The 72,089-nt window shown below is 38.0% G+C and overlaps 3 protein-coding genes across 3 annotated transcripts; all 3 read left to right on the forward strand.

Annotated features, from left to right (window-relative positions):
• The first annotated feature begins 18,999 nt into the window (after positions 1-18,999).
• LOC145041610 (putative carboxylesterase 17) lies at positions 19,000-20,101 on the forward strand. The gene has a single exon (XM_078989745.1). It carries the CDS (start codon positions 19,052-19,054, stop codon positions 20,042-20,044), a length of 993 nt encoding a protein of 330 aa, XP_078845871.1. The 5' UTR covers positions 19,000-19,051; the 3' UTR covers positions 20,045-20,101.
• A 29,580-nt stretch (positions 20,102-49,681) lies between these two features.
• On the forward strand, positions 49,682-52,732 carry LOC145039491 (bifunctional cytosolic FAD synthase/FAD diphosphatase-like). The gene is made up of 6 exons (XM_078987543.1): positions 49,682-49,764; positions 49,843-49,902; positions 50,006-50,236; positions 50,320-50,416; positions 50,507-50,557; positions 52,724-52,732. The coding sequence occupies exons 1-6, from the start codon at positions 49,730-49,732 to the stop codon at positions 52,730-52,732; spliced, it is 483 nt and encodes a 160-aa protein (XP_078843669.1). The 5' UTR covers positions 49,682-49,729.
• A 3,537-nt stretch (positions 52,733-56,269) lies between these two features.
• On the forward strand, positions 56,270-57,476 carry LOC145041611 (putative carboxylesterase 17). The gene has a single exon (XM_078989746.1). The coding sequence runs from the start codon at positions 56,329-56,331 to the stop codon at positions 57,319-57,321; it is 993 nt and encodes a 330-aa protein (XP_078845872.1). The 5' UTR covers positions 56,270-56,328; the 3' UTR covers positions 57,322-57,476.
• The last annotated feature ends 14,613 nt before the right edge of the window (positions 57,477-72,089 follow it).

Raw genomic sequence — 72,089 nt, forward strand, 5'->3', positions numbered from 1 at the left:
ATCACGCCATTAAATATGGTTTGCATTTGTGTGATCTTTTCTTTCTCCCTTATCGCAAAGGACACATACCCTCAATTAAAGTTCTGAATGTCCTGCAGTTGAGAGATGTCTCATGTCATGTGCTAGGAACAAGCACTATCAACATACCGAAGTCCGATGATATTCCTCCATAGTTGTTCCTGTACAAATTGCAGGATTAATTGGTTTTTAGAACCTAGTCCATCTTGAACTGGATTGACCATTACCATCAACTTTGGATACTCTTTCCCATACCATATCTTGTTTATCAAATAATGAATTCAAAGAATCTGAAGACCTTTTTGGAACAATCGATGATTTGGAAGAAATGACTTTGGGTACCCTTTGGTAATTTGGTTTGGGCACTTTCTTGTTGGACCGAATGGGACTCTTTTCACTTACCTTTGGAACATGACTACCTTTTGATTTAGGATTGTATTGTGTGTGTGAGCTAGAGGGAGAACCTTGAGATGAATTTGACCTCACCTGATTTGGTTTTGTTGAGCCATCTCTAGAGTCAGTTTTCGTTTTGTTCTTAAAGGCCCGATTCTTGGCCTTGTCATCATTCCAATTGTTATTACGGGGACATGACCCCGAAGGATTTCTTTTGGATGATCTCCCCTAGGCATGTTCTACCAACCTTTTTTATAATAGGGAGCATATAAACGATGTGGGAAATTTCTAGAAATGTGACCATGAGTCCCACAGTTAAAACAGGTTTCTCATTTAAGAGGAATACGTTTAGAACTTAGTCCCTATCCAATTGAATTTCCACAAGTACAAGCACATTTTTTCACAACCTTATGTGACAACCCAAGTTGCCCCGTTACATTTCTCCGTTACCGTTAACGGAATATTCCACTGTTCAAAAGTTCCGTTAACGAGAAGTCGTCAAGTTCAATAAACATTTCAATTGTGTATGTTTATATGCCGAAAAGTCATGATAGAAGGAAATAAAATACATAACACATATTTCCATTTACTTGGAAAAATATTAGTTTATTATCACGACCACTAAATCGGGTGCGACCAAAAGCCCCGTTTAACGGCAGTATCGGGTAGAATTCCACTGTGTCCCAACTCAAAACCCTATATAAAGGTGAGTGGAGTCTATTGGAGACTTTTTACACTCTCTCTCTATACTCTCTCTCTAGACCCGTTTTCGCCCCGAAACCACAACCAAACGCTTCCAAATTGTAAGTCCGCTTACCCTAGCTTATTCTAAACATATTGAATCATGTTTATAGCCTAAAAATCGTACTTAGAAGCTATGAAAAAGGAGTTTACGGCCTAAGAACCTCCTTAGGCCGTAAACACCCAAAATGAGGCCAAAATGACCCAAACTTGTCCCTATAGGCTTGGAAATAAATTAAGGGGATTGCCTAGGAGTGTTTAAACATCAAAACACAATGATTTGGGGGACAAAAGAGAGTTTACGGCCCAAGCACAAGCTTAGGCCGTAAACACCTCAAAATCATGTTAAAATGCCCCCAAAACACTCCCAAACCACCCTTAGGCTTCATACATAATTTAGGGACTTAGTATTTGGGGTTTGGATCAATTAAACACATCAAAATGAAGGGAAAAAATGAGTTTATGGCCCAAGCACATGCTTAGGCCGTAAACTCCCCAAACATGCCCAAAATGTTGGTTTTTATCCCCCAAATGGCCTTAGACTATTTCTATAAAATGCTAGGAAGGATTTAAGGACTTAAACTCAATGAAATGAGGCTTGACTTGGAATTTACGGCCCAAGCATATATCTAGGCCGTAAACTCCCCAAAACCCACTCAAATGATGGTTTTAATCCTCCAAAATAGCATCATACTTCATTAGAAATCACTAGAAAGGCATTAGGGGCTTTAATCTTCCCAAAACTCTAAGGATTAGAGTTTATGACCGTAAACTCCTTTAGGAGAGGTTCCTTGGCTGTAAACACATAGATCATGCCCTTAGAGGCCTCAAACCCACTCATGCCTTTTGGGAAAAGTGCTTAGAATAAATCAATGAGCAAACTAGAAGCATTAAACACCCAAGAATATGACCTTGGGAGTTTACGGCCGTAAACTCCCTTGGGTTAGGCTGTAAACTCTAAAATGGTCCATATTAATGCTTTAAACCCATTCACACACTTGATATATGAGTTTAGCAAAGTTCCACAACTGATAGGAGACCCGTAGCACCCTTAAACACTACCCGGGACCCCAAACACTTAACCAAAAGTGTTTTCCGCTCCTTTGAGCACGTATATTGGTGTAATTAGCATTAAATATACTAATTGTATGTGAACATATGTTATCATATGTTAAATAGGTCATTGAGTGTGTTCGAGTCCTTACGTGGCACCGAACGCCCAAACAGCACTCTCGTCGGACCTACTTACACCAGGTGAGTTCATACCCCTAAATGAACCTTTTAAATGCTTTTAAATGTTTTATAGGGGGGGAATACAAGTTAAACATGTCAGTTATCATGTCAATCGCATATGATTGATAACCAGCATGCACAAGATTTTACCACTTTACACTGTTTTACCGAGTGGGACACTAAAATGACTTTTACCTGTTTCATAACTTTTACTTATACTGATTTATTCAAATTCATTCTAAACTGGTTTATGAAAGATCCTCTAAAGTTTTAAACGTATTTTACAAAGGAATACAATTTGTGATTTTCTCTGTACATAAAGATTTTTCATTAAAGATTTCCCTTTTCGACGTATACTTTCACTTATAAAATACTGCTGCTTCACTTATACTTATTTTATACTCTGACTCGGTAACATTTTCACTTATACCTATAGTCGCTTATACTTGATGACGCTTATACTTATTCACGCTCTTACTTAGTGATACGATTTCTCCTTCACTTATACTGCATAACGACTTTACTCCACTTATACTTGATAGACGTTCTTACATCACTTATTGTCGTCTCTGCTTCGTGATACACTTATACTTGGTACGCTTATACTTCATGGTTCGATTATCCCACACTGTACACGTATACTTCACGACTCGGATGTTCCACTGTACACTTATACTTCACGACTCAGATGTTCCACTGTACACTTATACTTCACCGTATGATACACACTCAAGCGTAGTTAGATGTATGTTTATGCTTGTATAGATGCATATAAATAATGATTGAAGGACTTAGGAAGGCTTGTCCTCCCTATTTCCTTTTCTTCGTTGAGATGTGGTCTGGTGGGATCGGATGTCCATCTGAAGGTCGTTCGATTCATTAGTTATATATTACGTATACGAGCATAGACATACGAGTTTTCTTTAGTCAATTCAGTTAAGAGTCTATACCTCTAGTCTACACTTACATAAGAAACCCACTCCCTCCTAGTAACACACTATCCTCTATTTGGGATGCATCTTTGGGACGCGGCCTTCTCCGTCGTCTAGTTGGTAACCAGAGTCTCCTGTAGGGAGAGCGGACATTGTGTGTATAGGCCTATACGGGATTGACAACCCCGCACCCTGACTGCTAGCTACAGTCCACGGCCTACCAAGCCAAGGGGTGACAAATGTCACATTATATAGATGCTTGTAGGGCGTCTAGTACTCTAGTCAGTATGGTTACGAGTATCTTGGGTTGCCTTACAATTCATGGCTTTAAGGTAATAGTATTTCGTCAGCGATTTACACAGTATGCTGATGTCACCTTTTTCAGAGCACACTGTTTTGACCTTGCTAGATGTATCTTTCATTTGATACCGTCTGGGGTCTGTTATCTCTGTTTGACCTTGCTAGATGTATCTTTCATTTGATACCATCTGGGGTCTATTATCTCTGTTTGACCTTACAAGATGTATCTTTCGTTTGATACCGTCTGGGGTCTGTTATCTCTGTTTTACCTTTCAAGATGTACCTTTCATTTGGTATCGTCTGTGGTTTGTCTTCATTGTTTTGACCTTACAAGATGTATCTTTCGTTTGATACCATCTGGGGTCTGTTATCTATGTTTGACCTTTCAAGATGTACCTTTCATTTGGTAACGTCTGCGGTCTGTCTTCATTGTTATGACCTTGCAAGATGTACCTTCCATTTGGTATCGTCTTCGGTCTGCGTTCACTGTTTTAGACCTTATCAGTTGTACCTTTCATTTGGTACCTTCGGGGGTCTGTTTCTCCATTTGTTAGACGGAACCAGGCGTGTCGTTAGTTCGATACTTTCCTGAAGTCTATGACTCTTTTGCCTTAGTCAGCAGTCCTCACTGCTGAGGCATATGTTATTCCCTGATGCCTCTGCTTTCTTTAATAATCAAATTCAGTATTTTGATATTATTAGCAATTAAGGGAAACTTCTTCTTACCACATTACACTGACCAGTCTTGGTAGAAGGCTGCTTTTATTAAAGAAAATATAGGATTTTCTAGAAAGAACACTAATACACTGAAATCACTTAAACTACTGCTTTATAAAGTTATTTGACTAAATGACACTAAATACTTATGAACTCACCAGCATTGTAAAAATGTTGATACTCATTTTTCAAATAACTTGTATTCTCAGGTTAGCATTAGACAGGTACATCCCCGGAGCTGTTGATGAAGATAGCTTAGTACCACGCTGTATTTATTCTATTACTTGTATTACTTTAAATTGTTGTAATGTAACCTTGTAAAACTATTACTATTAATGCAATGTTTTGTTGTACTTTGATTACTATAATGCATGTGTTGTGATACTTGACATGACGTCATCCACCCCAGAACGTTTCCGCCGTTCCGGTTTTGGGGTGTGACAGATTGGTATCAGAGCATTGTTTATAGTGAGCTAAGTATATCAAATCATAAAAGATATACAGCCTATAAATGCAAAGGGATGAAACACTCTGACCAGTAAATTATAATTTAAAATATAACCATATTTTACCAAAGTATAATAACATCCAGAATCTAAACACTCAAACAAAAGTATCACAAGAAGAACAAGAATAAAAGTCTTCGGATGTTGAGCACTATAGACAAATCTGGGCAGTTATGGAATAGTACGCTGGAATAAATGTAACTTGATCAACTACCTTTATTCGAGATGCGATGAACGTGTGCTCGAGAGTGATTGTGGTGTGCAACAGGTCTGAAACTTACCAACTAGGATTTGCTAGAGCCAAACATAAAGTTAAAATACTATAGGGGTATTTTGGAACACTAAAAGATCCACACTAATCCCAGAACTCATATTCAAAGATAAGAACCAAACAAGAATTAAAATACCATAGGGGTATTTAGGATACATAGATAACCTAGTGTGAGAACTAAAAGATCCTTATTGATATACCTACAACTACAGAGGGTATACTTCCACGGTTATATATAATAAGGATCCCATAGGCTAAGAATGTGTGGTTTCGCTCTACTTCCTTTTCCTCGTTGGGATGTGGTCCTAGAGTAGTATCACGTATTCGAAGGCCTATCGGATCTAAACTATATCTGATTTGTATACCCTGTGTAATCGTAGCAGGACTCGATGTGGATCATCCAGCAAAATATTAATAATCTGTTAGGATTCTTTAGACATTTCCATTCTCGCATGAACCCTGTAGAAAACCCTACCCACTTCAGTGCATAACAGAAGAGTTGATCCCGACCCCGAAGAGGTTCATTTAGAAGACTTCCTGTTCGGAAATAAATGAACTGGGTCGAGACTATTGAATGCACCAAGTGCCCATATTCTTTTAGGGACATCGGTGGGGAATTCGCCTAAACTTCTGAGATTCCCAGTCATCCATCATGAATTGATGACACCCATAGTTGGAATTAGAAGAAAGGCGGAGTAGAAATTTAATATGTCCATACGAGAAGAGAACCCTAGGAAACTACCCGAAGGAAACCAACGCCAATTCCAGTCAAAGATACGAGGCAGACCGAGGGAGCCAGTACGTGGAACCTGAAAAGTGTCTTTTCCTCGTGTTCGTCACGCTAATACACCCATAAAATAATACAATTTAGTGAGTTAGTGATTACACTGCTCACGCTATGTGTTAGGTAAATCGCCTTGTTCCCATTGCCAGTAATACGCTTAGAGCAGATCCCCACACCTCTGTGAAGTGGTTTAGCCATAAGCCCTCATGAGCCTCTCTTTTCGCAGCTTCGTTCCGAACTGTTCTCAAATCTCTCCAGGCTGGAGAGTGAAACCTTTCTCAGTATAAAGGTAACTTAGTAGGAACGACTCGCATCTTATGGCCTTTTTCTGATACTCATACATTCACTTCGATTACCAGGACTACATCATAGGGATGTAGGTTGATACTCAGACAACCAATACCCGAGGCACGGGAAAAATATTATGCCTAATACGTTCAGGACAGAAACGTCCAGGGTTAACCATCGTCTCTCATTACCTTGTATTCCTTTCCGTGTAGGAAAAACCATGCCACCGAAGAAGCGTAACCAATCCACAAGCAAGAAACCTACTCTCCTATTTGATGAAGCTACGTTCCAAGCTGCAGTTTCAGCAGCCGTAGCAGCTGTCATGGCTCACCTGAATGCTAACAACGCCAATGTTAGCAAGGTGCTCGTTGGAAATTCCAATCCTAACAATGGACAGCATCAACCCACACTTCCATACTCAGCCACCCAAGAACCTCAACTGAACCCACTAAAGAGAAAACTTAAGATAAAGGAGGGAAGTACCTCGGCTCAAGGACCTTCCAAAGGGCAACGAGCTGAGGCAGTCTGTACCCCTGCCAACCCTTCCCTCCCGACTCCAAGAAGACCGTATCTAGGAGACCTTCCCCACTGCAGCAGGTGCAGCTACCATCATCATGGTGCCTGCCGAGAACTCTATTGTGCTAGGTGCCACATGAAGGGGCATACTGCTCGTGTATGCAGAACTCCGGTGGAATGTATTGCATCAATCGCCAATGCGGCGGCCACACAGGTTTGCCGCCTATGTGGCGAGTTTGGACACTTCAAGAAGGATTGCCCAACCGAATGGAAAAACAAAGACACAGAAGGAGCCTGACACTACTGCTTAGGGAGAAACATCAAGGAACTCGGTAGATTTTGGTACGATTCTCGATCTCAGATAACTAAGCTAAGAACAATAAAAGACTAATTCAAATGCAAATTCTTTCTAGTAAGGCGAAAGTCGCAGCACTGTTATAAAATTTAAAATTCATTAGGTAAAACTATAGTGGCTAAACATATACGTTACGGCCATGTATATTTAAGATGGACAGACCTAGAGTGAGCGAATGCCGTCTCATCTCCTGTTCCTCGTTTGGTTGTGGATTTAGGGCGGGGTCGCTCAGTCAACATTCATTCCCACCTTAAATATACATGACTAGTATATGTGAGGCGATTATAAAAATGCCTCGTGAGAATCCGTTCATGAAAAGATACTCTATTCGGAAACACTTAGAACTCTCTATAGTTCCGCGTCGACTCTATCGGTCCAAGTATCCGTGGTAGTGATACGTAGGACGAAACCCGAGACGCCTCGAACTTGTGTGCCTGTTCGGCACATGACTCTATCGATCTTCACTTTATATCATGTCGGAGTGTGCCAACTTCGACGACTCTATTGATCATGGTCTGATTTCGTGCAACCGTGTGTAAATCCTTAAGTGCTGTGTAAAAAGAACTTTCTCCATAGCCATATCGGCAAATAAAGGTTCTTCCGAACCTGAACCTAACACAAATAAACCAACCTAATACGACCCGTAAAATCATCCCTCTTATCTCAAACCTTTTGAAGTAACCACAGGAGGATACCATACACTGTTTACCGACCCCTCGTAAGCAGATGAACGCCGAAGTGACACACTACAAGATACTCTAGATGACGACAACCGACCGAAGCAGACTCCATATATTTCCCCCGAGAGACCCTTCGCACCTCGCACATTAGATTCGTGAACCTAGAGAACAGAACTCATGAGACTGATCATTATAAATAGGTATATGCATAAAGGTGGTATATAATCGAGATCAAAAGGAGTTAAGGTGTGTGTTTCCTCCCTATTCCCTGTTCCTCGTTGGGTTGTGAGTTTGGGGTGGAGTCGCACAGCTGAATGTCCTGCTGACCTCAATCGTATACTGCTCGCATACACCCGATATTTGTGGTTAGACTAAGCATGAGCTCTACCACAGACCTCTTCGCAAAACACTTTCACCCCATTCCATAAAATAGGAACCCGAGTCAAGAAAATCACTACGGGTTGAACTCTTAAGAGTTCCGAGTGAGAAGATTCTATACTCACTAGATTCGACCTAGACCAAGAAAACCTAGAACCTTCGGATGAGTAGTTGCAGTATATGCCCGCACTACTCAGGCACTTCGTCCACCTCGTTATAGACAAGTAGTGCCTATCATCCTCCACCCTATTGCATGGAGGAAATTGTCGTCGCCCTGTAAACGATGAAATACATTCTCCGAAGAGGACACTAGAATGCCGAGAACCACAGGATAACCTTCGCAGCCAAGAATACTTGGTAAAGTGCGAACGTAGTTGCGTTAAGCCTCATGACCCTGATCCCGAAGAGATTATAGACTTGACACCAGCCCTGGTGATAATCGAAGGGTTATGCAGGAACATACACTTTCCACACTAGAATAAACCACAGTCTTAGAGATTCATTGGACTGTTAGGTGTTCCACGAATACGATCTCACACAGAGATAATAGAACTACCTCCCGAGATAGTCCAACACTCGTTAGGTGAAACCCTATCTCCTCGACCCTCAAGGTTTCCGTATCTCAAGCTTCGTTAGTGCAGGTTCATTTTGCACAAGCGCGAGATAGACACTCTATAGCAAACCGATAACCATAGTCACGCAACCCACTCGACGATCTAGAAAGTCTCTATCAGCCAGTTGAAAGAAAACACGAAACCGAAGACCACCTGAGCTTCCTAAGGACTAACATGAAGGACTACACATCCAGTACAAGTGAGAACGTTAGGAACTTCGTAATGGCGATCACACCAGTGTTGATCTTGCCATAGAAGTACACTATGTTCTTAGTACTGAAAAGCTCTACTCCTTTCCGAGAGCTTAGGACCATCCGAGAATCCTCATGGAAATATGGTCCAACCCCTTTCCAGGCCGCTACTACCTTCGGATATACCACAAGATTCACACCGGTCTATCCACTCTTAGACTTGATACGTGAATTCCCGACAACACTCTTCGTACCTCACTCATCTTGATAGAATCCATCGAGAACCCTAACCTTGTAGATACACCAGTTGGAACCCACTAGCTACACGAGACGGAATCCGCATCCCGTACGCGAGGGTCTGTTGAAATGACAAACACAGACCATAGATCACTTGGGAACGCAAGGACAACCACATAGGAAGTACTCTCTTACCTCTACTTGGCCATTCATACCTACTTCCTTGCCTAGATCTGAATTTCGGGATGAAATTCCCTCTAACGGGGGGATGATGTGACAACCCAAGTTGCCCCGTTACATTTCTCCGTTACCGTTAACGGAATATTCCACTGTTCAAAAGTTCTGTTAACGAGAAGTCGTCAAGTTCAATAAACATTTCAATTGTGTATGTTTATATGCCGTTAAGTCGTGATAGAAGGAAATAAAATACATAACACATATTTCCATTTACTTGGAAAAATATTAGTTTATTATCACGACCACTAAATCGGGTGCGACCAAAAGCCCCGTTTAACGGCAGTATCGGGTAGCATTCCACGGTGTTCCGACTCAAAACCCTATATAAGGGTGAATGGAGTCTATTGGAGACTTTTTACACTCTCTCTCTATACTCTCTCTCTAGACCCGTTTTCGTCCCGAAACCGCAACCAAACGCTTCCAAATTGTAAGTCCGCTTACCCTAGCTTATTCTAAACATATTGAATCATGTTTATAGCCCAAAAATCGTACTTAGAAGCTATGAAAAAGGAGTTTACGGCCTAAGAACCTCCTTAGGCCGTAAACACCCAAAATGAGGCCAAAATGACCCAAACTTGTCCCTATAGGCTTGGAAATAAAGTAAGGGGATTGCCTAGGAGTGTTTAAACATCAAAACACAATGATTTGGGGGACAAAAGAGAGTTTACGGCCCAAGCACAAGCTTAGGCCGTAAACACCTCAAAATCATGTTCAAATGCCCCAAAAACACTCCCAAACCACCCTTAGGCTTCATACATAATTTGGGGACTTAGTATTTGGGGTTTGGATCAATTAAACACATCAAAATGAAGGGAAAAAATGAGTTTATGGCCCAAGCACATGCTTAGGCCGTAAACTCCCCAAACATGCCCAAAATGTTGGTTTTTATCCCCCAAATGGCCTTAGACTATTTCTATAAAATGCTAGGAAGGATTTAAGGACTTAAACTCAATGAAATGAGGCTTGACTTGGAGTTTACGGCCCAAGCATATATCTAGGCCGTAAACTCCCCAAAACCCACTCAAATGATGGTTTTAATCCTCCAAAATAGCATCATACTTCATTAGAAATCACTAGAAAGGCATTAGGGGCTTTAATCTTCCCAAAACTCTAAGGCTTAGAGTTTACGGCCGTAAACTCCTTTAGGAGAGGTTCCTTGGCCGTAAACTCATAGATCATGCCCTTAGAGGCCTCAAACCCACTCATGCCTTTTGGGAAAAGTGCTTAGAATAAATCAATGAGCAAACTAGAAGCATTAAACACCCAAGAATATGACCTTGGGAGTTTACGGCCGTAAACTCCCTTGGGTTAGGCCGTAAACTCCAAAATGGTCCATATTAATGCTTTAAACCCATTCACACACTTGATATATGAGTTTAGCAAAGTTCCACAACTGATAGGAGACCCGTAGCACCCTTAAACACTACTCGGGACCCCAAACACTTAACCAAAAGTGTTTTCCGCTCCTTTGAGCGCGTATATTGGTGTAATTAGCATTAAATATACTAATTGTATGTGAACATATGTTATCATATGTTAAATAGGTCATTGAGTGTGTTCGAGTCCTTACGTGGCACCGAACGCCCAAACAGCACTCTCGTCGGACCTACTTACACCAGGTGAGTTCATACCCCTAAATGAACCTTTTAAATGCTTTTAAATGTTTTATAGGGGGGGGGAAATACAAGTTAAACATGCCAGTTATCATGTCAATCGCATATGATTGATAACCAGCATGCACAAGATTTTACCACTTTACACTGTTTTACCGAGTGGGACACTAAAATGACTTTTACCTGTTTCATAACTTTTACTTATACTGATTTATTCAAATTCATTCTAAACTAGTTTATGAAAGATCCTCTAAGGTTTCAAATGTATTTTACGAAGGAATACAATTTGTGATTTTCTCTGTACATAAAGATTTTTCATTAAAGATTTCCCTTTTCGACGTATACTTTTACTTATAAAATATTGCTGCTTCACTTATACTTATTTTATACTCTGACTCGGTAACATTTTCACTTATACCTATAGTCGCTTATACTTGATGACGCTTATACTTATTCACGCTCTTACTTAGTGATACGATTTCTCCTTCACTTATACTGGATAACGACTTTACTCCACTTATACTTGATAGACGTTCTTACATCACTTATTGTCGTCTCTGCTTCGTGATACACTTATACTTGGTACGCATATACTTCATGGTTCGATTATCCCACACTGTACACGTATACTTCACGACTCGGATGTTCCACTGTACACTTATACTTCACGACTCAGATGTTCCACTGTACACTTATACTTCACCCTATGATACACACTCAAGCGTAGTTAGATGTATGTTTATGCTTGTATAGATGCATATAAATAATGATTGAAGGACTTAGGAAGGCTTGTCCGCCCTATTTCCTTTTCTTCATTGAGATGTGGTCTGGTGGGATCGGATGTCCATCTGAAGGTCGTTCGATTCATTAGTTATATATTACGTATACGAGCATAGACATACGAGTTTTCTTCATTCAATTCAGTTAAGAGTCTATACCTCTAGTCTAGACTTACATAAGAAACCCACTCCCTCCTAGTAACACACTATCCTCTATTTGGGATGCATCTTCGGGACGCGGCCTTCTCCGTCGTCTAGTTGGTAACCAGAGTCTCCTGTAGGGAGAGCGGACATTGTGTGTATAGGCCTATACGGGATTGACAACCCCGCACCCTGACTGCTAGCTACAGTCCACGGCCTACCAAGCCAAGGGGTGACAAATGTCACATTATATAGATGCTTGTAGGGCGTCTAGTACTCTAGTCAGTATGGTTACGAGTATCTTGGGTTTCCTTATAATTCATGGCTTTAAGGTAACAGTATTTCGTCAGCGATTTACACTGTATGTTGATGTCACCTTTTTCAGAGTCACACTGTTTTGACCTTGCTAGATGTATCTTTCATTTGATACCATCTGGGGTCTGTTATCTCTGTTTGACCTTGCTAGATGTATCTTTCATTTGATACCGTCTAGGGTCTGTTATCTCTGTTTGACCTTACAAGATGTATCTTTCGTTTGATACCGTCTGGGGTCTGTTATCTCTGTTTGACCTTTCAAGATGTACCTTTCATTTGGTATCGTCTGTGGTCTGTCTTCATTGTTTTGACCTTACAAGATGTATCTTTCGTTTGATACCGTCTAGGGTCTGTTATCTCTGTTTGACCTTTCAAGATGTACCTTTCATTTGGTATCGTCTGCGGTCTGTCTTCATTGTTATGACCTTGCAAGATGTACCTTCCATTTGGTATCGTCTTCGGTCTGCGTTCACTGTTTTAGACCTTACCAGTTGTACCTTTCATTTGGTACCTTCGGGGGTCTGTTTCTCCATTTGTTAGACTGAACCAGGCGTGTCATTAGTTCGATACTTTCCTAAAGTCTATGACTCTTTTGCCTTAGTCAGCAGTCCTCACTGCTGAGGCATATGTTATTCCCTGATGCCTCTGCTTTCTTTAATAATCAAATTCAGTATTTTGATATTATTAGCAATTAAGGGAAACTTCTTCTTACCACATTACACTGACCAGTCTTGGTAGAAGGCTGCTTTTATTAAAGAAAATATAGGATTTTCTGGAAAGAACATTAATACACTGAAATCACTTAAACTACTGTTTTATAAAGTTATTTGACTAAATGACACTAAATACTTATGAACTCACCAGCATTGTAAAAATGTTGATACTCGCTTTTCAAATAACTTGTATTCTCAGGTTAGCATTAGACAGGTACATCCCCGGAGCTGTTGATGAAGATAGCTTAGTACCACGCTGTATTTATTCTATTACTTGTATTACTTTAAATTGTTGTAATGTGACCTTGTAAAACTATTACTATTAATGCAATGTTTTGTTGTACTTTGATTACTATAATGCATGTGTTGTGATACTTGACATGACGTCATCCACCCCAAAACGTTTTCGCCGTTCCGGTTTTGGGGTGTGACACCTTATGTGGCCTAAGATTGTAACATCCCAAAAATACAAGCCAAAAATTTCATTTTTAACTACGTTAAGATCTCATGTGTGGAAAACCATAGTGTGATGTGTTGCGATCAAGATGACTCCTTTCCTTTGAAAACGAAGTACCTAAAACCAAAACTGAAAACTGTAAGCACGAAGCTTAGTGAGTTCCCCCCATCATACCACATACCATATTAGTACATAATGTGAAGCATATCTGGGTGTTGGCCTCCCCTTCGGTATCATTCAACCGGTAACTGCCTAGCATATCTAGGTGCTGGCCTCCCCTTCTGTATCTTTCAACTGGTAATTGCCAATCGTATTTGGGTGTTGCCCACCCATTTGGTATCTTTCAACCGGTAACTAGGGACAATTTCACCCCTACCACTACCACATAATAACATAACACATATATGGTAAACCTTCAAACATAACTGGGTACTAACTATCCCTTCGGCCCTTTCGACCGGTACTAGGGTCTAACCGACCCCCTCCTATCACATAACACATCACATCATAGCATACTAGCACATAATCATAACAGATAAAAACATACCAGATAATTATCACAAACACAGTTAACTCTACTATAACTCTTACTAGTGGGCCGACATTGTGGCCTTAGACCCACTTCTACTAGAAAGTAACTCACCTCACACTGTTGAAGTCGCGAAGACACAACCGCAACTGATGGATGACCGAATCCCGATTTGTCAATATCAAAACATCACCCAATTAATAATTGGTTCCCAACACATAACCATAAATACATACTTGGGTAGTTACTACATTACCCCAGGGTTGGCTTATTCAAGCCCAAGGCCCAATCCATAGGCCCAAAGTTAACTAGGGATCAAAGCCCAACATATGGGCTAATTTTCCAAATTGGGCCGAAGCCTTTTCATGGTCATATTCTAAGGCCTAACATTATATAGTCATTAAGGCCCAAACTATGGCCCATCCATGGCCCAATTTTCCAAATTAGGCACAAACCCTCATACGGGCCTTACCTTAAAGCCCATTAATTATTCTAGTCTATTTGCTTGATCTTGGATGACCCGTTAATACTCAATCATCAAGGCCTAGAAGAAACGCCCAATAATAAACCGACATGTAATTAGGGTTTCACATATAATGATGATTAGGGTTAAGTGTCCCTACTTAACCCATTAAGGACTTAATCCATTAAGTCCCACATGTCCTTAGGTTAATTTGCAATGATTATTCAATAATATTTTAACTTCAATAAACAATATTGTTGCGGCTCCAATAATCCCAAATTAGGGTTTTATGGCTTTAGGGTTTTCCAAACCCTTATTAGGGTTTCCAACCCATATTAGCCCAATAGGACCAATAGTTAGGTCCTTAAGCCCATTAGTTTTTTCACAAAGTCCATTAGGCTTCATTGGGCCCATTAGGGTTTCATGCACCCCAAACGAATCAAACTCAACGAGGTAAGCACACCGCTACCCGACACGACAGCCAGTGGTGGCAGGAGGCGGCAACCACCACCCTAAGGTGGTGGTTTTCAATTTCTTTTCATTATTCCATCTTTTGTTACAAATTACAATGAATATCCCAAAAGTAACTACACACACACACACATATTAGAATGCACCCACCCATGGTGGCAGCCACCACCTCATGGTGGTGGTGGTTCTTCCGTGAACTCCGACAAAACACACAAACATGCACACATACTAAAAAAAAGAGGTTGGTCCCTAAGAAAATACCCACCCACACGACCACTAAGTGGCGGCAGATGGTGGCTTCGTCTTCTCAGTGGTCATCGGCTTCAACAACAGTGACACAAGGCAGTAGCAGTCAAACCCATAATGGAAGCAACGAACGGCAAGAAGAAATATGCCATAGTCAAATATTATGTAATAGGTTCTAGAAAAACAATTATGTAACTTTCAATTATCAATAAAGGTATGTATTTTCTTTAATATTGTTCAATGTATGTTATATAACTATACGAAGAATGACGTTACATCACCCGGTGTTTCCGCCAACGGTCGGGGTGTGACATGTTGTATGCAGTCTAACATTTTTATGTGCGTGTTTGTCAAGCCGGAAAGCCAAGAACCGCCACTGCCACCACCATGAGGTGGTGGCTGCCACCAAGCACCACTGCTGGCCACCACGGTGTGGTTGTGTGTGTGTTAGTTAGTGTGTGCTTATTTTGTTTAGTATGTGTGTTCATCTTGAGATTTAGCCTTGTGAAATGTAGTTGGAAATGGAATAATGAGACAGAAACCCTAACCACCACCGTAGGGTGGTGGCTGCCGCCACCGACCACCGTGTCGGGTGGCGGTGTGCCTTGCCTCATTGTGTTGACTCGTTTGGGGTGCTTAAAACCCTAATGGGCCTAATGAAGCTTAATGGGCTTAGTTGAAACCCTTATGGGGTTAATGATATTCTAGTGGGCCTAATAGGCCCAATAAAGCCCAAATTGACCTAACAACCCAACAAATTGATAAATGGGATCGTATTTGGATTGGAAAACCCTAATTTGGGAATTAATCGGGTCACACGGAAATTATTTAATAACTTGTAATATTAAATAATAATCATTGGCAGAAAAAAATTAATCTAAGTAATATTGGACTTAATGGATTAAGTCCTTAGAGGATTAAGGTCTTAATAAGTTAAGTAGGAAACTTAACCCTAATTGTCATTTTATGTGAAACCCTAATTTCACTTGGGCCTTAAGTTGGGCCTTTCTGTTGGGCCTAGATGATTAGGATAATAATGAGCCATCCAAGAGCAAGCAATTAAACTAGAATAAATTAATGGGCCTAGGGTAAGGCCTATGTAAGGGGTTTTGGCCCAATTTGGAAAATTGAGCCATAAATGGGCCATAGGTTGGGCCTTAATGATTACATGATGTTGGGCCCTAGAATAAGACCATGTACAAGCTTGGGCCCAATTTGGAAAATTGGGCAATGTGTTGGGCTTTGATTCCTAATTGACTTTAGGCCTATTGATTGGGCCTTGGGCTCTAATCAGCCAAGCTTAGGGTAATGTAGTAGTTATCCAAAGAATGTACTATTGGTTATGAGTTGGAACCCAATTATTAACTGGGTGTTATTTTGATATTGACAGGGCGGGAGTCTGTCATCCAACAACTATGGTTTTGTCAGCAGGACTTCAGCAGTGTGAGGTGAGTTTCCTTCCAGTAGGAACGATTCAATGTCCACAATATCGACCTGTTTAGATAGTAGTAGCTCCGGACTGCGGTCTGATGCCGGGGTGGTCCCGAGACGTAGTTCAGTATGCTTGATGTCTTTATGATTCTAGCATATTTATGTGTTATGTGTTATGTGTTCCGGACTGCGGTCCAATGTAGTATGCAGTATATGTGTTATTGTTATATGTTATGATTATGTTATGCTATGTTTAGTCAGTTCTGGACTTCGATCCGATGCAGTGGGCGAGGCCCAAGTTAGTTCCAGACTTTGGTCCGATGTAGTGGGCGAAGCCCAAGTTAATTCCGGACTTCTGTCAGATATAGTGGGCGAGGCCCAAGTTAGTTCCGGACTTCGGTCCGATGCAGTGGGTGAGGCTCAAGTTAGTTCCGGACTTCGGTCCAATGCAGTGGGCGAGGCCCAAGTTAGTTCCGGATTTCGGTCCGATGTAGTAGGCGAGGCCCAAGTTATTCCGAACTTCGGTCCGATGCAGTAGGCAAGGCCCAGTATTTGGTTTATGTGTTATTGTATGGTATGTGGTAGTTTGGGGGAGCTCACTAAGCTTCGTACTTACAATTTTATTTTTGGTTTCAGGTACTCAGTTTTCAAAAGATGAGCTCAGGAAGATTACAGTGCACACACCATCTGTTCAGCCTGGGATGTTTATACTCTGATATTTTGACAATTGTTATGATATCTTGAGATACACTGATTGTGATTTTTATATGATGTTCAATGACTATGGTTTTATTATTAAATTAAAATGAAAATTTTAAACTGTATTTTTGGGATGTTACAAATCAATTTCATTGTCAGCTAGATCATATATCACCGTCGAAAAGTTGTACCAAACTCCAGGGAAAGATTTTTAAACCATGGAATTCATATATTGTCTACCAAGTTTGTGAATCCCACTGATGATACATCTTCGAAAAGACAAAGGATATGTCTTGAAGTGCTAAATCCATTTGGTGAGGAAGGCCCAATTCAATGACTGTAAAGATCCAAGTCGAATCCCTCCTTTTTCTTTAGCACCAAAAATTACATTCCAAGCGACCTAATTTAATTTATTTTTGTCTTCATTTCCGCCCCATAAGAATCGCCTCCGTAACTTCACTAAAATATCAATAATTGACTTTGGAACTTTAAGCATGGAAAACAAGTACAAGGGAAGGCTGCAAAGAACCGACGTCACAAGCGTTAAAACTCCGACCAAAAGATAACGTTTTGGCCTTCCAGGACGAGAATCAATTATGAACTCTATCAACACATGGTAATCAATTTCTCTTAAGAGTCATATTGGCTATGACCAGCACTCCCAAGTACTTGAAAGGAAAAGAACCCTCGTCCCAACAAAGAATACTAGCACAACTCGATACTTCGTTCACTAAAATGTTAATGCCATAAACATTAGACTTATGAAAGTTGACTTTTAGACCTGAAGTTGCATGAAAGCATCTTAAAAATACGAGCTAAGTTGGCAAAATTAGAACGTGTCCACTCACCAACAAAAAGGGCATCATCAGCATAAAAAAGATGAGATATCAATGGACCGCCATTAGGAGTTTGAATACCATGAAATAAAGATTTTTGATAGGTCGATCTCAAAGCAACATTTAAACCCTCAATAGCAATAATGAACAAGAATGGAGAAAGATGGTCACCTTGGCGAACACCCCTCCAAATCGGAAATTCATTTGTAGTCGACCCATTTAAAAGAACCAAAGCACGTAAAGATGAGAGGCGCTCCTTAATCCAAAACTGTGTGATTTCCACTTTATAGTTCCTTATGTTAGTTGTAGCTAAATTGTGTGATCCGTACACATATATTTTTTGAGCCTTCAAAAATGAATATATCTATAGTTGGTTATGTTAGTCTTTTATGTCTGATTCAAAATGAATACATGTATGAATCCGACAGTCAAGCTACAAATAACATAACAAATTATACAGTGAAAATTACAATAATGACCTTGAGGCTAAACAATCTTTTAACGAACTCAATCATCTAACGTCTTATGCAAAATATTTTAATTGGTTTGTTTGATATAATTTTTATCATTTATTTATTATTATTACACATTTTTGAAAACCTTTTAAAGCTATAGTAAGCCATTTATTGGTAAAATAACTTTTATAATTTTATTGCTATTAAAAAACTTTAAAAAATAATACATAACTGGATAAAAAATTTTAAATAGTAGAAATGTTTGAGCTTTGTGGTGTAAATCTTGGTCAATAACAAGACAAAAACTATTTGGGACATTAGTATGAACTTTCAAACGGCAGCCGTTGACTCAATAACTTTAAGTCTTTTAACTGTTTTCTTCAAACAATTTCCACTGCTTTGCCTTTAACCACCATGATACCATCTGTTCATCTCCACTTCTATATAAGACCCGACATAGATATCATCTATCCACCATTCCACTTTCACTTCTACTTTAGAAACAAGTAAAAATGGTGTTTCAAAGATCAATCGTCGACCAAGTGTCCGGTTGGCTCACTATCTACAACGACGGTTTTGTTGATCGGACATGGACAGGACCACCGCAATTCAAGTTCATGTCTGATCCCGTCCCACCACACCACAATTTCATTAATGGCGTTGCAACCCATGATCTCTTCACCCATCCAGATTCGGATCTTCGCGTCAGGGTTTATCTCCCGGAGATACCCGATTCCGGAAAGCTTCCCATAATCCTACACTTTCATGGCGGAGGATTTTGCATCAGCCAGGCGGATTGGTTCATGTACTATAATACCTACACTCGTCTTGCACGTGAAGCTGGAGCTATCGTTGTCAGCACCTACCTCCGTCTTGCACCGGAGCACCGCCTCCCTGCCGCCATAGATGATGCCTACTCCACCCTTCTCTGGCTCCAAGATTTGGCCAACGGAAAAGTGCACCAACCATGGTTGTCTTCTAAGGGAGACTTTAACCGTGTTTTCCTCATTGGAGACAGCTCCGGCGGGAACATAGTCCATCAGGTGGCCAAAAAGGCAGCCGGAGAAAACCTACATCCACTTAGACTCGCGGGAGCCATCCCCATCCACCCGGGGTTTCTCCGGTCAGAGAAAAGCAAGTCGGAGTTGGAAAAACCCGAGTCTCCGTTTTTGACTCTGGACATGTTGTATAAGTTTCTGAAGCTGGGGTTGCCGGTGGGCAGCACCAGAGACCACCCGATAACATGTCCGATGGGAGAGGTGCTGCAGGGGGTGGATTTGCCGCCGTATATGCTGTGTGTGGCGGAGGAGGACTTGGTGATAGATACGGTGATGGAGTTTTACGAAGAGATGAAGAAAGCTGGGAAGAAGGTTGAGTTGTTTGTGAGTAATGGAGTTGGACACAGCTTTTATCTGAATAAGGTCGCCATTGATGTGGATCCAAAAACCTCCGAGGAGACTCGTAAATTGATCCACGGGATCTCCCACTTCATTGGAAATCACTAATTAAATTGTTATACAGTATGGGTGCATATATATTATAAAATTCGGTTTTAATGATTACCAGGCATATAACGCTGTGTAGGATAAAATTATAGGGCTAAAAGAATTTCTTTTTTGTCACCAATGTTTTTTTTTATGTATCTTTAACAATATTTTCATATGTATAATGATCATTTTTTTTCTTACCTAAAAACTTCTATATATAAATATATGTAAAAATATTTTGGATAGATATATGAAAATTGACCACCATCTTGCAAAATTTGTTATTATAGTTTAGCTACACTTGATAAACAAAGAGATATATTAGTTTATAGAAAACATACAAAAGAAGTTTTTTTAATATATTTTGATGGATTTTATAGTCACATACATATGACACTTGATTAGCTTCATTGTAACTTTAGTATATATGAGATGGCTTTGATGTCATTTTGTTAATATTAAAGTACATTATTTCATATAAATATTTAAAATGGATATCTATACGTAAATTCCTAACTGCACATTTAATTTCATCGTAAGAGAACTGAACTTCTAAGCTATCAACTTTTATAGAAGACAACCGATTAAGTAAGATGAAACCACAGCAAACCCGAGGACCATCCATAGAAGAAAATCGATGTCGAAAATGATTAAAAATTTCAAATTTATCAAGTTTAGGTCTTCCATCAAATTCTCATCTTTCATAACAACCTTAATCGCTACCTGCCTTCATTTTTTCTTTAGAATACCATGAAAAAACTTGGTGTTTTCATCCTCTTCAACAACCCATTTAGCATTGGCTTTTTGAGCTACATCTTTAGCTTCATGGTTGAGTAAGTTAGCTAATTTTTTTTACCGACTCTTATCTATTCAACATATCCTATTTTAGTAGCAACACCTTGATCAACTAACAAATCCAGAGAAGCAATAATATTTATGAACTTTTCTTTTCCACCTTGTGCAAAGTATTGAAAATGGTGTCCACAATCATTAATTATTGATAATATTTTTAATTATAGCAGTGTCCTCTTGGGTTGCCCCCAGGACTCAAATTAAGTAGAATCAATAAAGAAGGAATTTGTTTATTAATTATTATGGTTTAAAAATTAATCGGACTTCGAAATCCTTTCCAAACACAAGTTGTATTGGAGTTCATTTTCTGAACTCTGGTCCTCCTAACAGTTGTGCCATTGATGAAATCAATCCTGAGACAAACAGGCATGACCCGGACAAATCTAATTCGTTTTGGGCGTCTCTTGATACGGATGTAGAATTTAAGAGTAATGATGACATCTCGTCTGATTCATGTGTCTACAATTCTAAGGTAGTCTCAAAATCGACTCTAGTGCCAATTAAGCCTTGTTTCAACAATCCACCAATTGGACAAACTTCCAAGTCATCATCTGACTCTCGGAAGAAACTCTGGCTGAACAAGAAAGACATTGTTCACCTAAACACCGAAGCTAGGAAATCTCTTGCAAAAGAAACTGGCTCTAGGCAATATTCTATGTTTCTTGAGAAATCCGAGAAGAAAGTGTTTCAAACAGTTGGTCCAACTACTAGGAATCACAATACCTTCATGTCTGTTAAGATCCTTAAGAGGCCATCTAATCATGTTAGTTCGGATTTTCGTAACACATCTATTAGTAGTTATGTAAAGAATGTTGTTGTTAAGACCTCATCTAAGAAAACCAACTCTCCTCGGATAGTTTCTTCTTCTGTGTTTATTGCTACCTCGGATGGCATGATTTTTTTAACCTAAACATCTTCCAAAACCTAAAGTGCCTTTGAACAAACAAACAAAGGAAAAGATGCTCAGAACACTGTTGTTCAGAAACTTACTAATGGTTTGAAACAAAAGTATGAATGGAAAGTGAAATTTTTTGAAAACATAACTGAAACACTTTTGAACACAGTTCTTCCAACAACATCCCGAAAACTATCCCTCCAAGGAAAGAAGTGTCCAAACAACCAATTGTTGAGTATGATTTCTGGATAGATGAAAAGACCTTGACTTTCTAACTCTTCCCAAAAGATTCTCGAAAAAAGCCTTCCGAAATACCAGCTGCTCAGAAATCACAAACCAAGTGCAAAGCCTATGCTAAAGTCCCTAGATCTAATTCGGAGCCTAAAAACTCCAAAACTCCCTGATTTGTAGGCTTTTGTGCTTCAGAACAAGATACAATATAGTATATTGATAGTTCTTGTTCCATGCACATGATTGGGCAGAAAGATTTTCTACGTGATCTGAATCTTGCTCCAAATGCTAGTTATGTTACTTATGGCAAAAATTCAAATTCCCAAATTCGAGGTTATGGTGTCTTGACCAATGTAAATTTCTATTTCTAAAATGTGATATATGTAGCCGATCTCATGTATAATCTGATCATTGTGGCTTAACTCACTGAAGCAAATCGAAGAGTTGCATTCTACAAGAAGCAAAGCTACGTTATGATAGAAGACCGAAAAAATGTCTTATCAAATCATATCGTATCGAGAATATGTATCCTTTAGACATCAACACAATCATTAGTAAGCCTCACCTTTGTCTTCTTTCAAAGTCCAATCCTAACGTAAGTTGGTTATGGTATTGGAGGCTCGCTCATCTCAACTCCAATACATGAATGATATGGTGAAATGGTTCAAGGTCTACTACTCCTCAAATTTGAAAGCAATAATCTTTGCGTTGCGTATGAATGTGGGAAGCAATTGAAGAAAGGTCATCATGTAATTATTGAAAAGTCCATTTCAGAAACACTGGAACTCCTTCACATTGATCTCTATGGACCATCTGCTGTAGAAAGTTTATATCACAAAAAGTATAATCCTGTGATTTTTTATGACTACATAAGGTTCACTTGGGTGTTTTTCCTAAGGCTAAAGTCCAAAATAGCCTCTAAACTCATAAAATCATCAAAGGAATTGAATTTCTTGTAAAACTTCATGTTCGAAGAATCCGAAGTGACAGTTGATCTGACTTCCCAAATGCCTCCATTGAGAAGCTTCTTACCGATAAAGGCATCGATCACAATTTCTCTACTAGCTACACTCCTCAGAAAAATGGTGTAGTTGAAAGAATAAATCGAACTTTTGTTGAAGCCGCTCAATCGATGTTGAACTTAGCAAACCATACTTTCTATCTTTGGTCCGAAGTCGTCTCCACTGCATGCTTCACTCAAAATCGAAACATCATCATGAATGGTTTTAGTATACTACAGCATCCTCTGGTGCACATACAACCCTAAATATCTTGGATCTATGTTTTCACTAATTATACATGCAAATGTTTCCAAGGCATTAAACCTATAACAAGCATGCATTTTCATATACCAAATAAGACACTAGTTAGAGTAACATACCTTTTTGTGTTGTAGCTTGACTCCATGGAGCGTAAGAGACTAGTGCCCTAAGTGTGACATCTCAAATGGTTCACACAATACCGACAACAAATTTGAATAACTTGAGAGAAAAGTCCTTTTGTCAAAATCGGCTAGCCCTCTCATATGAAACATTAGGGCCGATTTCTTGAGCTATGGGGTCTTTATATATTGTGGCTATTAAGGTTACACCATGTAAGTCATGTATTTCCATATTCTTCATGCTCCATGGGTTAAAACCTCCATGGAGTATCCATGGGTTACTCCATCGGTTTAGTGCAACATGAAGAACTATGGATCATAAGCCTACATATATATGAAGGAATGATTTACACAATCAATCTCCATATATTTAATTAGTGTCTTTTGATCATAAAATTAATTCCAAATTGATTCTTAATCAATACTAATTAAATAATAAGATTTCATAATAATATATAAGAACTTATAATATATTAATAAATCATAAATATCATTTTCTCACAAAATTCTATCCAAATTGTTCCAATGCCATGCAACCCAAATGGACCACGCCAAATCGGGTCAAGTACATACCAATTATAGTTATGGACTTAGACACTAATCCAACAATCTCCCACTTGGATAAGTCTAAAACTATTATTGCAAGTATGTCTCCAAAACCCGACTAGCATCGTAGCTCTTAAAAGTCGTTGTCGTACTCTGAACAAATCAATGACGTGTCCATTAGATAAGGGATCATATATTCCTCCATTCTAGATATCATATGGACTGAGACATGGATTATAATCATTCTCTATGTCCATCTGTTGTTTACCAATTTCCAATTTATGATGACTGATTAATTGAACAAATCAAATTAGTCTAGGCCTGGCCGAGCACTTATGTTTGTCATCCCCAAATCATTGAGGGGCCCATAGATATTGCTTTTATCCCTCCAAGGGTAAAAGGAATGGATAAACTCTGACTCTATGCTTGTTCTACTACTTGTTGAATCATACACAAAGGCACGTTTTATAACATCAAGTTAACAATGTGTTTTCGTACAATCAATGTATAACCAACTCATAGTCAACAACTCATACCTCTGGTTTTAAGAGTATAAGATATTATTGTCTCATGATCACTCGTGATAAAATCCATGAAGTGAGTCAAATGAGAGTGGGTTTAATCTAATACTTGAATCTTATTCCAAGAGCACTCATGAATCTTGCAACAACTTTTGCTATGTCTAAACACTTTAGACATCTACAAAGCCAATTCATGACAGTCTTGCCTTAATACCTACTTCCAACGTATTATCGACTGTGGATGGTTTGAATAACTTAGTCATTCGGGAAGAATGACCTAGTTATTTTGAAAGTCAAAACATGCAAAGTGAAACACAAGAATAATCGAGTCCAATATGGTCTCAGAACTTATGAATATAAATAAAACACCTTTTATTTATCACCATATTGATTACACATTATTCATTGTATAATGTTTCGATTTATCAACGTAATACTTGAATTAAAACAATCGGCAGGCCATGCTTCAAGCTTGCACACTATGTTTGTGCAAACAATAGTCATGCTATACTCCAAGTATGCACACTATGTTTGTCTATGATCCTCACTTTCTGGAATAGATCAATTGAACATAGTTCCAATGATTCTCATTACACAATCCAAATCCTTATCGTAAATTAAGAATTCCAAATTCCTTCCATTTACCGAAATCTGTTTGATTCTAAACTTATATGCATTGACCTCTCGTAATGACTATGCACAAAGTCACAAAGACTTGTCAACAGACATTACAGAGTATTCCAATGGAGATCAATTCCATGGAAACAAAGTCTTACATTCAAAGTACGTTCCTTTGAACATCCTTCTTGGATTAAGTTTTCTAATCTTACACATATTTGAAAAACAACTTCCACTTATGGAAATATTTCCACATTCCCATTTTGACTATCACTTCTGAATAAGAGTTTCCCCTTTTCAGAATATGTCAATATGGTTCTTTCAAAATTAACACTATACTTGCAGTTGTCTATGAGCAACCAATCTTTGGTAAACCTTAGATTGTCCTCGACAATTTCTTAATCATTTTAGTTATACCTAGTTCTAGTCCTCGTTCCCTCTTAATGCCCTAGGAATTTGGAAAATTTAGAACGGATGAATATTATAGCACATGCAATCGATCCTATACCCGAAGCATACAAGACACAATTCATGAAGTCTCACATAAAGACATGATCCTAGACCAGCCTTTTGCTACAATATTTTTTTATTTGCCATGTTTTCATAATTCGACTATGAAGAGGGATGTCGTAATCATAATCGAATTTTGAGAACACAATATATATAGAATTTCCTTATGTTGAACCATTCCAACATAAAATTCATATATATATATATATATCCTTGACTAAAGATGATTAAAATCTTAATCTAAGGTTTTAGAATTGAAATGAAGTATAATTTCTTCTCTCATAATTATAGCAAAACAACTTTTTCAACCCCTGCAACTACACGAATTAAAACTTTTGTTTTCTATAATTATCATTGCTAACTTGCAATACTAAACATAATAATCATGCTCCCACCAACATGATAATTATTAGCATAACACTTATGCTCCTACTAGCTTTGACATATACCTAGAAATCAGCTGGACTTCTAGAAATCAATATTTTATTGACTTTCTTTCCAAAGTTCATATTTCTGATACGAGATACTTTGATAAAACTTTATCAAAATCTTACACTTTTCCTTAGATAGCTCACATGTGTGTCTAAACAATTGTAGAACTATGAAAAGGGATGTCGTAATCATAGTATCAATTGTTTAGACCTTTGTGATTTCTCACAAGTCAATGTTAGTGTGCCATTTAACCACACACACTCCATTAACAACTTTGAGTATGCAAACATCATAATTACTATCTACTTAAAATCTACTAGTGAATGCATTTCCTCACCATCATTTTCATGAATCGGAGAGAAACCTTATGACACTTAGATTTTATGGTGTATGTGTTCCTATCCATGTGAATTTGTCATAACCATAATCACAAGACAAGGTTAGTGACAAATCCAAACTCATATGGATTGAACTTGTGCAATATTAACTTCTTGCCACTTGGCAACACAAAGGCATACCATTGCTTCCAAGTAGTTATGCAAACAACTGAGAACTCATAGAACTCACATGCATAGTCAAATTTAACCGGAATGGACACAGAAACAAGAATATGTCAACATGTTAGTGCAGATTCTTATCAAGACAAACACTTCACATAATTAGTCTTAGTTGGTCTTTATTTTATCCAAAACATCACAACTTACCAATTTCAAATGTACAAGAGTAAGGAAACATTTTACTCTACATTTGACAAGTGTTAAAACTTCTTAATATTATTTCACTCAAGTTACAATCTTGGTGTATTACTCTAAGACTCAATTTTGGAATGAAGTATGATTCATCTTTTGATTTAACCACTTCAACAATTCACGATTCATCTTCTTAGCCATACAAATGCACTAAGATATCCTTAGAGGATCAATTGTGATATGGTTTCATAATCACTAAGATAATCATAAAATATGATACTAAAGTACTCTCCCATCTTTTCAGATTTGAGAAACTTTTATCTTTCTGCCTAATTTGATTTCTCGTTCTTTTGCCATACATTGAAACTTTTCCAATGTTTCAGAATTATACTTAAAATTGTAAGCACAACCATATTTACTAAACTTTATTAAATCATGATGAATAGCCTTCTCGTTCTTTGTGGTGGGCCTGATCAACACACAACCAATTATACTCGATCTCCTAGTCTTTCACTTGACTCACATATACATGTGAACAAGGAATTAGTCTTAATTTCCCAAAGATGAAAATTCTCATTCATCATCATACAATACAAGTTGCATGATTCCAAGTTTCTATCCAACTGAAACTTGGGTAATGAGAATCTTTCCTTATTTGGTAAATTATGACACTACCACAACCAAAAGAATCAAATCCATTCTCCAATATTGCTATCAATGGAATCATATAAACAACAATTTTCACAAATGCCATTGTAAGGAGATTTAAAATAAATAAAATCAAAACTTTTCTTTTATTTAAAACTTGTGGAAAAAATTATCCTTACAATGCAAATCCATATGAAAAACTTGTTATCAATTCCTAAGCAAAATATCATAACTCTTAAGTAGCAACTCAAAATTCTGATCTTCGAACCATGCGATTGAAATCCATCTCTTCACGATCAGAATTAGCTTACACTTCCTTTAAGCTTCCTTTCTTCAATTCTACCAAACATCAAAATGTGACCTAGTCACTTCATGTATTAAGAATCTCCAAATAGGAACTTAATAGAGTCAGATAATGGATTTTAGCTTAAGCATAGTCAAACATTGACTTTTACCATCCTTATGGACTTTCAGGTAAATTGGGCAGCTTCACAACCAATGCCCCTTCTTTTGGCAAAAGAAATATATGGGCCTTTTGGGAATGGTACACGAGACTATCCCAGACTTAGCGATTCTCTTTACCATGTGGTCAACTGGGTTGACTATGGCCGATCCCTTTCCATTGGGAAAAAAAAAGCTTTTCTGGAATGTCACCATTTTCAATTTCCATGTAAGTTTGGGAAGTTGATCTTCCAATCAAATTTGCTTTACCAGTGCCCTAAATCATTGCTGATTTAGCAACAACAAGAAAATAGGTAAGATCATTAAGGGTCATATCCTAGTATGTTACACAGTAATCCTTGAAGAACTCACTATGTGAATTAGGAAGTGACTGAAGAACCCAGTCAACATCCAACATCCTTAAGACTTTGACACCCAACTCTCCCAGCTTGTCAATATGTGACATCATCTCCAAGATGTGATCACACGTAGACTTTGCTTGCCAATAGGGCTTGAGTGACCTTGAACTATTCAAGAACTTGTGGGTAAGGGAGAATAATTGGAGGAATTGAAGTATGATTTCTATGATCCAACCACGGGACATCATCTTCATTAGGAAAGTTTGTTCCAAGAGATTTGGGAAGATCATAGTTGTCTGAACCAGACATCTACATTGGGAGATATTCAAGTTAGTTGATCCAAGTCCTTAATATAACACCCAATATGAAATATTATGTAACAGCCCGGAATTTCAAGTATTTCTCTAAATTATTTTTGGGGCACATTTAGGAGGGGACTCGGCGAGTTGGTGCATGACTCGCCGAGTAGGGCCATGGTCTTGGTCGCAGTCGCAGATACGCGACTGGACTCGACGAGTCCAAATAGGGACTCGGCGAGTAGACGCTGATTCAGCTGAACCCTAGCCGTTTCAATTCTGAATCGTATATAATGATCTTATGGCCGTCATGTCGCGTCTTTTGGCCGTTTGAAGATACCTTGGGAGTTTGTGGGCATCTGGAGCAATAGTGAGGGCTAGAGGAAGCTTGAAGAGATTGTTAGACAAGGAGGGGCAAGGTGGTGATCAAAGGAATCGAGTACTGGAGGTTTGGGGACACAGGGAACACGTTTCCAGGTAATCTTCGGATCAAAATCTGTAGCTTTTACGTTGTATGCGAATTTAGGGTTTAGGAAACCCATTTAAGGGATTGTTAGATTGTAGTGTTGTTATAAGTGTTTGAAAACCCCTGTATTAGTATATGTGAAAGTCCAGGAAGCCCCATATCTATATATTTCGAAATCATGCGAAATACAGGAGGCAGCGGATTGACTGCATGGCGAGGACTCGCCGAGTCCAATGATCAGACTCGGCGAGTAGCTTGAAGATTCACCAGGACTCGCCGAGTTGTTCTTCAGACTCGGCGAGTAGCTTAAAGATTTACTAGAACTCGCCGAGTTGTTCTTCAGACTCAGCGAGTAGCTTGAAGATCTACTAGGACTCGCCGAGTCGTTCTTCAGACTCGGCGAGTGGAGTCAGGGTGTCTATACTCGCCGAGTTGCCCTTTGCACTCGACGAGTCCGGTCAAGATTGACCGTTGACCTGTATGTAACCTAGTAGGGTCAGTTGTCTTGTTTGATAAGATCATTAATAAAGGTATGTGGTATTATAGGGAACCTGCGGATTAGCGGATCGAGTGCGAGTAGCTCGAAGGGTTTATAGCTTGCATACTACGAGGTGAGTCTTCTCACTATACTTCACCCGGAAGGGTTTGACTGTGAGACCGGAAGGTCGTATGTGTTATATTTATGCTATGTCTAGAGAGGTAGATGCTTTATGTGTGATGTATGCTTATATGTGATGTATGCTTATACGGGCCGGAAGGCGAGACCTTATGTGACAGAAAGAACGGTATGATGTATGACTTATGTGTTATGTGCGTTATGTTACATGTGTTATGTTTTATACTATTATGGGCCGGAAGGCAAAATACTATGGGCCGGAAGGCAATCTAATACGGGCCGGAAGGCGATATGTTATGGGCCGGAAGGCGATTATATTACGGGCCGGAAGGCAATGTTATGTGGACCGAAAGGTCCGGGCCGGAAGGCGTATGTGGGTAAGTCGTATACTGGGGAACTCACTAAGCATTTATGCTTACTAGTTGTGTTTATGTTTTTCAGGTACTAGTGATGACCGTGGGAAGGCGCCGGCGTGACACGTACACACTGCCACTGTTGAAGATCCTGGAGATTTATTATTTATACTTTTGAAATAAACTTGGAATAAACCCTTTTGTCGAATAATGATGCTTTGTTTTAAATGAAAAATTTATTTGAAAAATTGAGCTGTTACAATTGGTATCAGAGCCAGGTTTGAGGGATTCAGGTGTACTTTTGGGTGCAACTGAACTCAGACCGGGGATTTGAGGAAAAACCTTTTTAAATAATAAGGACACAACATTTTATAAATGGTAAAGCGGTAAAACAAGGATGGAACAGTGTGTACGTGCAGCCAGCGTCCGAACGGTAAAGATCCCCAGAATACCTTACAATGTTATGTTATGCACTGAATTATGAATTGTTATGCATGCTAGAAGACTAGGTATACATGATAGGACTAGAATTGCCTGTTTTGTGATGCCTTAGTCTAGGGAGATTGCTTATATGAGATAATTGGTAGCGTGCAAGTAGATAGTGCATACTAGAGGTAGAGTACTCATTATTCGGGATTTGGGGAGGAAGATTTGGGACGAATACTGATACGGTGTGGTCGGTAGTATTGGGCCTGTACTACCGAAGGCACCGTACCAGTGGAAGACTCAAGTAAGAATCCCTGGAGATCGGAGACTGGGTAGGGCGCGTATCGAGTACAATTGTACTTGGTGGAGTCTCTGATGATTTTATGTTGTATTTCAGAGACATCATGGTTATCACACGCAATGGGGCGAGTTCGAGCGGTGCGAGTGACGAGGAGATTCGTCAGATTATTCAGGAAGAGGTAGCTGCGGCGGTCCGGGCTGAGATCCCGGAGATGTTTGGGTCTATTAAGACCACGCTGATGGAGGAGTTTGAGGAGCGGTACGCCGCACTTACTGAAGCCGCAGTTGCTGCCGCTACCGCAGCTGTGGCTGCTGCCAGGCCGCAAAGGAGTGATTCATTACTATTCAGGGAATTCAGCAACACGAAACCCCCTGAATTTGATGGGACGCAGGATCCGATTGCAGCTATGAGGTGGATCGCCGACATCGAGGGGTGCTTCTATACTTGCTCATGCCCGGAGCACTTGAGAGTACGGTTCGCCTTGAACCAGCTCCGTCTGGGAGCGAAGGATTGGTGGAAGTTCGTGACGGCGAACTTCACTCAGGCAGAGATTACGGCGGTGACATGGGAGAGGTTTACGGAGATGTTCAGGGATGAGTACGTTCCCCCGGTAGAGAGGGAGCGATTGATTCAGGAGTTCTTGACCCTTAAGCAGGGTACTGATTCCGTGGCAGTGATCACACGGACGTTTCATGAGAGGGCAATGTTCTGCCCCGAGCTGGTATCTACGGAGCAGTCGCGGATGAGCCGCTATTTGGGTGTTTTGAAGAGGGAGATCAGGGAGTTTGTGTCGAACTCCACCTATCGTACTTTCACTGAGCTTCAGGCGAACGCCAGGAAGCGCGAGATCGAGTTGGAGACTCAAGCGAGGGAGGAGGCTGAGTCTCGGCAGATGGATCGACGACCGGCCCAGTCTCAGCCGGCAGCCAAGCGGACTAAGTTCGCTGATTCGAGGATGGGAGGTTCGAAGGGTCGCACTTGCGTGAAGTGCGGCAAGAGTCACGAGGGGGCGTGTCGAGCTGGTGGTTGCTACAAGTGTGGCAAAGAGGGACATATTGCCAGGGATTGCCCTAAGGGGTTTATGGTTTGCTTTCACTGCAACCAGACAGGCCATCGGAAGGCCGAGTGTCCGCAACTTCGTCAGGGAGCTACACCTACTACCCGGACTACTGAGACCCGACCGGCGAAGGTCGAGGCCCCGAGGGCTCGCGGAAGAGCCTTTCAGCTGACTGCGGAGGAGGTCCGCGCTGCGCCCAATGTTGTGGCAGGTATGTTATCATTCACGTATTTAATTAAAGATCGAAATGTTATGCTTATGTTAATGAATGTGTAGGTACTTTCCTTGTGAACTCTATGCCTGCTCTAGTATTATTTGATTCGGGTGCGAGTAGATCGTTTGTATCGTTAGCTTTTAGTCAGCACATCGGCATTAGTCGTGAGCCGTTAAGTCGGCCTTTGAGCGTTTCCATTGCGGCTGAGAGGGTGATTTGTGCTACGGAGGTTCTTCGGGGATGTGTGCTAGAGATCTTCGGGGTCGCGTTTCCGATTGACCTAATTCCTATTGCGATGGGTGATGTCTGTGTCATCGTAGGCATGGATTGGTTGAGCCGATTCAGCGCTGTCATCGACTGCGAGCATCAACTGGTGACTATACGAGACCCTAGTGGGGGAGTTCTTACGGTATACGGCGAGGGTACCCGTTCGGGATCAGCTTTTTGTTCGGCCGCTAGGGCGAGGCAATGCCTACAGCGGGGATGTAACGGTTTTGTGGCGTATGTGATGGATACGCGGGTGAGTTCCGAGAGACCGAAGACATTGAAGGAGGTTCCAGTGGTGCGCGAGTTTCCAGATGTTTTTCCCGAGGATTTGCCAGGAATACCTCCTGCGAGACAAGTGGAGTTTGGTATCGATCTAGTTCCAGGGGCTGCGCCTATTGCGAAGGTGCCTTATCGTCTTGCACCTCCAGAGATGCAAGAATTGTCCTCGCAACTTCAAGAGTTGTTGGGGAAGGGGTTTATTCGGCCGAGTAGCTCGCCGTGGGGAGCACCAATTCTGTTCGTCAAGAAGAAGGATGGTTCACACCGGATGTGTATCGATTACCGGGAGCTGAACAAGGTGACAGTCAAGAACCGCTATCCGTTACCGAGGATCGATGATCTATTCGATCAGTTGCAAGGGGCATCTTGGTTTTCCAAGATTGATTTGAGATCAGGGTACCATCAGGTGAGAGTGTGGGATGAGGACGTCCAGAAGACAGCCTTTAGGACGCGGTATGGGCATTACGAGTTCGTGGTGATGCCTTTTGGGCTCACCAATGCCCCAGCAGTGTTCATGGATCTCATGAACAGGGTATGCAGGCCGATGCTGGATCGGTCTGTGATTGTGTTCATCGACGACATTCTGGTGTATTCGCGGTCTAGGGAGCAGCATGAGGGACATTTGAGGGAGGTCCTTGAGGTATTGAGGTCGGAGAAGCTATATTCAAAATTCTCCAAATGTGACTTCTGGTTACGGGAAGTTCAATTTCTGGGGCACGTTGTAAATCAGGCAGGGATATTGGTCGATCCGGCCAAGGTGGAAGCGGTGATGAGTTGGGAGGCACCGAAGTCACCTTCGGAGATCAGGAGTTTCCTCGGGTTGGCGGGGTACTATCGAAGGTTTATTAGGGACTTCTCCACGATCGCGGTGCCGCTTACCAAATTGACCCGAAAGGGTGTTACATTTTCATGGGGACCCGATCAGCAGACTTCCTTCGAGACACTTCGTCAGAGACTGTGCGAAGCACCAGTATTAGCTCTTCCGGAAGGGATGGAGGACTTTGTCGTATATTGCGACGCATCGATTTCAGGACTGGGTGCAGTGTTGATGCAGAGGGGCCATGTGATAGCCTATGCATCGAGGCAGCTGAAGCCTCACGAAGCGAGATATCCCACGCATGACTTAGAGTTGGGGGCAGTAGTGTTCGCCCTCAAAATTTGGCGTCACTACCTGTACGGGGTTCGTTGTACCATATACACGGACCATAAGAGTTTGAAGTATTTGATGGATCAACCCAACCTAAACATGCGTCAGAGGAGATGGTTAGACGTGGTTAAGGATTATGACTGTGAGATCCTATACCACCCAGGCAAGGCTAATATGGTAGCTGATGCATTGAGTCGTAGGGCGGAGAGTACTCCATTGCGGGACGTATGTTTGAGATTGACGGTGATGACTCCGGTATTAGATGCTATTTGTGGGGCACAGGCCGAGGTTGTGAAGTCTGGGATGCAGAAACAGGAGCGGGTCGTCGGGTTGATTTCAGAGTTCGTTACGGATGGGCGGGGACTTCTGACATTTCAGGGTTGGATCTGGGTGCCATTCGTGGGCGGTACGCGTGTTACTTTGATGGAGGAGGCACACAGATCGAAATTCTCGATCCATCCCGGTGCTACGAAAATGTATCTGGATTTGAAAAAGGAGTACTGGTGGCCTTGCATGAAGAGAGACGTTGCCTGGTTCGTTGAGAGGTGTTTGACCTGCCGTAAGGTTAAGGCCGAGCACCAGAGACCGCACGGTAAGTTGCAACCCTTGGAGATTCCTGAGTGGAAGTGGGATCAGATCACGATGGATTTCATCACCAAATTGCCGAAAACTGCCAGGGGAGTCGATGCGATTTGGGTGATTGTGGATAGACTAACAAAGAGTGCACACTTCCTTGCCATTAGCGAAAGTTCATCAGCAGAGAAGTTGGCAGAGTTATACGTGAGAGAGGTAGTATCTCGGCATGGAGTGCCGACCTCGATTGTTTCGGACCGCGATGTACGTTTCACTTCCAGGTTCTGGAAGAAATTCCATGAGGAGTTGGGTACTAAGCTGCATTTTAGTACCGCATACCATCCCCAGACCGACGGTCAGAGCGAGCGGACGATTCAGACATTGGAAGACATGCTTAGAGCGTGTGTGTTAGACTTCGGGGGTAGCTGGGATGCGCATCTGCCGTTGGCTGAGTTTTCCTACAACAACAGCCATCATTCGAGCATTGGTATGCCACCTTTTGAGTTGTTGTATGGTAGGAGGTGTCGGACTCCCATTTGCTGGGGAGAAGTGGGACAGAGAGTGATGGGCAGTACAGAGATTGTATTTCAGACGACCGAACAGATTCAGCGAGTGAGGCAGAGGTTATTGACCGCCCAGAGCCGACAGAAGAGTTATGCGGACAGACGCCGGTCCGAGCTCGAATTCCAGGTCGACGACTTCGTTCTCCTAAAGGTTTCTCCTTGGAAAGGGGTGATCCGGTTCAGGAAGAGGGGTAAATTGGGGCCCCGGTTCATAGGCCCATTCCGGGTAATTGCAAGGGTAGGTCGGGTAGCTTATCGGTTGGAGTTGCCAGCGGAGCTGAGTCAGATTCACAATACCTTCCACGTATCACAGTTGAGGAAGTGTATAGCCGATGAGGCAGCAGTGGTTCCGTTAGAAGATATTCAGGTGGATGCGAGCCTGAATTACGCCGAAAGACCAGTAGCTATCAGGGATCGGAAGATCAAGGTTCTACGGAATAAGGAGATACCTCTGGTGTTGGTTCAGTGGCAACATCGGAAGGGATCAGAGATGACTTGGGAGCCGGAAAGAGAAATGCGGGAGCAACATCCGGAATTATTCGCAGAATGAGACTTCGAGGGCGAAGTCTAGTTCTAGTGGGGGAGAGTTGTAACAGCCCGGAATTTCAGGTATTTCTCTAAATTATTTTTGGGGCACATTTAGGAGGGGACTCGGCGAGTTGGTGCATGACTCGCCGAGTAGGGCCATGGTCTTGGTCGCAGTCGCAGATACGCGACTGGACTCGACGAGTCCAAATAGGGACTCGGCGAGTAGACGCTGATTCAGCTAAACCCTAGCCGTTTCAATTCTGAATCGTATATAATGATCTTATGGCCGTCATGTCGCGTCTTTTGGCCGTTTGAAGATACCTTGGGAGTTTGTGGGCATCTGGAGCAATAGTGAGGGCTAGAGGAAGCTTGAAGAGATTGTTAGACAAGGAGGGGCAAGGTGGTGATCAAAGGAATCGAGTACTGGAGGTTTGGGGACACAGGGAACACGTTTCCAGGTAATCTTCGGATCAAAATCTGTAGCTTTTACGTTGTATGCGAATTTAGGGTTTAGGAAACCCATTTAAGGGATTGTTAGATTGTAGTGTTGTTATAAGTGTTTGAAAACCCCTGTATTAGTATATGTGAAAGTCCAGGAAGCCCCATATCTATATATTTCGAAATCATGCGAAATACAGGAGGCAGCGGATTGACTGCATGGCGAGGACTCGCCGAGTCCAATGATCAGACTCGTCGAGTAGCTTGAAGATTCACCAGGACTCGCCGAGTTGTTCTTCAGACTCGGCGAGTAGCTTAAAGATTTACTAGAACTCGCCGAGTTGTTCTTCAGACTCGGCGAGTAGCTTGAAGATCTACTAGGACTCGCCGAGTCGTTCTTCAGACTCGGCGAGTGGAGTCAGGGTGTCTATACTCGCCGAGTTGCCCTTTGCACTCGACGAGTCCGGTCAAGATTGACCGTTGACCTGTATGTAACCTAGTAGGGTCAGTTGTCTTGTTTGATAAGATCATTAATAAAGGTATGTGGTATTATAGGGAACCTACGGATTAGCGGATCGAGTGCGAGTAGCTCGAAGGGTTTATAGCTTGCATACTACGAGGTGAGTCTTCTCACTATACTTCACCCGGAAGGGTTTGACTGTGAGACCGGAAGGTCGTATGTGTTATATTTATGCTATGTCTAGAGAGGTAGATGCTTTATGTGTGATGTATGCTTATATGTGATGTATGCTTATACGGGCCGGAAGGCGAGACCTTATGTGACAGAAAGAACGGTATGATGTATGACTTATGTGTTATGTGCGTTATGTTACATGTGTTATGTTTTATACTATTATGGGCCGGAAGGCAAAATACTATGGGCCGGAAGGCAATCTAATACGGGCCGGAAGGCGATATGTTATGGGCCGGAAGGCGATTATATTACGGGCCGGAAGGCAATGTTATGTGGACCGAAAGGTCCGGGCCGGAAGGCGTATGTGGGTAAGTCGTATACTGGGGAACTCACTAAGCATTTATGCTTACTAGCTGTGTTTATGTTTTTCAGGTACTAGTGATGACCGTGGGAAGGCGCCGGCGTGACACGTACACACTGCCACTGTTGAAGATCCTGGAGATTTATTATTTATACTTTTGAAATAAACTTGGAATAAACCCTTTTGTCGAATAATGATGCTTTGTTTTAAATGAAAATTTTATTTGAAAAATTGAGCTGTTACATATTATGGTTAGGACCCAACACAATATTTTATAACTTAGAATAGGGATGTCGTAAACCAAGTTATAAAATATTTGAAGGTAGGAGAATGATGATTCACCAATTTCTACCATGAAAAACGAAATAAATTATTCGGTTTTAATTGGATTTGAAACTCCTAGATCTTTTGAGATTCATTGAACTTTTCAATGGCATGTTTCAATCTCGATTATGCCCTTCAAGTTTTGTGATTGGGATGCCGAGGATCACAAAACAAGTGCGAATAACCATGCAAATATACTTGGTACTCTTAATTTTTATCACATAATCGATGTGTCAGTTAACAATATGCGCTCCACCGATCTATGATAAGCCTTAATCCACCCTTTGTCAACCTTGTTAAATCCAAGTTAGTGTGTCGGTTAACCACACGCGCTCCACTAACGACTTAAGCAAGGTGTAAAGTGTAATTTCATGGGTTAGCACCAAAATTCACATTTTCCTAAGTAACTAAGATTGATAATTTACAAGTATTTACTTACTTAGTATTTATCATTATACTTTTAATGAAGAGAGACTTAATCTCCTGTCAAAACCGTTCGGCTAATGACCCTCCACCAATCAAGGAAGCGGTGGGTGATATTGGAAACCCATTAAACTGTCATTTTATAGGCAGTAACCTTATACCCCCCTTATAGACCAGTTTCGTGAATGAGGTCTACTAACGATAAGACTAACTTTGTTCTTATGCATATATATATATATATATATATATATATATATATATATATATATATATATATATATAATATTATAATAGTATATGGGTTAAAGTTTAACTTTTAAAATTCTAAGGGTTCAACTTGGAATTAAAGTATTCTTAGGGGGAAAGCTTACAAATTCCAAAACTTGAGGACAAGTTTTGAACAATTCAAAAAACTTTTCAATTCCATAACTTATGAGTTTAAAGTAGTCTTAATGAAAAAACTCTTTAAGTTCCATAAGTTGAGGACAAGTTATGGAAGACTTTAAAGCATTTAAAAATGAAACTCTTCATTTTCATAACTTATGGAAATCTTATAAGTTTTTAAAAATCATAAATGTGACTTTTCATATAACTTGAGGACAAGTTAAAAAACACATATTATGAACAACTTTTAGATCAATTTGGATTGAAAACACATTATCACATAATTTTTCTATTAATCCTCACTAACTCATAAGAACAAGATAATTCAAATGATCAATCTTCAAGAAATTAGCATGAACATACAAACTAATACAAATCTTGAAATTATGACAATTATCTTTGAAATTGGATTAGAATGAACATTACCACATCAAAAACAGGTTTATAAGTTCAAAAATAGCTTAGGGTAATGTTCCTAGTCCAATTCCAGCTAAAAAACTCGAAAATATGTTGTCAGAGGGTCCAACTCGCCTAGTACAGGAACAAACTAGACGAGTTGGATGAGTTTGTACATGGACTTATCGAGTCACTTAATGGAATCGTTGATTACCCTATCCAGACAGCACAAAAACTTCGTTTTTCAGCCTTTTGCATCAAGTATAATTGAAAACAAGCCTTGGCTATGATACCACTAAAGGGTTTTAGTATACTACAACATCATATGGTGCACATACAACCCTAGTACCTTGGATCCATGTTTTCACTAATTATACATGCAAATGGTTTCCAAGGAATTAAACCTATAACTAGCACGCATTTTCATATACCAAATAAGACACTAGTTAGAGTAACATGCCTTTTTGTATTGTAGCTTGATTCAAAGGAGCTTAAGAGCCTAGTGCCCCAATTGTGACACCTCAAATGGTTCACAGAACACCAACAACAACTTAGAATAACTTGAGAGAAAATTCCTTATGCTCAAAATCGGCTAGCCCTCTCATATGAATCCTTAGGGTCGATTTCTTGAGCTATGGGGTCTTTATATATTGTGGCTATTAGGGTTACACCTTGTAACTCATGTCTTTCCATATTCTTCATGCTCCATGGGTTAAAACCTCCATGGAGTATCAATGGGTTACTCCATGGGTTTAGCCCAACATGAAGAATTATGGATCATAAGCCCACATATATATGTGAATGAATGATTTACACAATCAATCCCCATATATTTAAGTAGTGTCTTTTGATCACAAAATTAATTCCAAATTAATTCTTGATCAATACTAATTAAATAATAAGATTTCCTATTAATATATTAGAACTTATAATATATTAATAAATCATAAATATCCTTTTCTCACAAAATTCTATCCAAATTGTTCCGATGCCATGCAATCCAAATAAACCATCCCACTGATGGCTTTTATGCATAAGAAACAATCATATGTGCTCATACAAACCCTAATGCTTGGATCTAGGTTTCTCTATTATACATTCTTTGAATCCAAGACTTACAAACCTAGATCTATCATATATAATTCGAAATTATCATAAAGAAAACAGATCTAAGTGTATTACCTCTTTCAAGTAGCTTGAAATCCTTGTAGTCTTCTTGATCTTGAGCTTCGAGTCACAATTGTAACTCCTCTAATGGTTTACAAACCCCACAAGCAAGAAGGCGATATGAGGAAAGATGAAAGGTGTTGAAATTGGCCCTAGGGTTCTCTTAGAAGCATGTGTAGCTGATTTCCATAGCCTGGGGGTCTTATTTATACTTGCAGGCTGCTAGGGTTTCAGTCTAAACCCTAATGGACAGCTTAACCACCAAGCAGCCCAAGGAACCTTCTAGAATAAGGCCTTGGACGAAAATATGATGGATCTCCATCATAATTAATTTTGTTCCCCCTTAAGTTCATAAAGTTTCCTTAGCCCAAAACTTAACTATCATACATTTGACAGTTTATACCCCTTTATTTAATTAATCTCTTTTAGTCACCAAATCAATTCCTAAAACACAATATTCTCTCTTTCTCCTTAAATTACCTTGTCAAGTTGCTTTGGTGAAGACAACCCAAAAGGACCAAGGACAATCGGGTCAATTACATACCAAATATAGTTACTAGCTTAGACACTATTCCAACAGTCTCACACTTGGATAAGTCTAGTAATTATATCTCACATATGACTTCAGAATCCGATTAGCAATCGTAGCTCTTATTCTTCGTTGTCAACTCTGATCATCTTGTCCTTCAGATAAGGGATCGTATAATCCTCTGTTCTAGATATATCATGCTAGCAATACTTATTGTCCAGCACTTGTTTCTCGATTTCCGATTTGTTTGTATTATATTTTAATTGAACACATCAACCTTATTCTGACCGGTCCAGGCATATAAGTCAAACCAAATCATCAAGTGGCCAAGATATCACTTTTATTCTCATAGAATAAAAGGAACAGATCAACTTCGACTCATATGCATCTATTATTTACTAATTGAATCATGCACAACAATGTGTTTTATAACATCAAGTTATTGATGCGTTTACACATCATCAATGCATAACCAACCAGCAAACAACAACCATATCTCTAAGTTTTAAGACTATATGATATTATCTTTTTTGCGATCACGAAGTGATACCAGCAAACGCAGGTTTATTCCAATGCTCAAATCAAATTCATAAGCACTCATGAACTTTGCAGCAACCCTTGCTATGCCCAAAACCTTTTAGACACTCTACAAACAATTCATGACCGTCTTCATTCACATCTACTTCCAAAACATGAACGAATGTGGACCGTTTGAATAATCTTATTATTCAGGAAGTTAAAACATGCAAAATAGAAACAATACATATATAACCAACACAAGACAGTAACTTTACTTATAAATGACACCACTTTATTTATTCATCAAATGTCAACTACAAACTATCTATTACACGTTTCTTATCTAATCCAAACTTATATCATACTTCAGCCCAATGCTCCTAGCGTGTTGCAAGTGTTTGACCCTACTCAGTCCCTTCGTAAGGGGATTTGCTGGAATTTCCTCTGATGATACCCTCTTCACAACGAGGTGTTCCTCTTCTACCCGATGTCTGATAAAATGGTATTTTCTATCGATATGTCAAGATCTACCATGATCTCTTGGTTCCTTTGTTAAGGCAGCCGCTCCTTCATTATGACAAAAAATTTCCATCGGCTCCTTTATGGAAGGCATAACTCCAAGGTCTCCAATGAAGTTCATCAACCATATAGCCTCCGTTGATGCTTCGCTTGCCACAATGTATTCTGATTCGCACGTTGAATCAGCCACGATCTCCTGCTTGGAACTTTTCCAAGTCACTGCTCCTCCATTCAGGGTAAAGACCCAGCCCGACTGCGATCAGTAAATATCCCGATCCGTCTGAAAACTAGCGTCACTATACCCTCGTACTATTAAGTCATCACTCCCACCGAGGACTAGGAACCATTCCTTGGTCCTTCGTAGGTACTTAATAATATTCTTAACTGAAATCCAATGAGCTCTACCAGGATTCCCCTGATATCTGCTGACCATGCTCAAAGCCAAGGCCACATCAGGGCGAGTACAAGTCATAGCGTACATGATAGAGCCTACTGCGGAAGCGTAAGGTACTCGACTCATATCAACTATCTCAGCCTCTGTACTTAGGCTTTGAGTCTTACTCAACTTGGTATTGCTTTGGATTGGCAACTCCCATTTCTTGGAATTTTCCATACTAGAACGCCTTAGTACCTTATCCAAGTATGTATCCTGACTAAGTGTTATTAGTCTCTTTTCCCTGTTTCTTACTATCCTTATTCCTAGAATATAAGCAGCCTCTCCAAGTTCCTTCATAGCAAAGCATTTCCCAAGCCAGGACTTGACCTCCTGCAAGGTTGGGACATCGTTTCCTATGAGTAGTATGTCATCAACATACAATACGAGGAAGCTCACTATGCTCCCATTGGCTTTGAAATATACACAAGATTCATCTTCACTTCACAGAAAGCCAAACTCTTTAACTTTCTCATCAAAACAAAGATTCCATCTGCGAGACGCTTGTTTCAATCTATAAATGGATTTCTCAAGCTTACACACTCTATTTGGATGCTTCGCATTGACAAAACCTTTTGGATGATTCATATTCACATCCTCAGCCAACTTCCCATTAAGGAAAGCAGTTTTCACGTCCATCTGCCAAATTTCATAATCATGAAACGCAACTATTCCAAGCATTACCCTAATAGACTTTATCTTCAAAACTGGTGAAAAGGTCTCATCATAGTCAACTCTGGGAGTTTGAGTGAAGCCCTTCGCAACCAATCGCGCTTTATATGTGTGCACATTCCCATCCATGTTCGTCTTCTTCTTGAATATCTATTTGCACCCGACTGTCTTACGACCCGGTACATTATCAAGCAAATTCCAAACTTGGTTGTTGTACATGGACTGAATCTCGCTGTCCGTCACCTCTTTCCATTTAGCAGACTCCGGGCCTGCCATGGCTTCTTTGTAGCTGCTAGGTTCGTCCAAATTCATTAGTGTTTCATCAATAGTAAACGTATCCCCTTCAGTAGTAATACGAAAATCATAAAACTGGGGTTGAACACTAACCCTATTAGAACATCTAAGAGGTAAGGACTAGTAAACGGGTTCAACATGAGTTTCCTCCTCGGGTTGAGCGCCAGTTTTAGAGGTTCCTTCGTCGCCTTGTTCTTGAATATCTTCAAGATCAATTTGCCTCCCACTGTCTTCTTGGCTTATCAATTCCCTTTCTCGGAAAACTCCTCTTCTAGCAACGAAGACAACGTTTCCATTTGGTCTATATAAAAGATAGCCAAAAGACTGTTGTAGATAGCCGATGAAGTAACACTTCTCACTATGAGGTTCAAGCTTTTCGTGAGTCTCTCGTCTTACGAAAGCCTCGCAACCCCAAACCTTAATATGTGCTACCGAGGGAGCTTTTCGTGTCCACATCTCATGAGGAGTCTTGGTAACCTTCTTGGTGGGAACTAAGTTAAAGATGTGGGCGGCAGTCTCTAAGGCATACCCCTAGAAAGATATTGGTAACAAAGTCCGACTCATCATAGAACGAACCATGTCCAACAAGGTTCGATTACGTCTCTCAGCCACACCATTCAATTTTGGCGTTCTCGGAGGCGTCAATTGCAAAACAATTCCGCATTCTTTTAGATAGTCGTGAAACTCAAGACTTAGGTACTCTCCTCCTTGGTCTGACCGAAGCATCTTGATTTCCCTGCCGAGCTGATTCTCCACTTCATTCTTAAACTCTTTGAACTTTTCAAAGGTTTTCGAATTTTGCTTGATTAAGTAGATATATCCATATCTGCTATAATCGTTCGTAAAAGTCACGTAAAAGCGGCAAGCATCCCTTATGGTGGAATTAAAGGGCCCACACACATCAGTGTGTATGAGATCCAATGGGCCCTCACCCCTTTCACAAGTGCTAGTAAAGGGTGACTTGGTCATCTTCCTAAGTAAACAAGATTCACACGCATCATCATCCCTAAGGTCGAATGACTCCAACACTCCATCCTTTTGGAGTTGGGCTATGCGTTTCTTGTTGACATGGCCAAGGCGACAATGCCATAAGCATGCTTTGTCTAGGATAGTAGACGAATCAATATTCAACACATCATTTCCAAAATTATCAACAACCATCACAGATTCATAAATCCCATTACAAGGTAATGCATTGAAATAAAAGACACTATTCAAATAAACATTAATAGAACCATTACTATTATCAAAAGAACATCTGAAACCTTGTCTAAACAATCCATGAAATGAAATAATGTTTCTTGCCATAACTGGCGATTAACAGCAATTTTCTAAATCTAACCCTAACCCATTACTCAGCACTAAAGATTAAACTTTGACTCTGGTCACAGGGTACAATCTTCTGTTTCCCATAATCAAGTTTATCTTCCCATGTTCCATTTCCCTACTTCTTCTTAGGCCCTGCAAATCAGAACAAATGTGGTAACCACAACCTATATCAAGAACCCATGAAGTAGCATATGATGAGTTATTAGATTTAATTGAATACATACCTGTAAAGGTGGGCTTAATCTTCCCATCCTTTATGTCTTGAAGATATAGAGGGTAGCTTCGTTTCCAGTGGCCCTTCTTATAGCAGTAATAGCACTCTGCTTCTTTGGGGTCGGAAGAGGGTTTGGCCGAACCAACTTTGGTTCCACTAGAAGAGGAACCATCTTAGGTCTTACCTTTATGGTGGCCCTTACAGGGAGCCTTTCTCTTCTTACCCTTTCCTTGGCCAATTGCCAACACGGGAACAGCCACAACAGGGGATGGTGGAAAGGATTTTTCTTTGAGGTTGCTCTCAGCAGTCCTCAGCAGTCCTTGGAGCTTGCTCAAGGAGACCTCCTCTTTGTTCATGTGGTAGGTCATTCTAAACTGGTTGTAACAGGAGGGCAAGGAGTGGAGGATTATGTCGATAGCCAAATCCTTATCAAACTTAACATTAAGTTTGAGAAGACGATCAACATACCTCTGCATTTTTTGCAAATGAGAGGTTAGGGATTCTCCACTCCCCATCTTAGCAGTGATCATGTTAGTAATGATCTCATAACGCTCTTTCCTAGTGCTTTGGTGGTACCGGTCCAACAAATCCTGATGCATTTCATATGGATACATGTCCTCATAGGACTTTTGGAGTTCGAGGTTCATGGTGACCAGCATGATGCAATGAACTTTAGTAACATCATGCTGGTGGGCCTCAAAGGCGGCCAACTCTTCAGGAGTAGCAACATCTAGGATGATCTTCTCAAGCTTTTCATCGAGGACATATTCTTTATCCTCGTAGCGAGTGATCATGCGAATATACCTCATCCACTCATTGAAGTTAGAGCCATCAAATGTCACCTTTTGACATAGGTTCATCAACGAGAATGACCTAGAAGTGTTGTTGTTGTTGTTTGCAGACATCTGAAAAAGAAAAGGAACAAAGTTTGATTAGAAATGAGTCCCTAATTAAACACCCAAATGAGAAATTAGGGGTAGGACCCAACAACATTATTTACAACTTAGAAAGGGATGTCGTACTATAAAAGTAAATAATTTGAAGGTAAGTGAATGACAATTCATTAATTCTCTCCATGAAAAACGAAAAAGAAGATTTAAGTTTTAAATGTATTGAAAACTCCTAGATCTTTGAGATTCATTGAACTTTTCAATGGCATGTTTAAATCTCGAGATGCACTTCAAATTTGCGACTCGGATGTTGAGGATCACAAACAAGTTGTGAATAACCATGCGAATCTACGTGTTGCACTCAATGTCTCTATCACCTAATCAATGTGTCGGTAAACCACACACGCTCCATTGATCTATGATAAACATCGAGTCACCCTTCGCCACTAATGTCAATCCAAAATTAGTGTGCCGGTTAACCACGCAAGCTCCACTAACGTTTGACAAGGGTACAAAGTGTAATTCCATGGAATAGCATCATTTTCACATTTTTTTCCCTAAAGTGACTAAGATTGGGAATTTTGTAAAACATGTAGTTACTTTGTATCTTACATTATACTTTTAATGAGGAGATGATTGCCCTATCCTACCCATTCGGCTAACAACCCTCCACCAATCAAGCAAGCGGTGGGTGTGAGTGTACACCCATTAAGCGCCATTTTATTGGCAACAACCTTATACCCACCTTATAGACCGGTTTCGTAAATGAGGACTACTAATGGTAAGACTAGCATTTTAATTTTATATATATATATATATATATATATATATATATATATATATATATATATATATATATATATATTCAATAAGCTTGTAATAATATAATAGTATAAGGTTGAATTTTAAACTTGTAAAACTCTAAGGGTTTGAAATTTAAATTCTTCAAAATTAAACTTTCAATCACAAAATTCAAATTTCAAAACTTGAGTACAAGTTTTTTAACTTTTCAAAACTAAAGGGGTCAAATAACAAATAATTTTAATTAAACAATTAATTTCATAATTATCTATATATGACCTAATCCAATTTTAGTCATTAGATAATTACCAAATAATTTTAAATAATCCATATTTATCACATAAACAACCAGTATTCAAAAGATTTGAAATTATCTATTGTTTTGGCAAGGATAATCATTTAATTAAGGTAAAATTCGGATTTTAACTTCAAAAAACGATTTAGGCATCAAATTCAAGACAAAACAGCATGTAAATCCCGAAATATCATCTGCTTGACGCACGAACTCGTCGAGTCAGCTCTGAACTCACCGAGTAGGGGCCAACTCGCCGAGTTGAGTCGGGCAGAGGCAATAAATTCGATTTTCAACAAGCAAAACAGTTAAGCATCACATACAATTGAAAGCAATCAAGGCTTTGATACCACTTATGGGTTTTATACATAAGAAACAATCTTATGTGCTCATACAAACCCTAATGCTTGGATGTAGGTTTCTCTATTGTACATGCTTTGAATCCAAGACTTACAAACCTAGATCTATCATATATAATTTGAAATTATCATAAAGAAAACAGATCTAAGTGTTTTACCTCTTTCAAGTAGCTTGAAATCCTTGTAGTCTTCTTGATCTTGAGCTTAGAGTCACAATTGTGACTCCTCTAATTATTCACAAACCCCACAAGCAAGAAGCCGATATGAGGAAAGATGATAGGTGTTGAAATCGGCCTCTCTTAGAAGCATGTGTAGCTGATTTCCATGGGCTATGGGTCTTATTTATACTTGCAGGCTGCTATGGTTTCAATCTAAACCCTAATGGACAGCTTAATCACCAAGAAGCCCAAGGAACCTTCTGAAATAAGGCCTTGGACGAAAATATGATGGATCTCCATCATAATTTCATTCCCCCTTAAGTCCATAAGGTTTCCTTAGCCCAAAACTTAACTATCGTACATTTGACAGTTTATACCCCTTTATTTAATTAATCTCTTTTAGTCACCAAATCAATTCCTAATTAATTTATGACCAATACTAATTAAATAAGTATGATTTCTCCTTTAATATATTATTCGTATAATATATTAATAAACCATAATATTCTCTTTTTCTCCTTAAATTACCTTGTTAAGTTGCTTTGGTGAAGGCAACCTAAAAGGACCATGCACAATCGGGTCAATTACATACCAAATATAGTTACGGGCTTAGACACTATTCCAAAAATCGGGTCAAATACATACCAATTATGGTTATGGACTTAGACACTAGTCCAACACATCAATCTTCGTCTCAACATGAAACCGTATGAAGCAGTGAATGGTCGAAAGCCAAGTATCTCGTTCTTACATGTTTTCGGATGTAGATGCTTTATTAAAAACAACCGTGATCAATTCACCAAGTGTAACACCTCAAATCATAGAGCAAAATTTTCATTTAAAAATTTACCAAAAACAAGTTTCACAACCAAGTTATCAAACACATAATTATCCAAAACAACCATTATCACAAAATATCGGAGTTTCTCAAGCTGTCCCAGTAGCAGTCCTCCCAGTGAGTGTGTAAAATCTGACATTCACCTTGCCGCTATCCTCAGAAGTACATGAAACACATAAATCAATAAATGTAAACACAAAACTCTTGGGTTTTTGGTACTATAACACTTCTAAGGTGCACATGTAACCCTTGATGTTTTGGATCTATGTTTTCTCTAATTATACATGCATTTTCAATTTTCCAAAGCATACATCCTAACTAACATACAATAGAGGATATACAATATAAAACTCATAGTTTGATGAACATCTCTTATGTAGTTTGAAGTTCTTGGTCTTAGAAAGATTTAGCACCTCAAGTGTGATGCCTCTAATGTGATAAGCTGTTACTATTAATAACACTGGTATAGAAAATGGTGTTATATTAAAAAAGAAATTATACCATTTGTTACGCCTAATATAATGGTAGACCAAAGATGAGTAAAGGTTTGTAAATTAGGTGCAAAGCCAAATGGTTTTCACAAAAATTATTTTACGGAATAAATGATTATTTTCGGATAATCTCTTTCAAATTATAATTTCATGACATATAACACCTTCTGTTTATTAGATTTACTAATTATATATATATATATATATATATATATATATATATATATTAATTTTTTCCATCCTTAGCTACAATAACTTTGCTAACGATTTGGCAAAAATGGTCATTCCTTTACATATACATGTCTATTTTTGGCTTTCCTTTTCCGTCTTTGTTTTTTGGATAGTTTCTGCCATTTTATTGATTTTTGTTGCTACGTGCTTGACGCCTGTTGTCTTCACCGTTTTCCCACCCAATCACTTTTGGATTGCTGGCGTTTTTTCTGATCTTTATTTCAACCACTTTCCTTTTCTTTCTGTGTTTCGATCTATCGTTATCTTCCTTTTGTTTCTTCTCTGTTTCCTTTTTGGTGAACACCTCAAATTCACTGATTTTGTTGTTCAAGATTGTGTGTGTTTTGAATCACTGGAAAAGAACTCCCGAGATAGAGAGACTGGACAAAATCGACAAGGAAGTAGGAAGAAGCAGCAACGCAGACGGGCGCTCCTGCTGTTGGTGATCCCTATCTCTCTTCATCCACCGGCTTCTTCTTCTCCACATCTACTTCCCACCATCTACTCCACATCTTTGAACTGCTAGGCCTCTCTTCTACATAGCTCTTGCTTGATCGAGTTGTTCTGACAACGCAGATGTTTCCACTCTACCACACCACTGACTTCATATTTGTTCTTTGATTCCATATGTTTCTTTCATTCACCACCTTCCTGATGAATTTGTTCATCTAAATCGTTGATACGGTGCAGTCGATCATCTGGTAAGGTTTCGATTTTCGATTTTCACCATCCTTCTCGACTTCTTCTTGACTTTCTCTTCTTCTATATTTTGATTGATTAGTTTTTTGGATGATACGAAATCGAGTATATAAGATTTGATTGTAGCGCTTAGGATGCACACCAACTGCTCGATAAAATGCTTAAACCGAGTTTTTCAATTTTTTTTATCAGAAGATAACAACCATAGCCATGGGGACGGGATTGTTAGGGAGTCATGCAGAGGGTTAAAGATCAGCAACTTTCAACATCTACAAAACTAGCAACCATAGTAATTGCACCCCAAGTGTTCGTTAAAATGCACATGTTAGTTATTATTTTCATTGTATGTCCCAGCCAAAACATATGTTGAACTGTGTACAAACAACTTCATTTCACCACTTCAAGATTGGATTCCCTTTTATTGTAAGCTCTTGGATCCAACCAACCTTACACATCTTTTCCCTGTCACCAACTTCCTTGGATTGTTAGCTAATGGAACTACAAGTTATTTTTTCAATGATTTGCAGCATCAAATCAAATATTTTTGTGTAGGACAAGAATAATAACTAACAAATAATCTTTTGTACATCTTTCTAGCTAATGCAAACACATTGGTTCAACAGGCAAGAAATGAAGCAGCTGAGTTTCGTTGTAAATATGGCTATGAGATGCCTATTTATGTATTAGCAAGATGGTATTAATCCTATAGTTTTTTTTAGGTTCCATTTATCAGATTATGTCATATCATTTTTATGTTGATAAATGTATATGTTGCAGGATTACTGACAAATCACAAGTTTATACTCAACATGCCTACATAAGGCCACTTGGAGTAGGTTAGTTTCTAGATATGAAGTTGTTATTAGTTGCCTATTTTTGTGAATGTGCATGATTTTATTGGTTTGCTTGAACTTCAATTTGGTGTTAGAATCGGTGATCCCACTGCTGCAAGCCATAATTCTTGTCATGTTATTGTTTTAAAAATAATAAAAACTTGATATTTGTCAAATATGTTCATAAAAATTGAAAAATAAATGTTGACTTTTTGAAGGTGGGTTAAGAACAATTCACTCCAAGCTCACCTGGATGGCTACCTTTCATGAGAGTTAATCCAATCTTGGATTGGTCTTACAGGTATTTCAATCATAATTCATAAACATGCCAAATTATGAAGAATGACATTTTTGTAATTTCCTTGATTTTCTATGGCAGAGATGTGTGGGCTTTTCTTTTGACTTGCAAGGTTCCATACTATAGTCTATACGACCAAGGGTAATTCATATCTTAGATTTTCAAGAATTTGATTTATGGGTTTGTTTTTTTTTTTTTTTTTTTTTTTTTTTTTAAAAAAAAAACTTTTTTTACATGTTTACAGATATACATCAATAGGAAGTGTTAATGACACAACTCCAAATGCATTGTTATGCATTAAAGATTTTGGTAAGGGAAAGTTCAAGCCTGCATATATGCTCTCAGATGGAAGATTAGAAAGAGCTGCAAGAGCCAAAAAGTTACCTCAAAAAGTCAAATATGGAGTCAAAGGTGTGGAATCACATCAAGAAAACACCCCTTCATCCTCAATCATAGCAGTTGGTGATGAAATTCTGTAAGTTTCTTCATTATTATTTGTATTATTATTCTTATAATTTGTTATGTGTTGACTGATGTTTATGATTTGACATAGCTTAGGTCTGGAAGGATGGAGGATGCATTAAGACATTTGTTGTGTAGAAAGCTTCATTCTATTGGTTGGAATGTTTCCCGTATTGTTGTTGTATCAAGTTATGTAAGTTGCATATGGAATCTTTAAATAATAAGGTAGAGAACACTATTTACCGAATTACCCCTAAATAGACAATTTATTTGTTCTATATAGGTAGATTATGTAGCTCAAGAAGTTGAAATTCAAAAGTCTACAAGTGATATGGTATGCCATTTATTACATGTAAATGTGTAAATATGTAAGTTATCATTTTTTATTTTTTATAATCTAAAATTGGTGAAATGAAATGTTAATAAAATAAATATTAATACATGTTTTCTTATATGGAGGAGTTGGTCCATCACCTTCAAATGTTTCCATTGCAGAAGTTGCCAAAGATCTCAATGTTTGTTTGGTGAGTCATTTACATTTTAATTTTTTTTTTTTTTATGAAATGTATAATTTTGGATTTTAATTTGAAATGTAATAATAATAATAATAATAATAATAATAATAATAATAATAATAATACGAAATTGTATCAAAATTTCACCAAAGACGGTCATACTCGGATCTCCATCCCATATCATTTAATTATTTATTTCTTTGTGGCCACTTCTTTGGATATTAGGTGTGTGGAATTTTGTAATGAATTTACAAAAAGATATCACTGATGTAGCAATCAATCATGAATCATCATATATTTTTCACCTAGTTCTCTTTTATATTTATATCCTTAAAAAACACAACACATGTGGAAATTAGTGATAAGATGTTACTCATCATATATTTTCACACCGATAAAAGGTCAATAACAAGTACAATAATTAACAACCAATGTCACAATAATTAAAAGCTATGAAACGAAAAGAAAGTAATAAAAATAATAAATGAAACACCTTTCAATTTTGTCACTTGACTCGACTTCCCATTACCTTGAAGTTTCTTAGAACTTACACTACCAACCTAAATGCAACAATTTTTCATTTTTACAATAGAGAACCATAATTAATTAAGGAACTAATGAACCAATCTTTTTTTTTCAACTGTTATAACTTATTTTTTATATAAAAAAAAAATAATATATATATATATATATATATATATATATATATATATATATATATAGAAATTCATAATTTTTTTTATCCTTTTTCCAATGATATAAAAGTCGATTTTTTTTACGTCAAATTCGCAATGTGAATATTTGAAAATTCACAACGTGAATCCGGATACACCGTGTGAATCCAAATAATAATTTCACATTCACAATGTTAATATATGAATTTAGATTTTTTTCGATAAAGAATAAGCTCTAGAAATTGAAAAAAAGATTTGGTTCCTTGAAAAACCAATAATTATGGTTCTTTATCGAACTTTTCAATATATATATATATATATATATATATATATATATATATATATAGGGTAGGATCAAATGTGAACTTCAAATATTATATGAATATATAACTACTTCTTGTCTATTGGATTAAAAGAAATGAAGGGTTAGGATATGATAATACATATTATTAACATGTGGTAACATTACTATATAATTGCATTTATTTAATTGTAATAATGGTTAAAAAGTAAATATGAAAGGTAAATTTTCATGGGATATTAATTTAAATTTAAATTTTTATTTTTATTTATGTACTGTAATCATTTTTTATAAATTACTCAAAAAACATGAACCGTATTTGTTTCTTTAAAAATTAGATTTTCTTTTAACAATCTTTTAACAATTCTCATGGTTGATACAACATTAAGAATCTTTTTTTTAAAATAAAACTTTTTATATTTCATGAAAATCGTTAAGAATCAATTTATTAATTAAAACTCCATGCTTGATGATAAGAATGATTTTAAATGACATTTTTTGTTAGAAATTCTCGTAGAATAAGACATTAATTAGATGTCATAGTATATATTTTTGAAGAATAATTTAACATTCTTAAATAATAAGACATTAATTCCAAGTACGTAACCAACATTCTTGAAATGGTAAAAAATAGATAATATATTTGAAGATTTACATTTGAAATTAAAATTAACATTTCGATCTTTGTTCTTCAAAAACCACTTCAATTCTGCTTTCCATTCTTTAATAATTGGTTTTGTTAAGAGTTTTATTCTTCAAGAACAAATTGTAATTCTACATCACGTTTAAAAGTTAGTTCTCACTCCACACTCCATTCTTTCAGCATTAAAAACAAATTATAAATCAATATTATAGATGTGCAAAAGAAAAAGAAACTAAACATATTCTACAAGAATGTGATAAGATTCTTAAATAATATACAAAAAAAAATACCATACTGAGAAACAAAATCCCTAAAATTATTATTTTAATTCTTTAATTGCTTTTGTTTTTTTCTTACTTATGTAAAGGCAAAATAGTTTAGGCTCATGTAACTTTTATCAATTGACAATTGACGTTAGTGAAATATAAAAATCTTTTTTTTATATATAAACAATTAATAAAGGAAAAAAATATACATGAGACATACTTGATAATTATCGTATGAGTTTTAACCATGAGTATGGTTTTTCAAATTGAATATTGATTTTCGTATAGATAATCAAGGAGGAGTTTATTTCGCTTGTTAATATTTAACCGATATCCCTCATTTAAGGGGAAATTAAATGTTTTAATTATTTTCTACAGTTAACTATAGCCATATTAATTAATATTTTATTTTTTTCTTAAATTATGTTTGGTCCTTACATTCACACAATATTTGTTGGATGTATATGAACCTAACTTTCTCTCTCTCTCTGTGTGTGTGTATATATATATATATATATATATATATATATATATATATATATATATATATATAGCTAGATTCAAATGTTTTTAGCAAATATTGTGTGTCTAAATGCACCAATGAGAATTCAAGAAATAATAAATAATTAAATAAATCATTAAAGGGTATTTTGGACTTTTTGTACTTTTAATTAAGGAAATCATTTAATTGAAATCATTCAATTAAGGAAATAAACTAATCATTCAATTAATGAAATAAACTAAATATATTTGACCAAGTTATGTTTGTGGCCGAACACTTCATCATTGGTATCAACACATCATTATCACCGATTCTGCTTCTTCTTCTACAATCGATGGATCCAAAAGGGAGCACATACTCTCATCTCACAATCGATGATGAACTCTGGGGTCGATGAGGCTGAAGAAGGGGATACGAAAGAGCAGTGGCGTTGTTGTGGGGTTCGTGAACGGGAATGAGAAGCGAGGAGCGAACGGTGAGGAAATCCCGATAATTGCAGGTACTTGGTCGGAGGTATGCTCTGGCATCCTCTTGTTCTTTTTTCTCTGGTTCGGTAATCCAACAACTAGGGGATATAACTGGAAATTATTTACCTCAATCAAGATTGATTTTATCTCGATTTTGATTCAAGATCGAGATTGTGTTCATCATCTTATTAAATTCGATTTCTTCAATGGTTTATTTCAGTTCGATTGAAGAAATATTCTGATACAACTTGCACTTCACAGTCATAAGTTGGATTTTGTTTAAAAAAAGTCAAAATTCGTGTTCATATTTCTAAATCGATAATGTAAATGTGTGTTTGTTTCTTGAATTCATGACTTGGAATGAATGCAGATGTGTGTTGATGATTCAATCACATCTCTTGAATTTTGTATTCAATCACAACTTTTGAATTATGTAATGTATTTTATTAGAATTTATTTTATATAAATATATTCTGTTAGAATGTTCGAGAATAATTGTCAACAACAAGTATATTTTATGTAACTATTATGATTGACTTTATAGTCTCTACTACATTTTGTCAGAATTTATAGTTTTTATTTTCTACTATATTCTGTCAAACTTTATAGTCTTTAATACATTCTATCAGAATTTATAGTTTTTATTCTCTTAGAATGCATTGAATTTTTTAATTTTTGAAACTTGATTATGTTTGTTTTGTGGATTTAGGTTTTGAAGAGGCTGACATTGATGTGGAGAAGGAAGAAAACATAGAGAACGAGAGTGTATTATACTAGAATGTGTTATGCTATAATGTATAAAGTGTTGCTAAAAAATAATACTCTCTCAGAATAGATTAGTGTTTTTGTTAGATTTTGATTTTTTTTTACTTTTTTCTTTCAGAATATTGTTATTATTTAATGAATCATAATCATACAATGTAATCATTTGGTATATTATTAGTTCAAGAATTGATTTTGTGTATTTTTTTCAGAATGTATTTAATAGTTTATGGTTGACATTCTGTCATTCTGACAGAATAAAATCGAAAAATATATTTACTAATTTATGGTTGATATTCTATCATTCTGACAGAATAAAATCGGATTTTTAATTTTGAATTAATTTAAAATATTCATATTTTTAAAAATAAGGGAATTAATTATCCCTAAAAATCCGAAAATTTCCTTTTTTTAATATAGGTTAATTGACTAAAATACTCTTATACTGAAATTTATGTGATTATATGGTATATATATATATATATATATATATATATATATATATATATATATATATATATATATATTATCTTATTCTACTATCATAAACCCTCATATCATGATCTTTGATTATATTTAATCTGATGGCTCAGATCTATACATTCTAGCACACCATAGTTATTAGAAACAAAATAACATAACCCTATATAGAGCTAGGTTGTATATATCACTACAAGAAATTAGAGTATTACCAGCGACGGGCGTCGCCGCTAAAGGTCGAAAATGTCGCCGCTAAAGGGTCGTTGCTATTGCTTCGTCGCTAATACTTCTTTGGTCGCCGCTATTGCCTTCTTTCGCCACTAAAGACGCGTTGCTGCTAATACTATCTGTCGCCACTAAAGGTGTCGCCGCTATTTATATGTATTTGTATACATACAAATACACATACATACATAATACACATACAAAATACCATATACATACAAAAACACATACACATACACATACATAATTTACATACAAAATACACATATACATATAAATGATCATACAAAAACACACACACACACACACATATATATATATATATATATATATATATATATAAATACACTCAAAATACACATATACATACAAATGCAAATACAAATACATATCCACATCTACAAACAAAATACACATACAAATACACATCTAAAATATCAAATTTTCGTCATGAACAGTGGTGGTGGCGGTATACTCCGGCAAGAAGATGGGAAATGGAGAGGAAGAGGGAAAACACAGAAGTAGATCAGGGAAGAAAGTGAAGACGAAACTGATTTTATTGTCGATGCTCTTTAGCGGCGACGGGCGACCTTTAGCAGCGACACATCGGAGGGAAAACTATCTGGGGTTTCCTACATCGTTGGATCATTGCTTAAATCGACGGATGGGATTGAAATGACGCGGATCGCCAGAACAGGCAATAGCGGCGACGCCTTTAGCGGCGACACACCGGAGGGAAAATAACGCGGGGTTTTCTATGTCCTCCTAGTCGTTGGATCATCATCTAAATCAACGGTTAAGGTTGAAATGACGCGGATCACCAACATAAGCCTTTAGCGGCGACACCTTTAGTGGCGACGGACACTTTTAGCGGCGACAAAAACGCATTTGTTTGATGTCGCTGCTAAAAGTGACTGTCGCTGCTAAAGGTGTCGCCGCTATTGCCTGTTATTCTTGTAGTGTATATAAAAGATTGATCTGATAACACGACTTTGCTTTACCATAACTTTTATTATGATGGCAACCAATAATATATATTTGTTTCACGTTTATAATGACTGTGGTATGAGTGGTCAAGCGACTGTTTTTGTAAGGGATATTTTAATTTAATCAATCTTTTGAACTTTCAAACGGCAGCCATGGACCCCCATAATTTTCACTCCTCTACCAACCTCAGTTCCACCACTACTATAAAAATCCCTAACATACTGATACCATTCATCCACATCGAGCCATTTCCACTTCTCAAAATAATAAAAACAAAAATAAAATGGCTCCTCAAAGAGAAATCGTCGACCAGGTTTCCGGCTGGCTCACTGTCTACGACGGCGGTTTTGTTGATCGAACATGGACAGGACCACCGCAATTCAAGTTCATGTCTGATCCAGTCCCGCCACACCACAATTTTATCAATGGCGTTGCAACCCATGATCTGTTCACTCATCCAGATGCCGATCATCGCGTCAGGGTTTATCTCCCGGAGATACCCGACTCCGGAAAGCTTCCCATAATCCTACACTTTCATGGTGGAGGATTTTGCATCAGCCAGGCTGACTGGTTCATGTATTATAATACCTACACTCGTCTTGCACGTGAAGCTGGAGCCATTGTTGTCAGCACCTACCTTCGTCTTGCACCAGAGCACCGCATCCCTGCCGCCATAGATGATGCCTACTCCACCCTTCTCTGGCTCCAAGATTTGGCCGATGAAAAAATACACGAACCATGGTTGTCTTCTAAAGGAGACTTCAATCGTGTCTTCCTCATTGGAGACAGCTCCGGCGGGAACATTGTTCATCAGTTGGCCAAAAAGGCAGCCGGAGAAAACCTCCATCCACTTACACTCGCCGGAGCAATCCCCATCCACCCGGGGTTTCTCCGGTCAGAGAAAAGCAAGTCGGAGTTGGAAAAACCCGAGTCTCCGTTTCTGACTCTGGACATGTTGTATAAGTTTCTGAAACTGGGGTTGCCGGTGGGAAGCACCAGAGACCACCCTATAACATGTCCAATGGGAGAGTCGCTGAAGGGGTTGGATTTACCTCCGTATCTTCTGTGTGTGGCGGAGGAGGACTTGGTGATAGATACGGAGATGGAATTTTACGAAGAGATGAAGAAAGCTGGGAAGAAGGTTGAGTTGTTGGTCAGTAATGGAGTTGGACACAGCTTTTATCTGAATAAGATCGCTATTGACGTGGACCCAAAAACCTCTGAGGAGACTCATAAATTGATCCAAGGAATCTCCGACTTCATTCGAAACCACTAATCAAATATTTCCTGTTGTTGCATGTGCTATATATCTTTTCTCTCTTAGTTAATAAAATCTGGTTTTAATAATCATTTAATTTCGCGGTTTGGGACCTTTTATAATTTAAATATCTTAATCAAGAGTTTGATAATGAATTTGGCTGTTTTTTTCACTTTTGAAGAAATAGATATCAAGGGAACTTTAATGGTTGTGAAAAGTGAAACTTTCCTTGCTATTTAGTCAATTTGTTTTTACACCTTTTAACATTATTAGACCAATTGGTGTCACACGATTTTCAACATTTGCCACCTAGGATCATGGGACATCTTTGCCCATTTTGCAATTTTTAGAAAAAACTTGAAGTGCCGTCTTTTATGTTAATAGTCGGCAAAAGAAACAAAAAAAAAGGGTCAAGTTGAAAGGTACACGAAGAAAGGGAGTGATGAAACCTACCACCGGTAATAATGTCATTGGATGCGGTGTTCAACACCACGAAAGCTGCCACGGAGGTGACACGTTGGCTTCCCGACGAAAAAGAGTTCACGACACCCTTCAGTCTTAGAAATCAAATATCTTCTACATTTTACACCTATAATCTTCTTACTTATTAGGCTACATAGAGTGTAGCGAGAAGCAGATGTGGGAACGGATCCCGCACCTCGTATAGCACACCGAGGGTGTGGGAATGGATGTGCAAGATAGGAGTTGAGGGAGGGTTTTTCTCGTTTTCACTTCTAATTTGATTGGCGATTTTCTTTCAAATAGCAAGATTATATATATATATATATATATATATATATATATATATATATATATATATAATCTATTTTCCCCATTATTTACCAACCAAATACAATTTTATTTTTAATTTTGATTATTTTAATGCATCTTTTTATAAGAGTCCTCGACGTTGCCGGAGTCGGAAGTATTGCTTTGTAAAGTAAAGTAACATGTTGAATTGCATTGAGATAATCTAGTAAAGGAAGATAAACAATGTCATCTAACTACATAAGTAAAAAAATGTAAATTATTATTTTTTGAAATAAATGAGGAAAATAAAGAAACGGTCTCACAAATTGAACTTTATTGCCATGTATGGCAGCGGCCGGAAAACCAATCTGAAAAATATAGACCGTTGTTTTTTGTCCGTTAATGTGAGGTAATTTGGTCTGTTAAGGTAGTAGGGACTGAATTTGTGACGACGGGTAAACCATATGGACCATTTATGTAATTTTGGCGGCGGTGGTGGTGGTGGTGATGGCAGCTGGTGGGTGGTTTTATGGTATTGAGTGAGTATTTTCTAATAAATAAAACATTAATTTAAAACCAAAAAGAAAAATATAAATTAATAAAAAAAATCGGATTAGGAGTAAAAGAGTGATTTCGGTTTCCATCGTTGTCCTCAATGTGTTAAATCTAGTAAACCACAGGGACCAATCGTGTAATTTTGTCTACAATAATAATAATAATAATAATAATAATAATAATAATAATAATAATAATAATAATAATAATAATAATAATAATGAGTGATCATTTCTGCCAAAAGACTAAATACTAATAATATGTAATAAAAGGCGAGGGTTATGAAAAATTCAAACGAAAGTGAAAGGGTTGTTTGTGAACAAAAGTATATAGGTGAAGGATCAATGTTGTAAGTAGTTTTTTAAAACCAACATAAGTTGGAGGACCAAAAGTGACAAAAAAAAATTGACAAAAAATAGGAGCAAACATACATAAAAGGCAGATGATGGTTATGAAAAATTCAAATGAAAGTGAAAGGCTTGTTTGTAAACAAAAGCATAAAGGTGAAGGGTAGTAGTTTTTTAAAACCAACATAAGTTGGAGTACCAAAAGTGACAAAAAAATTTGATAAAAAAAGAGGAGCAAACATAGACCAATCTTATCAATCACTTAGGATGTTTACTATTCCTAACTTTCATATATATATATATATATATATATATATATATATATATATATATATATATATATATATATATATATATATATATATATATATATATATATATAGAATTATATATTTTTAAATGAGTAATAAATATAAAAATTACTTAAAAATAAAAACCACTTCATATATATATATAATATATATGAAGTGGTTTTTATTTTTAAGTAATTTTTATATTTATTACTCATTTAAAAATATATAATTCTATATATATATATATATATATATATATATATATATATATATATATATATATATATATATATATATATATATATAAGTGATAGAAACGTTTGGTGAGGGAAAGAAAAGTGAAGGAAATGATGACGTGACAAACAAAAAATGAGGGAAGCTTCCCGCATACACCTTCTAGTCTTAGATTAACTCAAGTGTCAAAATCAAGAAATAAGATTAAGAGAAAGAATTAATGAATTTCATATAATTTTTCATAACATTATACAAGTAGAAAGATAAATAAAAATAAAATGAATATGAAATACATGTTTTATACAAGTACAAAGATATAGAAGAACAAAAGATAGGAAAATATTTATTTTTTCATTACATTAAAGTTATTTTTGGTTGTTTTAAAAATTATAGTGGTTATTATAGAACGTGTTTTTTAAACTGTACCATTGAACTTGTTTCTTGTAATCTTCAACAAACTTTTTTTACATCATTTACCTTTACTACTGAATTTTTTTTGGTCATCTTCTTCAACGAGTTTTCAACCATCATTTGTTTTTCGATGGTTCTTCGCACATATCGCACACACACTCACCAACCCCCAAAAAAACCCATCATATATTCATCTCAATAAAACCCCAAAGAGACCAAAGTTTTTCTTCATCTCGAAGAACTCGAAAACCTAGAAAAATAACCAATAGAAAGCCCGTAACAACATAAATTTTCAAACAAAATTTTCATTTTCAAACCCAATAAAACTCATGTCATAATTTTCAAAATCATATATGTCTCAAATGTCATTAGATAAAACAGAATCCCAGAATCATAAAAACCATCTCCCACCAGTGTGTACAATCATGTCGATGCCTTGCTGTGATCCTCGGAACTACCTGAAACACATAACACATAACACGGTAAGAGTAAAGCTTAGTGAGTTCCCCAAAATACCACACACAACACATTAGCCACTCAAGGCTATAATTTAATAAGACCCTTCGGTCAATGTGTCTTAGTGGGACCCTCTGATCCCACAACTCAGATGGACCCTCTGGTCCCTCAACCCAGCAGCTCAATATAATACACAATAAGCATATCACAAAACAAATAGTAGGATATCTCAAAACAAAACTCATTCACATAAGACCCTTTGGTCACACATAAAGTTACGACACAAGGTAAGTATATTAAGAAGACTCACCTCGTAAGCTAGCAATGAAACCTCGAACTCGGAAATCCCGAACTCTACCCACCGGTCTAGCCTCCGCCTAATACATAATAATGATCTCTAATTAGTATCGGCTCACGGGAACTAGAGTAACCCTTCTACACTCACAAAAGGGTTAAAATACCATTTTACCCCTCCATAGGCTTAATAGTCCACAATTTGACCAAACCATAAAAGTCAACAAAAGTCAACGGTAGGGAGTACGCTGCGCGTACCCGACTACCATGCATATATCGGGGATGCTCGAACCCTACGCCGCACGTACTAGCATTACGCCCAGCGTACACCCCAGTTTCACACTCCTTTAATTTTTGGTCTTAACCAGTTAAGACATAGGCTCATATCTCAGATTTGGACTCCTTAACGTCTCTTAGTCCATAAAGTCAATAACTTTAAGCCTTTGCATGGCTGATTAGGTCACAAACACTCAAAACACCCATTCCCTTTCCTTATGAAGCTCATAACTCATGCATGGCTCATTCCTAACGCCTAAGATTGGATTTTTATGACTTTAATACACACAATACACTGAAAAGGGGCAGATCAATGTCTTTGGAGTTCATTACCTCATAAAGTCTCCATCTTTTGGGATAAAACCCTAATATACTCAAACAACATGCTCATGACAAAGGAAAGGCAAAGTCTGAAGCTTTATACCTCAATAAGAAGCTTCCCACTCAGATTTGCTCGGATCTAGAAGCTTGGGATCCAACTCCTTCTTCTTCATAACCTTCTCTTCTCTTTAAAATCACACACACTCTCAAGGCTCAATCACATACACAAAAGCTTTAGAACGAGGGTTAGGTCACTCTTAGGGTTTTCTCTCTAGGAATGGTGGCCAGAAATGAGGCCATCATATCCCTTATATAGGGGACTCACCTCAAATTAGGGTTGCACTCTGGCCTAGTACACCCAGCGTACTAGGTGGTCTCAACGTCACATGCATGCTTACGAGTATGCTAAGCATACACCTCAGGTACGCCTCGCGTACTCATTTTTTACTCTTTTTATAATAAGGGCTAAGATAGACAATTGCTCAATAGATCAAGGTTCTCGAAGTATACCTGGACTTTGGATGTTACAAAGCCCATAAGAACCTACCAAATCTAGAAGCTCGGTTCTTATGTGGGTTTTCGTTTCCAAGATCCTCGAAGCTTTTCTTTATCTTCAAGAACTGGAAGCTCAATATTTTAAGAACAAACAAGGGTCTTTAAATCCAAGAACACGATTCGAAAGTGTGTGTTTGGTTGGAAGTCGCCAAAAATATCAGGTTTATCGGAGACTCGTTGGAGAACTAGGGGTGGTTCTCTTTGGTGATACTTAAGTATAGGGTCGAAATATTAATTCTGAAAGTGTGATGTGTAATTTATATACTACCTAGTTTTAAATTTATATTCCTAATGTTACATTCCGTTTAAAGATAAAATAAATAGAATAAAATAAGTAAATAAACAATAAACCCTAACCCACAAGGCATAAACGAAATTTATATATCTGTATTATTTTATCGAAGCGCTGAATCCATAATAATTTAATTAGTGTTAGTCTTGGGAGCTAAATGCTATAAGTTCACGAATTTACAGTATAAATTATATCAATTGGAGTTGTATTGAATAGATTATTAGGAGCGGGGGCTAAAGGGGTAAAATCTAGAGCTGGATTGTAAAGATTTCAAAAGACAGGAGTTGTTTGGTATGTTTAAGGGTTGAGATGAAAAAGACTTTATGGGGAGGGACTAGAATTAGAAAAAGAGCATAAGTTTGAATGGGGATAGACTTGAACCCGGTAGTCCTTCCCTCTCGTCTTAAGGTCGTCACTTCCAAAACCCTAACTCTACATTAGCTGCCACCTTATTCCTTTCCTTCAACCGTCGTCGTTCGAGAATCTCCAGCCTCACCACCCTTCCTTCTCATTTTCGATCACGCAAGACTTCCAAGCACTAGCATTCCAGACCGATGCCTTTGTCACCGATGTGAGTTGCCACTCAGCGTCATCATTGCTCACGTTACTGGTGATGACGAGGGCTGCGAACGGGTTTCCTTTTCTCTACTATTGTTGTTGCTGACGTTCTCAGTCACAGATTTTCTCTCCATTCTTTCGTGCTATGCCTCAACTGGCATGTCCACCTCTGCCCATACGGTTCTTACTATCCACTCCGATCAACCTTCACCATTTCAAGGGGGGTTGTTATGTGCACCTTGGAGTCTACATCAATTGTATGTGTGTTCCCTTGTGTTGTTATTCTTTGCAGGCATAATTATTGGCCAGAAAACCAAGAACAACCACCATGGCCGCCGACCATGGTGGTTGTCGCCATTCTACCACCACTAGCCACCATCTCTGGTGGCTATGGGCTTATGTGTGCGTTTGGTCTCATGATTGGAATGCTTTTGATGATGTTTTGGGCCAAAAATCATAACCACCACCTCCATAAGGTGGTGGTTATCGTCGTGTGCCGCCGTCGACCATCCACCGCCCGAGGTGGCAGTGGGTGGTGCTTGACCAAACGAAACCCTAATTCACATAAAAACCTAACCGTTTGACTAATTAACTTGTGTTTGGGTCGGAAACCCTAATTAGGGTTCAGACAACCCTAATTTTGGGGATGTTAGTTTTGGATTGTCGGGACTCATGTTGAAGTCATTAATTAAATTTCTAAATAATACATAATAATGCCCCTATAATTATCTTAACGAAGTATTGGAATTAATGGGACAAGTCTTTAATAGGTTAAGTGAGAACACTTAACCCTAATCATCATTTCATGTGAAAAACCCTAATTAGGTTTCCGTTTTTGTTGGGTCATTTCTTGGACTAAATTGTTGTGGGCCTTTGTGGGCTAAGTAGGAATAGGTTTATGGACTAAGGAAACTATTGGGTTTTAGGATGAGGCCCACTAGAAAGGCTTGGGCCCAATTTGGAAATTTGGGTCATAGATGGGCCATAATTAAGCCTTGATGATTATGAGATATTGGACCATCGGAATGCCAAGTATTTGGACTAGAATAAATGGTTGGGCCTTATGGTAAGACCATGTAGAGGTTTGGGCCCAATTTGGAAAATTGGGCCATATGTTGGGCTTTGGTTTATTGTTTGACTTATGGGCCTTTGGAGTGTGAGTTTGGGCCTTGGACTTGAATCAAGCTAGGTTAGGGGTATAGTAGTCTTTTTACCCCAAGCATGGACTTATAGTTATGTATTGGAACCTAATTATTAATTGGGTGTTGTTTTGGTGTTATCTGTCATCCAGCAGCTAGAGTTTTATCTGCAGGAATTTAGCAGTGCAAGGTGAGTCTCCTCACTGTTTGTATGGGTCGAAGGCACCAATGCTGGCCTATTTGGTTTATGTATTATAGGAAGACTCGGGGTTAGCCCTAGGCATTATGTATGAAAAACCAAGAGGTGGATCCTAGCACACTGTATGATATTATATATGTTAAGAAGACCTTGGGGTTAGCCCTAGGCATTATGTATGAAAGACCAGAAGGTGGCTCCTGGCATACTGTATGCTAATTAGCTAAGTAGAGTAGTATGTATGCTAGTTGTCTTTGTGATGTTGCATGGAAGACCAGGAGGTGGCTCTTGGCACTTGTCTGAAAGATCGAAGGTGTGGCCCCTAGCTTTGCAAGAAAGACCACGTGGCAACCCGTTGCATAATGCAAGACTATGTTTGGCACATAGCATCTTTATTGATTATGATATATGTATGGCTCATTGCTATGTATGATAGTATGTGATTTATGTGCTTATGTGCTAGACAGTATCCAGTTGAGCCTAGCATCCGGTTGAAAGAGACCGAAGGGGTAGGCCAGCACCCAAATATGTTAGGCAGTATGTTGATATGTATGGTATGTGGTATTGGGGAACTCACTATGCTTTGTGCTTATGGTTTTCAGTTTTGGTTTCAGGTACCTCCAATTTTCAAGTAAAGGTGGTCGGAACGATAGCAACACATACAGTCGTGTTTTTCCTTAATGTGAGGTTTTTGTAAATAAACTCTGATAAATGTTTTATTTGAACAACTTTTCAATGTGCGCACAATGTTATAATAATGGTTTTAGTTATATTAAAAATGAAATTTTTACCCTGACATTTTGGGATGTTACACCTAACCTACTCAAATAACTAATTACACTTAGGCAGTGTACCGAGCCAAATTTATAGAATAGTTTAGGTAATTTGGGTATCGAATACAGGAAAAAAATTTAGCTAATAATATAATTACTAAAAATTAATCTAAAAACTATAATTAAAGAAGGGGTTTTTATCTGATTTTTCAAATTCAGATTAACTTAAAACTAAGCACTTAACTAAAAACAATTGTAAACAAGATTAAGAAGACAATTTCGTTTAGTTTTGAATCCCCCTTTTTTCCAATGTGTAGTTTCTAAGTATGGGTTTATTCAGTTGGTTACAAATTTAGATGTAATTAGCACTTTGATTTGATCTCCTAATATTTTCATCAATTTATGAAATACTATGTAATGATCATACAACCACATAATTTATTATTAACAATAAATGGGCTATGTGAGATATATCTAGATAATAATCTATGATCAAGACAATTAATTACACACAATTATGATCAAATTATGTTCTCCAACACAGTTAAAGTTGTAACATTTATTACTTAATCTAAGATGTGATTACTCATAATTCTAACAATTTAATTATCATAGAGTACTAAGTAAACAAGTTCATGCAATTCAAATGGTCATTAAACTACACTTAACTTGAATCTAAGAAACAAATATGCAAACTTTAACATGCTAGGTAATGATAATCAAACACATGCATTAACCAACTTCATAAAATCAAAATATAAGAAACTAGCACATAATATTAGGGTTCATCTACACTAACCAAAAGCTTAATGATAAGCTATTCACACTAGAAAATAATCACACAAAAACATAAGAATTCGACATTGTTAATCTAATGCAAACCAAATGTGATGTGTAATCTTCAAATCTTCAATCTCAAGGTGTTCTCTCTTCCAAAGGATTGTCTTTCGTAGATCTTTAGCCTTTAAAATCGATTATCTCTCCAGAAAACCATAAACAACCTCCTAAAATTCAATATGTAAAGGGATATTTATAGTTTCCATATATCGTGTGTCACGCAGTGAGCATTAAGGCTTATGTCGTAAGCTCAGTACAATTCGTGTTCGGCAAGGAAACTACATTTCACATAGTTATCTTTTGGAATCATCATTCTCACGTCATGAGAAGTAAAGGCTCACGTCGTGAGCTTCTATTTGATTAAATTTTCTTCTCTTTTAAGCTCCCAACTCAACTCCAGTCCTTCCAAGTTCCAGCTTTTTTCAGTTTTAGTAAATTTTCCTCAAGAATGTGATATTTAGCTACAAAATGTAATTTAACTCAATAAGTGCCAAATATATTTGCAATTAATTAAATTATAGCTTAAAATGTATTAAAATAATGCCTAAATATATGTATAAATATAGCAATATCAAAATACCCCATACTTGCGTTTTGCTTGCCCTCAAGCAAAATTGATTTTATTATCATACCATCACATTAAAACCCTAGCTACTAATATTGCACAAGACAATCCATTTTGAGCTTACCCATTATATCAAAACTACAACATACATATTTGTGTATAATTTTCCTAAAAGCCTCCCTAATCCTCAATACTCATAATCTTCATAAACACTTCCATATTTTTCTTGAACAACACTCATTTTATGCATCCCTCTGAATATATCATCGAAAATCGTTCTTAACCTCAAGGTAATTTTTGCTTAAGCCTCCAAGCATACATATGGAAAAATAACCGAGAAATTAAAAATTACAATAAATAACTTGGCAAATTGCCTTATTCTTGAGTCTTCAATGATTTTTAACTTTTCTTTATAATATTTATTGATCTTCATAATTTCTTAAACTCTTATTCTCTCAAACTTTTGCAACTTTTTTTTTCTCTTTTTCTTTTTTCCTATTTTTTTCTTTTCTCACATTTTCACTCAAAACTAAAAATCCTAAAAAAACATATGCTTAAGCAAGGGAACTTAACTTCACCCCTTATTGGTTAGAGATATTAGTCTAAAGTGCAATAAGTACATAAGCTCTCTTGGATACATTTTTGGTACACGATGCTAAAGATATTGTGGCTCTTAAACTAAGCAAAGTCGTGTTTTTGTTCCATGATTTCACTATGATAGAGAAGCCACAAATACACTATATCATATACTTGCTCAAATAAACATTGAAACTTGCATCGGATCGTCCCACACAACACTAGCAACCTAGATCTCAATATAACAATATAACAAATTTGAGCTAGATTCAATTTTTAGATTATTATTTCAAATCTTTCTAATAATTTTTTTTTAAAAAAATTCTAGTCATTTAAAAAATTATAGTCCTTTAATCCCAAAATTAATTCCAAATTAATTTATGATTAAATACTAATTAAATAACATGATTTCTAATTAATATATTATTCTTATAATATATTTATAAATCATTTATTAACCACTTTCTCCAAAAGTCATCATGTTAAGCTGATATGGTGAAGGCAACCCAAAAGGACCAGGCTACTATCAAATCAAGTACATACCAATTATATTTATGGGCTTAGACACCTAATCCAACAGTCTCCCACTTGGATAAGTCTAATAACTATAATTGCAAGTATGACTTCAAAATCTGATTGGCAATCGTAGCTTTCAAAAGCCGTTGTTGAACTTTGACCTAGTCAGTGAAGCGTCCTTTAGATAAGGGATCATATAATCCTACATTTTGCATGATATCATGTGGAAAAAGACATTGAACAGAATCATTCTCAATGTCTAATAGTTTGTTTCCTAGTTTCAGATTTGTTTGACAACAAACTTAATTGAACACATCAATTAAGTCATGACCGGGTGTGGCACATAAGTCAACACAAAATCATCTATGGGCCCAAGATATCGCTTTTACCCCTTGAGATAAAAGAAACATATAAACTTTGACTTATATGCTTGTACTATTTACTCATCAAATCATACACAACAATGCATTTTATGAAATCAAGTTACTGATGCGTTTACGCATTATCAATGCACAACCAACTCGTAAACAACAACTTATATATCTTGGTTTAAATATTATACGATATTATCATCTCATATTTATGATAAATTCCATGAAGTAATTCAAATGAGTGTGGGTTTAATCCAATACTCAAATCCCCATTTCAGGAGTACTTATGAACATTGCAACAAACTTTTGTTATGTCCAAGCACTTAGATAATCTACAAGCCAATTCATCAAAGTCTTAATTCATAGCTTACTTCTAAAGTATAACCGACTATATAATTTGAACAATCCAATTATTCAGGAAGTAAAACATGCAAAAGTGAAACAATAGTAAACAATTGACACAAGATAGTAAACATTACTCATAAATAAATTTCCATTAGTTAATCATTAAATGTCAATTACATTTATCTATTACAAGTTTCTAAAATATCTATCTAATCACTAAAACTAATATTGTCCTTCAGACTAATGCTCCTTGCATGGTGAATGTGCTTCATCCTACTTAGACCCTTTGTGAGGGGATCTACAGTATTCTCTTCTGACGATACCCACTTGACAATAAGGAGTCCTTCTTCTACCCGATGTCTGATGAAGTGGTATTTTCTATCGATATGTCTGCATTTGCCATGATCCCTTGGTTCCTTGGTTAAGGCAACCAATCCTTCATTATTGCAGAAAATCTCCATGGGCCCCTTTATGGCTGCTACAATCCAAGGTCTCCAATGAAGTTCTTCAACCATATATCCTCTTTCGACGCTTCACTCGCAGCTATGTACTCTAATTCGCATGTTGAGTCACCTACGGTCTCATGCTTGGAACTTTTCCAAGTAATTGCTCCTCCATTAAGGGTAAACACCCAACCTGACTGAGAACGGAAGTTGTCTCAATCAGTCTGTAAGCCGGCGTCACTATACCCTGTGACTCTCAAGTCATCACTACCACCAAGTACAAGGACCCACTCCTTAATCCCTTGCAAATACTTAAGAATGTTCTTAACTTCTATCCAGTGAGCTCGACTCAGGTTCCCTTGATATTGAATGACCATGCTCAAAGCAAAAGCCACATCAGGGTGAGTACATGTCACAACATACACGATCGAGCCAACGGCGGAAGAATATGGTACTTGACTCATTTCCACAATCTTTGCATTGGTACTCGGACTTTGAGTCTTACTCAGTTTGCCATTACTCTAGATAGGTAACTCGCTATTCTTGGAATTCTCCATGCTAAAACGTTTTAGCACCTTGTCCAAGTAAGTACTCTGACTAAGTCCAATTAGTCTTCTAATCCTATTTCTTAAGATCCTTATCCCTAGAATATAAGCATCTTCTCCTAGATCCTTCATTGTGAAGCACTTTCCAAGCCTGGACGTAACCTCCTGCAAGGTTGGAACGTCGTTTCATATGAGCAGTATGTCATCAACATACAATACTAGAAATCTAACTATACTCCCACTAGTTTTGACATATACACAGGTCTCATCCTCACTCCTAGAGAAACCAAACTCTTGACTTTCTCATCGAAGCAAGGATTCCATCTGCGAGATGCTTGCTTCAATCCATAGATGGATTTCTCAAGCTTGCACACTCTATTGGGGTATTTAGCATCCACAAAACCTTCTGGCTGACACATGTAAACATCTTCAGCCAGCTTCCCATTAAGGAAAGTGGTTTTGACATCCATCTGCCAGATTTCATAATCATGAAATGCAGTTATGGTTAACAAAGACCTAATAGACTTGATCTTGGCCACTGGTGAAAATGTCTCATCATAATCAACCCTCGGGGTTTTGAGTAAAGCCCTTTGCAACTAGTCATACCTTGAACGTGTGCAATTGTGCACCTTTCCATCCATGTCGGTCTTCTTCTTGAAGATCCATTTTTAACCTACTATCTTTCGACATGGCACATTGTCAACCAAGTTCCAAACCTGATTGTCATTGTAACACCCCATTCGAAAAAACGTTCATTTATGGATCTAGAAGTCAAGGCTAGGGGGAATTTTGGTCATATATGGGTTTTGAGTATTATTCAAGAAGGTTTCGGGCTGGGGTGTGTTATTAGAAGCGTAGGGCTTCTCGCCACCTATCCATAGATATAGAGTTCATCGGAAACGGATCTAGAATGAAGGAGTTATGACACTTTGAAGATTTTGGCAATAATGGTCCATATGGAGAAAAGTTCGCATGGAAGGCCATGCATGTATTTTTAGAACACGCGTGGGTACGCCCAACATAAGCTGGGTTACGCCCAACGTAGTAGAGCAAGTGATCACAGTGCTGAGAAGCGTACGCCCATCGTACGAGAGGTACGCCCAGTGTACGCTCATAGCCTCAAAACCCTATTTTTAGGGTGTGTCACTATATAAAGAACATAATGGCTCCAACCTTAGCCTCCTTATCAGCCTCCCCAACTCCAGAGGGACCCTAGAATTCCCCAACCCTTCATTGTGTGAGATCTTGACCTTGGGAAGCTTAGTTTGGTGGTTTAAAGCTTGGAAGAGAGAAGAAGAAGAAGAAGAGTGGCAAGGAGGAACCTTGGAGGCCAGAGCTTATAGATCTGGGATCGCATCATCATTTGAGACACTCTGAAGGTAAAAAGCTTCAAACTTTCCTCATAGAAGCTTAGATATAGGAATAAGAAGCTTTGGACCTTTTTAGGTCCAAAGATTGGGCCTTTATAGTAAAACTTCGTCCTTGAGCTTGGGATTGCCACCCTCAGAGCTTGGGATTGGGCCTTTATGGTAAAGTTGTCGTCTTGAAGGTCCAAATGAGTTCATGCATGAGTTAAGACCTTTTTCCATGGAAATAGATTATTGTTTTTGGAGTTTGAGCTTTTGTGAGTCATGCAAGCCATCAAGTAAGCAACTTTATGGTTTAAGACATGGAATAAGACTTGGATATGAGTTTGTAGCTTCTGAATTGGGGTATTAAGCACTTAATGGAAAGATGAGTTAACAAGGTACTATGCTGAGTGATACTTGTATGTGCCTAGTAGGGAGGTGAGTGTGGGCGAGGTCCCGTATCTCACCAATAGCAGAGTATGCATGTTGTTCAATATCTCATTAGTAGTAGAGCAGGGGCAAGGCCTGAGTTAGGAAAGGTGTGAGTGTGGGTGGGGGCCCGTATCTCACTATCAGTAGGAGTGTGGACGGGGTTCCATGACTCATCAGTAGCAGGACAAAGACGGGGACCAAGACAGGCGATGCCTTAGACCAGGGTATAATAGTGTATCTTAATTATGTGCTGTGATATGGTTATATGTTAGTATATGTTAGTGGGTGAGGCCCAAAGATAGGCGGGGCCTAAAGGAACAAATCTATATTCCGAGCGGGGCTCGATGCCAGGCGGGGCCTGATGTCGGGCGGGGCCTGATGTTGGAGCAAGTCCGATGTTGGGCCATTCCCGATGCAGTAGGGTGAGGCTTAGTATGTGATTATGTGTATGTATGTGGTAGGTTAGGGAACTCACTAAGCTTCGTGCTTACGGTTTTCAGTTTTGGTTTCAGGTACTTCCGGTAGGGGAAGGAAATGCTCGGGGTGATCGCATGGCACACACCATAGTTAGTCAGCATGGGATCTTTTCTCTGATAATAAGAACATGTTTTGGATTGATACTCCGAATTTATGTTATGAATTATGTTATGGTTTTGTAAATATGGTTTTAGTAATGTTTTTAAAGGAAATTTTTAGTCATGATTTTTGGGTCATTACAAGTTAGCATCGGAGCCTTGTTTTGAAGAATTCGGATACACCCTCGGGTGTTTCTGGACTCAAACTGAGGAATTGGTATAGAAATTTTCAAAAGGAAAGCAATTTTCGTAAAAATGGATTTTTAGAAAAGAAAAAGAGTTTTAGAAAAAGAGAAAAGAATTTCGAGAAAAGGAAATAACTTCGAAAAGAGAAAAGGGTGTGGTGTATGCAATCAAACGAGCTCAAGTAAGTACCCCAAATTACCCATACAAGTTTGTGTTATGATATGAGTATGAAACATCATGCTAGACTAGCACTGAGGATCTTGGAAGGATGCCTTATCTACCTGTTATATGTGTATGAGCTTGATGAATTGCATGCTAGTACAGATTCTTATTGTGTGGGTAGAATTGCTTGATTATCTCCTGGTTAGTTTTCCCTTTTTTTTCTGAATGCTACTTGCTTTGTGCTTTGTGGGAGTCTGATTGATAGGAGTTAGCCATTAGGTGAATACGTCAAGTCACATGTTATCAGGGTTAAATAATCTCAGAGTGTTGGATTTGGCCCTATTGCGCAGCTCTTGTCTGAGTCTAACCGTTGTAGGGACGAGTACCTTACTCGAAGGATTATCTGAGCCTCATCACATGTGATGGTATTCAGG

Source organism: Lactuca saligna, chromosome 4, assembly GCF_052625555.1.
Source record: "Lactuca saligna cultivar CGN05327 chromosome 4, ASM5262555v1, whole genome shotgun sequence".
NCBI classification, from domain to species: domain Eukaryota; kingdom Viridiplantae; phylum Streptophyta; class Magnoliopsida; order Asterales; family Asteraceae; genus Lactuca; species Lactuca saligna.

Coding starts and splice junctions, on each gene's coding strand:
- LOC145039491 (XM_078987543.1), top strand. CDS start 49,730: ATGAGAGTTAATCCAATCTTGGATTGGTCTTACAG. Junction 49,765..49,842: donor ATCTTGGATTGGTCTTACAG/GTATTTCAATCA, acceptor TTTCTATGGCAG/AGATGTGTGGGCTTTTCTTT. Junction 49,903..50,005: donor TATAGTCTATACGACCAAGG/GTAATTCATATC, acceptor ACATGTTTACAG/ATATACATCAATAGGAAGTG.
- LOC145041611 (XM_078989746.1), top strand. CDS start 56,329: ATGGCTCCTCAAAGAGAAATCGTCGACCAGGTTTCCGGCTGGCTCACT.
- LOC145041610 (XM_078989745.1), top strand. CDS start 19,052: ATGGTGTTTCAAAGATCAATCGTCGACCAAGTGTCCGGTTGGCTCACT.